Genomic DNA, 67,996 nt, shown 5'->3' with positions numbered 1-67,996 from the left:
CCCCCCCACTTATCCTTGGAACTGTTGTCTTGGTCTCTATTGCATTTTCTCCATGGAACACAGATGGAGAAGGTGCTGACACACACACACACACACACAAACACACATATACACACGCTGATGTCCAATAACATCTACTGTTCTCATAGTAATGACTACCACCTCGGAAAAGCAATCTTTGAGTGTGTGTGTGTGTGTAACAGTGGTGGGGGGTCTACCAAAATCCCCAATTTTGAGAGATCGCTAAAGGTGTGATTGGCAAGCTTATTTGTTTTCATGCCATGATACAGATAATCTATCTTCTGTTCATGAGGACACAATGTGCACAGATGGGTATGCATGCAAACACATACAGACACACACACACACACACACACACACACACACACACACACACACACACACACACACACACACACAGAAACAACAATAATTTAATAACTAATAGATTGTGCAGATCTTGTCATAATATCTAGAACTGTAGGAATAATAAAATAATCATTGAGGTCCGGGACAATATGTAAAAAAAAGAAAAAAATCAATATAGAACTCTATAATTTAAAGAACTAAACTCTGTTTCTACTGTACCGGCTCTCGTCGTCTGGACTCGACTTTTTCAGTTTTCCATTAGAGAAAAACTATCTGCTGCTACTTTAACTTAAAAGGTCATGAGAAATATTACAGACTACAACTCGCTGGACAGTCGACACACACCGAGTATCTGTTCCACATCTGAATGGAGACCACTCTCAAACAGCCGGACTCCCTTCAACAGATGTATCTTCAGAGATGTGGAGAAGATCACAGGACGTGTGTGTCAATCAAAGATCACACGTTATGAGAAGCTACCATCCCATGGGTTCAGATCATGATCAGGTTTTTCTAATCTTGTTACTTCACATCCATAATTACAGGTGAATAGCATCTAGTTCTAATGTGAATGCATCTATATTCCAAAAATGATGGACATTCACACATTAGTATACTTTGGTTGGAGTCATCTCCAATATCACTCGACCTATCCGAAATAAAGTGGTCTCTGAGCGAGTGTCTCCCTGACATTCATCTGCCGTGTCACCAGCACTGATAACACCTCTGAGGACGCAACATCGAATTCCAAAAACCGAACGTTCACACGCTTGTAACATGGTCACGAATCAGATCTCGGTCTGCATGTGAAAGCAACTCAAATCTGATTTTGAAAGGAGTCCAATCCTGTGTCCACACAGCTCTGAAAAAGACAAGAGTTGTGTTGTTTTAAGCCGATAAAAAAAAAAAAAAAATCAGACTGAGCCACTTTAGCCTGGAGATGTAAAGTACTCTTGATCCAATCATCCAGTTAGCCACTGTCAAACGCAGGGAAACGCTTTAGAACTGAGCGGCTCTTTGAGACGGTTCACTTTGATCCAAAGTTAAGAGATGACTCGCTGCTACTGTAAAGTTAATAAAACCATTAAAACCACTGAGAGAAACACATTTGCTGCCCTCAAATAAAGACTATCTTCATTCTATTAACTCCAGTAACCAGAAAAAATGGCTGTGTGTGAAGAGTTTGAGTACCTCACATTAATCAATTAATACAGTTGAAGAAAACCCTTGTGTCATTCCATGTCTCACCGTAAAGTTAAAAAAAGAAATGAATAAAAATAAGTTTGGAAACCCCCCAGTGGGATGATAATAATGGCTCCAGAGTGACACAGGTAGCCTCGGCTCTGGTGGTTTTGATGGAGACACACCTGGCCGCAGGCTGCGCGTCGTGCGTGCGCGCAGCGCCGCGTTTACGCACAGCGTGGAGGAAGTGGGGTTGCCCCCCCCCTCCCCACCTCACATGGTAAACATGGTAGAAAATGGAGGAAGACGGAACTGACCGGTTTGAGAGGGCAGACACAGACAGCAGTGGGGGGGTGGAGGGGGTGGAAGCGGAGAGGACGCATGCGGATTGGAGCAGAGAACACTTGACGGCACACTTTTAAACTCTTAATGCGGATCAGATGATAACCGACAAGATCAACAAAAATAAAATATCACGAGAGCACCATCTGCAAACAACCCCCCCCCCACCACCACCACCACCACCCCCCCCCCCCCTCTCGTCTTGTCTGGTCTTCTAGGGTTGGGTGTTGACGCAGCAGAAATTTCCAGCTGGAGAAACCCCCTTTCTGGGGTTAATCGAGGGGAGAAGGAGGAGGCAGGTTTCTACCCTTGCCCCCCCCTGCCCTCCCCCCCTCCCAGATGCCCGGTGCTCAGAGCATCATCCGTGTTTTAGCGGCACCACGTCACTGCGTGACAATTCCACTCCGATCTGCGTGTGGCAAAACGCTCGCTTGCTCCAAACTTTGCTCATTTCACCACAATCCGCGTCTCCGACGGACCGGGGTGAAAGCAACGCGCGGAGGCATTCGTCACATAATTCTCCTTGAACATACGTGGAAATACTCAAAGTGGAGCCTATAAATACCAAATACGTGCCGATTATTATTATCCATGAATAAACTGGTGGCTTTTTTTATTTAAAAGTGTTCACAAAATTTCGATTTGTTCCTTTTCTTTTCTTTTTTTTTTTGGGAACAGTTTCGCTTCACATGCCAAGAAAGTGGATGTCAGTTGTGGGTTTTTTTGTTTTGTTTTTTATTATAGGATCACAATTCCACGATCAGCCACATGGTATTTAAAAAAATTGCGTTAAATGCGTTTCGATGGATGACAGTTGGATTATAAACAAGCGCGGCGGACAGCTGGCTGTCACGTCAGGAACAGGTAGGCGGACTTTCAGACTGTCGCCTGCCCGCTCGGCTGTCAAAATCCACTCACGCCGTGTCGAACATGAGACCAACACACGGGAATGAGGGGAAAAAAACACAAACAGGCCTTTATCTCGATGGTCAACTATTATACAGCCACGATTTGGAGTTGCGTTGCGTGACGTCTCCAGAAAACCTGTGCGCAAAAAGCACCAACTATCGGCTGGAGACGCGACGGCTCCGTGGGGCAAAAACTAATTGTTTGACGACAAATAACAGCGTGGATGTTTTTGAATGAAGACAGCGACGCCAAAAAAAAAAAAAAAAAAGGCCGGAGAGACAATAGTGGGTAGGAGGAAGTCAGACATACCTGTTACCCCATGGGGTCTGGGGGTGGACGCGGTCCTTCGGAGTCCGATCTGCTGTGACAGCCCGAGAGAGGAAGAAAGAAAGAAAGGAGGGGACGTTCCAAAGCGCACCGTGCTGCTCTTCTCCTCCTCTCGATGCTTTTTCTTTAAAGTGTTATCCCCCCAGTTTGTCTCCCTCTCCCCGCTCTTCTTCTTCCTCCTCCACCAGCCCCTTTTTTCTTTCTCTCTTTCCCTCCCCTGCTTTTCCGTGTCTTGGTATCAAGAGCCTCCCCCTCCTCCTCCCCCTATGTTCGTGTCTGTGTCTCTCTCTCTCCCCTCTCTCCCCTCTCTCCCTCTCTCTCCGTGTCCCCGTATCTCCTCTCTCTCTCTCTCTCTCTGTTTGCCCCCTCCTCTCTCTCTCTGGGCAGAGTCAGGAAATGAAACAACGTGAGCGCGCACACACACACACACACACACACACACACACACACACACACACACGTTTCCATCTGATCCAGGACAAGTCCCATTCTGATCCGAAACACTCACACTAATAATAATAATAATAATAATAATGATGATGATGAACACATGAATTAGACCCGGGAACACGTCAGTCTCTCAGTGGGAAGTAAAAAACGTTTTTTTTACAGTGTGGGGTCGGGAGGGGGTCATGCGCCCCGGTCTGGTTCACCGGGCTTCTGACTGGTGCGTGTGTTGCCGTAAGGTTCAGTGAGGAACTGGGGGGGGGGGGGGGGGTTGGTGGCGGTGAGGGGGGAGAGATGGAACTTACCCCCTCTTGTGGCAACAGAAAGAAAACACCAGCCAGTCACTTCAGAAAGCAGAACTGACAATGCGTCCCTGTTCGGGTGGAAACTACCCCGGAGCCCCCATGTGACGAGAAGCGCGCCAAGGTTTTTCGGGGGGGTAATTCCCATCACTCCCTTTATTACTTGATGGATTTTCCTTAATTTTTTTTTTTAAGTTGGGGGGGGGGGGGTTATTAGATGACAAACTTGCGAGAGTCAATACATAGAGAAAGAAGTTTAAATGAGTTTACATAAATCTTGTAAATTTCAGGAGGTTAACACCCTTCAGTGGGTCTGGAAATAAATCTGAGGAGTCATTTATTTATTGGGAGAGAATTTATTGGACAAAGAAATTTGTTTGAAGTTTAGTATTTGTCTTGGAGAGTTCGGATCAGTGAGGAAATCCCTCTGGTGGAACTGAAAGACATCTGACCTATAACAGGGGCCCCAGGGAGCGGAGCCGCTGTTGATAATTTATTGTATCTGAGTAGCTTATCAAGTGTGTGTGTGTGTGTGTGTGTATCAGTCACTCCTTGTGTGTGTGTGTGTGTGTGTGTGTAACGCTTCTATAGTAATGAGGAACTGTGGAGGGACGCCCTTCACAAATGAAAGTACCGTCTCTGAGGAGACGTTTGACCAGGACTCTGTTGGAGGAAGTGAAGAAGACAGCAGGCGGCACGGCCAAACATGTCATCGTTTATATGTGTGTGTGTGTGTGTGTGTGTGTGTGTCGCGTGGCATGACACAGCAGGGGGTAGAGCCGTGCCTCATCATCCTGAGTAGTTGATGGCTGGATGGTGGAGGATGTCAGGCCACATGGATTAAGGATTCAGCCGTGTAATGCCTCTCTCACACACACACATAGACACACACACACACACACACACACACACACACACACACACACACACACACACACACACACACACACACACACACACAAACTCACACTCTCGGAGGAGGTTCCGTAAACACAATCCCGGCCTGAAATGAGCTGCTTTACTCGGGGCGGCGCTCCCTGGAGCCGACCCGGCCTTCCAATCTGTCTGACATGGCAAGCGTGACCCCGGCCTACCCCCCCCCCCCTTTACACCACCTCCTCAAAGCCATCACTCCCTTGTTCTCACTGTTCATTGGATGGAGTCACTCCTCACACACACACACACACACACACACACACACACACACACAGGAGGGAGTGTAGTGTTATTAGAGAAAGGCAATAATGATGTGATTGGTGGAACTGCGTACGTCTGGTACTTTAGTTGAGAAAAGAACTTTGTCACCGAGGCCAAGGAGAAAACATGGAAAACAGATGCAGACACACACACACACACACACACACACACACACACACACACACACACACACACCTCTGCTCAGTGCACGATCAGGATCCGTTCATTCGAACACCGACAAAGAAACGATTTGCGTAAAGTACCCTTAAAGAAAACTTCTCCAAGTCAAGCCTTAATTTAGTCTGCCAGGATTCCGCCCCCCCCCCCCTCCCCCACCCCACCCCAATGATCAATGGTCACTTCAAATTAAACAGGAAAATTAAAAAAAAAAATCTACATCTGTCTCAAAAATAGCACAAGGTGCCGTCAAAAACCCATCCAACAGCCTTCACTATCAATTTACTGGGGGGGTGGGGGGGCAGCTGTGTGCCGCTTGTATAGAAAGCTGAAAGAACACTATCTCTACCAGGTGCAGGCACGGGATGGTGGGGGGGCTTTACAAAGGAATATTTGGCACAAGGTGTGAGGCGACAATGTGTGTGAAGGTGCAGCTTAGTGATACTCAAATCAGTACAAGGCCTTTTCAGAAAGCACCCTCCCCTCGGAGGAAAAGGGCAAAATTAAAAGAGAATGAGGAACAAAAGTGCATTGATGGTCGGAAGGAAGAGAGGATGAAATGGTTGGAGGAGTGGGGGCAAAAGATGATAGGAAAGGGAAGGATGGGATTAATAGAAGGAGGAGAGGAAGCGGATCGCCTCAAAGAGACCAAATGAATGAATTCCGATGAATAATGACGCCAGGAGAAGCAGAATGAATCGAGGTTATTGGATTTAAAGGATGTATAATCATCTGGAGGATACAGAGAATGTGTTTGCGTTCACTGCTGCCCACACATTTTGTTCTGTGTGAAGGCGACATACCGGGGGAGGGAGGGAAGAGGGGGTAGAGGGAAACGGCTGAGGCCGTTCATGTCGCTGCCTGTCCTCATGTCACCCATAGGAGTTCCTGTTCGCTCCTGAATCCACTGGGGTTTTTTTTTTGCCTCTATTGTATATGATGGAAAGATGCCTTTGGAGTAGGGGGGGGGGGGGTAGCGATAGCAACACGAGTCATCCCTCATGTCGTTGTGTTCCGCCGATAAGGACGACTCCTGGCTGACCTTAACGTGTCCATCTGTGTTTGCGTGGAGAAAACACACGTTTGTTTTTTTGTTTTGTTTTGTTCCCCCCCCCCCACGTTTCACAGCAGAAACTATTCTCCTCCCAAATGAAAACTCATTTTCAGCTTCTCCATCCCCTGATTTTACCGGGTTTCACCCCCCCCCCCCAGTCTGCCTCACCCCTCACGCCGTCTCACCGTACCCCTCAGTTATGAGTTCTACATTAAAACCCTACCTCCTAATCTCGCCATCTCTGTCTGCGACTCTACCCTCTTGATCCCTTCCTCCACTATCCTACACCCCCCCCATCCCACATCCACCCCCAAATCTCATTTAATTCATTGGAAGTAGTCGGCGAAAGAGAGAAGACAGATAGAGAGGAGTACAAAACAACCTTCTCTTCCCTGAAGCAAGAACATCTTCTTATTGTAGAGGTCAGCGTCTCAGCGCAGCCCCACGTTCTAAACACTACTCTGCTTGTTTTAATGATGCACAGAGCGGAGGGAGAGAGAGGGAAAAAAAAGAAGGGGGGGGGGGTGGATGGAGATGGGAGGATTGGGCTATTTTTTTTTTTTTTTACTATCTCTATTCACCCCCCCTCCATCCCCAATCCCCACCCCCCCTCTCTCCTACCTTCCCTCTCCTGCTCAGAAAGTGCACCTCTCTTTTCACATCCGTCTTAAAAGGTTCTTCTAAGCTGTCTAACCTCTCAGCAATATTATATATTATTGCTCGCCTCAACCCACACTGAAACCTGGGTTGCTATGCTACAATAATATGACCTCTCATCTCCTCTCCTCCACCACGCTTCCTTTCTCATTGCTTCCTCTCATTTTGTGCTGGGAGGCAGGGGAAGGGGTTAACAGCAGCCCCCCATCCCCCCCACCACCACCCCCCATCAGGCCTCTCTGTCTCTTTAATAACCTTCTCGGGCTCAGTGCCACTGTTTGATTTGACCTCCCTGACCGCGTGAGGTCACGACCCCATTCCACACCGCAACAAATTATCCTTGACCCTTATTGGAGGAAGGAAACGGTGTTACTCACCATCTGTCTGTTATATACTGTATGTAGTAGCTTTATCTATATATCCATCTATCTACTGTATCCATCTATTGTATCCATCCATCATCTATCTATGTTTCCATCTTCTATGTTTCTATTTTCTATATTTCTATCCAAGATATTTATCTTTCTATCATCTATGTTTCTATTTATCTACCGATCTATCTCCATCCTTCCATCGATGTATCCATCATCTGTTTCTAGCTACCCATCTATCTACACATCTATCTATCATCTATATGTTTCCATCTATCATGTTTCTATCTATCATCTATGTTTCTATCATGTTTCTATCCATCTTTGTTTCTATCCATCCATCTGATTCTGAGCTGATTCGTTCTGATATGAACTGCTCGTTCAGAAACTCTCAGCCCAAATCGTAATGCACAGCCAAAATTCCCTGTTACATCATCTATCTCCAATCCCTTCCTCCTCCTCCTCCTCCTCCTCCTTCGCTCCCTCAGCCATCTTCTTTCTCTCTTATCTCTGCTGCCCCCCCCCCCAGTCTCTCGGGGGTCGTTCGTTTTTGTCATAATCACCTTGGAGATTGGGGGACCGGTGCCCATGGCACAGCCGAGTTGAGGGTGGCGAGAAAGGAAAAGCGGATGAGAGCGAGAGAGAGATGAGCGGTGGAGGGCAGTCTTTTGGATGGGGGAGACAAGGGGGGGGGGGGGTGACGGCTCATCTGGATCAGCTCCGGGTAATGTGAGGGGACAGCCTTGGCTTTGCCTTAACCACAGTCGCGCCGTCAATGCCAAGGCGGAGCGGCGAGGAGAGAATAGACAGATGAAATGCTCTCTTTTCACCGCTGCCTTCTTCCCGCCCGCAAAATGACTGCATTTGGAGGCGCGTGGGGGCCCCCCAAATGTCACACCCTGTAGGTGTTTAAGCTTCTTACTTCTACCAACAAGAGAAAGAGATGAGGCAAGAGAAAGATAGGGAGACGGAGAAAAAAAAAAAAAAAAGGGAGAAGGAAGCTGCAGAAAAAGGACGAGGGAGGGAGATCGGGAGAGAGTGAGAAGACGATGGGGGCGGAGGTCACGGTTGTAGGAGGTTGTAATGTGCAGTTTGTCTTCGCACCAAGGAAGGGTTGTCTTATGTGGGGGGTGGGGGGGGTATGCATCACTCACGCTGCCAGTGCGGTTTGGAGTGTCTGTCATGTATCTGAGGAGACGATTCTGCTGCTAAACAAACCCAAGAATCATTTAATCAGAATAAATAACGGTGGAAGTTTCTTCCTGCAGCCCCCCCCCCCCCCCCCCACAAGAGTTAAAATGTTTTACCATCTTTGAGTAAAAAGACTGACTGGGAAAGCGTGGGATGCTCCAGTAGGGTAGGGAGGGAGTGGAATGGGGGGGAGGGAGGTTGTGTTATGTGAGTTTCAAAAAATCCAATCTTGCTCTGGGGCGTGTGTGTGTTCAGGTCAGCGTTAGCCTCACTGATGTGTGAAGGGGTGACGGTAGTAAAGCATGTGTGTGTGTGTGTGTGTGTGTGTGCGTGTGTGTGATAAGGGGAGACACACAAGAGAGGCTTTTGTTGGGATGACTTTGGGTTACTATGTTAGAATAGACACTCACGTACAAGGGAGGGGTCAAAGGTCAAACGGCGGACAAAGACGACTCCTGACTCGCGCTCGGCCGTTTTTCACGTCGTTTTTTTTTTTTTTTCCTCGCTGCGTTTCTGTCGTCTCAGCAGCCTCCTTGTTGATGCTTCCCGGGTCGGTTCTCAGACACTCCCTCCCCAGGTCAGCGGCTCTGTTTGTCCTGACCCTCCTTCCTCCTTCTCCCTTCAACCCGTCGCTCCTCCTCCTCCTCCTCCTCCTCCTCCAGCTCCTCTCTGCCTTTCCTCGCCTGACCAGTTCCTCTAATTTAGTTTTTTTTTTTTTCAACCTCATCTCCTCTCCCTTCAGCTATGTGGGGGTAAAGTACAAGCCCTCCCCATGGCTGTGTTTGCTCTGCAAGTATGTGTTAGAGTGTATTTACATTGTGTGTGTCTGTGTATGCTCGTGCATGTGTGTGTGTGTGTGTGTGTGTGTGTGTGTGTGTGTGTGTGTACACATATGTAAATCCTCTAAAGTACTGAGTTGTTTATCATCAAAATGATGATTTAACACTGATGGCCTTTGGGAAAACAAGCATCTCACACACACAGCTAACAGTTAATATGCAAAGATACATGTGGGATCTTGTCATATGAACACACACACACACACACACAAGTCAGTGGTGTCAATCGATTAAAAAAATACAATAATTAATCAAGATTAATGACAAAAATATTCTTATACTTCTATGAGGGGTTAAAACAAACATGTTTTTATTCCTGTTAGAATAAAGAAATGCACGACCGGATCAGAATGTTTCTTTTTGACTAAATAATATGTTTTGATGATTTCTCATTAGACGTAGAATTGGCTCAGTAGGTCGGAGAACGCTTGTCACAAAGTGATATTACATTAGTTATGTTGGAGGATATAGCGATCGTTCTGCACCTGCGTGGCTCCTGGGGGGGGGCTTTCTGTCGGATATTGGCATGCCTAAAAATGTGAGTTGAATTCTACAAGCTCTACAAGCATGGGGGGGAACACACACCGGACTGCTTGAACCTGCAGCTCTACTGTGAAGGATTGTGTTTGAAAAATCTATAAATTTAAAATCTAAATTCTTCAACTTCTGTTTTTTTCCATCTGGAAGCTTTAAACACCCTTTAAAAACTCGCCGTTTGACGCATCGGGGGGGGACATCTCTCCGGTCGTGGCGTTATCTGCGTCTGATACACCCCGGTAAACATCCTCACTGGGATTACAGGAAGAAATTGGGGTCAAACTGATTTGATTAATTAAATATTCCAGATTATGGTGAGACTTCCTTAATATAGATAAATGTGTTGAATGTGAGCTCAGAGTCAGGCTACAGGTTCATCAAACATCTGAGGCGGTCCGATACTGCAAATATCAACCTGTCAGTGTGTCAGGTGTGTGTGTGTGTGTGTGTGTGTGATGGAGGGAGGGATAGAGACAGAGCGTTTTGGTAGAGCTTACAGTAAATGGAGATGTTTAGCAAAGCGGTAGATGGACAGACACAAACACAGCGATCAAAGAGGCTGGAGCATTACGGTCCACTGGGGAACAAAGGGAGTATATATATAGAGAGAGAGACAGGGAGAGGATGTGAGTGGAGGGGAATAGAAACCCCAATCGATACCCCATCCAGGACCGGATCGAGCCAAAGAACGAGCAGAGAGATGGAAAGAGGGAGCCGGAGAAACGGAAAAGTGGGACGACTATTAAAACAAAAAGGAGCGTTTGCATGGAGGGGCGATGAATGGGTGGGTGGAGGGGGGGGGGGGGGGGGGGCAAACAAACACAGACAGGGAGGGAAAGTGAGGAGAGACGTGGGACAAGGGAATCACCCACTCTTGACCCCTGCTGACCTTTCAGCCAGGAAGGCCGGAGGAGCTCGGGGTATAAGAGAAGGAGGGTGTTATAGGGGTTGGGGGGGGTTCACAGCTCAGCCCCCCCCCCCATTTATCCGTTTATAACCAACTTGATAGCTGCCTGTCATTATCATCACACACTTAGCATCACATTTACAGCGCATCAGCGTTTAGCATCGAAAACAATGAACAAACTGCATTTGGAAGAGAAATCCTTCAAATCTACAACGGTTTTATTCCCATGTTGCATTTTATGGAAAATCCTTCAAGGATCCAACCGTGTGAGATAACATAATCATCATTAATTTAGTCCCAATGATCATCATCCACTTATTGATCAGGTCAAGCAGCTGATTGTTGGGGACCAGAAAAGGTCCTGAAAGCTTCAGGCTTCTTCCGTCCACTGGAAGGAAACGCCGGCTCCAGGCTTTATGGGGCCCCACGGGGAATTTAAGGACCCTCCCACCACCAATACTATTGATTATTGTGAATGCTTCATTATTTTAACATTCACTATTGTATTGCTGTTGTTTACATTCTGTTTTCAACCGGTCTCTATCTGGTAAAAAAATAAATTTAAAAAATTCAATTTTCTATTTGCTTTTGTTAAAAAAAAATACAATGAAGTAATTTAGAAACATGACAGTAAAAAAAAGATTTTTATTTTAGAGAATCCTGAGACAAGATGCTTGTGCTGCAACTTATAATTCTATATTATTCAGTTGCTCTTCTTTGTGTGGTAATAACTTTAAATGGAACATATCTGCACGCATCTATTTGTGGGTCCAAACAAAGGAAAGCGGCTCAATCAGACAAAAATGAAGCCAGCAGGTTTCAGCTTCCACGAGACGTGGAAGTGAAGCATCTTCAGCGAGTTGAAATCTGCCTTAAAGGGCTGAGACCAATCACACTCTGGCTTCATTATCACAAAGCCTGCAGCATTTCAATAGCTGCATCATAAAAAGTTCCACCATTTGAAACTAAATGAAACTTTGCATGTACACTCAAGACAAAAGTGACGGATGTCTCCTCTCTGTTAAATCTGGATTGCTCGGAGACAGCTTGACTTACGGCCAATTTCCTTCGGAGTTCTGTCCTCGCTGAAGACTTTATAGATTGATGGCGGACGTGTTTTAAGCCCAATCGTGCTCATTTAGTGTTCAGTTGCACTTTTTGACATGAGGTAGAGAATGCAGGTGGATCAGCTGTCATTCTTATCATTACTGCTTTTTTTTTGCATTGATATGAATACGATGTTTAATTCAAACTTATCAATACGAGGAAAAGTGTGAGGAGTAAGTTAATAAACAGCAGGAATCCAGACTCACCAGACCAGGAAATGTTTTTCCAATCTTCTATTGTCCAGTTGTGGTGAGCCTGTGTGAATTGTAGCCTCAGCTTCCTGTTTCTACTCGACAGGAGTGTCACCTGGTGTGTTTTCCTGCTGGAGTCCATCTGCTTCAGGTTCCACATGTGTGTTCAGAGCTCCTCTGCATACCTCCGTTGTAACGGTGGTTATTTGAGTTACTGTTGTCGTTCCGTCAGCTCGAACCAGTCTGGACATCCTCCTCTGACCTCTGGCATCAACAAGGCCTTTTTTTGCTCATCATTTCCTGGAGATGGTTGTGAGTGAAAATCCCAGCAGATCAACAGTTTCTGAAACACTCATTCCAGCCCGTCTGGCACCAACGACCACGCCACGTTTAAAGTCACTTAAACCTCCTTTCTTCCCCGTTCTGATGCTCGGTTTGAACGGCAGCAGATCGTCTTAACCACGTCTACAGGCCTAAATGTTTCTGCCGCGTGATTGGCTGATTAGATATTTGCATGAACAAGCAGCTGGACAGGTGCGTCTAATAAAGTGAGTGTGTTTGTGATTGGATGCACGTCTTTTTTTTTTTTTTTTAACCATCATTGAGTTTTATGCAAATTAGCAACACATTTCAGAATTTTATGGTCCAGCTGCGTCTATTTTTTTGTCAACACACTGAAACGGACTTATATTTCAAATTCTAATCAATCAATCTCACAGTGTGTGTGAAGGCAATTCTATTATATATATAAAATATTGTTTTACTGTGGATTAGAAAGCCAGTATGTGGTTAATCGCATTCTTTGGAGTCTTGAATTATTTCCCGTTAGAGGGTCAAACTTTGTGTCTCTGGCTCCTTCTAGCTTTCGGCAGATTGAGCTGCAGAGACAGACAACAAATAACAGTAAACCATTGAAAGTTAATTACAAAGATTCTTCCTCTTCAGAGTTCAGTCCAGAATAAAGTATTGTGTGTCCGTGTCTTTGTAACGCTGTCTGTCAGATTGGGCTCTTGATTTTATTTCTCTTCTTATCTAAATGCATGTATAAAAATCCTGCTTTAACAGAATCGCTGCAGATTGTGTGGTAATATTCTCCTCATGAATTAAAAAGATCCATCACCATGCAAACCAATGCTTCAAATTAATATATTGATTTAATGTCATAAATAACCGCATACATATACAGTAGATGATCAAGGACAAAAAAATGAAAGTTCTCCACGAAGTTCTCCTGCGTGTATAAATGATGTATCGAGATCATTCAATGTGTTTTTAGGTTCACCCAGCTCAGTGAAGCAGAGGACATGTTTCAGTACACACACACACACACACACACACACACACACACACACACACACACACACACACACACACACACACACACACACACACACACACACACACACACACACACACACACAGTACCATTCATTCAGTAATCTAGAACAATGAGCAGCAAAGGCCTTGAAGTTATTTGTCGGCTTTGACACGCTAACTGTTCAAAATGTTCTTACCCTTAGAATAAAAGTCAAATACGTGTTAATTATGCGTTATGTAGAGAAGTGGAATTCGGTTATGACAGACCTCGTGAACCACCACGTCTTTTCCTCCACCCCCCCCCCCCCGGTGTGGCTCTATGATGTCGGTAGATTCATCGGTGTGGCGATTATTGTGGAAATATTTAGAAAAACGATCACGAGCAACATTTCTGCCAGTTTCTCCTCACATACCTTCATCTGTTCTCCCACATCCATCCATCCTCTCATCCCTATTCTGTCCTCACACACACACACACACACACACACACACACACACACACACACACACACACACTTACACACACACACACACACACTCCTCCTCACAGTCCAGATGGCCTAGCTGCCCCCACATTCACTCCCCCACATACACACACTTGGTGCACTCCACCCGACTCCTCCACACCCCTACGGGAACTGTACTCCCTTTGGAGGAGTGGACCTCATCTCAACTCCACCCCCACTACCACTGTGCATGCACACTGAGACACACACACACACACACACACACACACACACACACACACACACACACACACACACACACACACACACACACACACACACACACACACACACACATACACACACACAAACACCACCCCACAAACACCCTTATTCGCTGTTCACACACATCCCACTGACCACAGGCTTAAATACACCCACACACCCACACACACACACACACACACACACACACACACACACACACTGACACAGACGCTCTTGTTCAGAATTCTGCCTCATATCTGACCGGTCTACAGAGAGAATGTGAGTATTGTAGGTGTGAATGGAACGTGGCCTTTTTTGGTGCTTTGTTTTTTGTTGTTTTATAGTTTCCCTCTCCTCATTTTGTCACGTAAACACACACACACACACACACACACACACACACACACACACACACACACACACACACACACACACACACACACACTGCTCACTAGCATCTTCCATGGCTGGTTTAGCTGTTGCTAAGCAGGAGCAGCATCTTTAGGATGTCTGTCGAGGAGACAATCGTTACAGGGGGAGAAGTCCCCCCCCTCCCCCAGACACCATGGCTGACACACACTCATGCCCATATACACTTGTTTTATTTCATTTTTATAATTAGCTAGTTGGGGGGGAGGGTTGGAGGTAGAGACGGTCGTCAAGGTAGAAAGAGGTGTGACTACGAGGACTATTGTTGGAACGCTCATGTGTTGATTGGACGTGGAAGGGAGAAAAAAGAGGGGCAAGTCGATGTAAGACTAGGGCACGGCGGTGTGGGGTGGGGTAGACCAGTGGTGGAGGGTGTGGTTAACGGTTATAGCGCTCACAGGAAGCTGTGAGGCGGGGAAAGGGGAAGTGAACCACCCCCACACTGTTCCAAGGCCGCGGCGGTGCGCTTCTTGGGGGCAGGAACTAACTGACCTCAGCTCACAGCCCCCAACATACACACATTCATCTAACAAACACACACACACACACACACACACACACACACACACACACACACACACACACACACACACACACACACACACACACACACACACGTGACAGATGCTGTAAGGTACGGTACGGTAGGACGGATTGCGTTTGCAGCGTGAAGCATCCGTGTTTCCAGAGAACGTCACAGATTAACTTTGATCCGAGCATCAATAAATAAAAAAAACCTGAGATAAAAGTGACAAAGAAAAAGGAAAATATATAAATTAGGGGGGTTAGGGTGTAAAGCTGCTGAAATGGGCTCCAATCATCATCATAGACATCAGATTAAAGGAATTAAAAACACTGAAATAATGAATAAAAACCCACTGGAATAACAGGAAATAAGTAAATAAATATATGTGTGAATGAACAAAGGGTACTCAATGCCTCTGCTGTATTTCCTGTTGGAGACATAATCTGTTTAAATAATCCATGGCTGCTGGGACAACAATTGCTTTTGTGTCAGTACAAATTGGTTATAGATTAGCCAAACAATTTTCTTCTTTCAAGCAAATTGTAAGAAAATGATTTTAATTTACTAAACTACAACACCGGAAATAATGAAACGTCTCCATAACTTTAGATGTTACGTCATTCCTGGGAATTCAGACCCGCTGTCTTTTTCTTTGACCTGAAGTTCTCTGACCTGAGATTCTCCGCTGAGCCCCCCCCCGGACTGCACCCTACACCAGAAGTCTTGGCTCGGACTACGATGTGGCTTTTCAGTCCATGCACATGTTCATTCAGCTCAGTCATTCCCAGCCAACTGACCCCCCCCCGGGGCAAACATGGCTGAAACGCTTCAACCCTGGTCAGCTGACACACAAACACGTCGCTGTCGGGCAACAAAGGTTAAAGCTGGGACAGATAGCATGAAAAGACACACACACACACACACACACACACACACACACACACACACACACGAGTGCACACACACACACTTAAGGTTGTGCTCACTGTGCAAAAAATTCAAGAACCTAATTTGGAAAATTGGAGGGCAGTTGATCCTTAGAAAGCATGTTGTCCTCTCCATCCATAAGACAATAGCTGTTGTGCAATATAAGGGGCATTATTCACCGATGTGACCCCCCGGTCATCTGGGTTGCACATAATGTTACCTTGGTGACTGCGTTTAATCTCCCCACAGAGAACTGGATCCCAATCTGACCCTTAACCCTGGTGAAAGAAAGGTCACAGGGGTCACACACACTCCTGGTCTTTTTTTCTGCGTGACAATATTCCTCTGAAAGGATGTTCGCCAAATTGGATTTCATGGGGAACAAACAGATAACACAGGGATGCTTTATTTTTTAACAAAGTTGGACATTTGTGTTTGCTTCATTCAGACTTAAGATGTCAAGAGATTATCGAGGTGGAGACATAAAAATATTATTTCACCTTCCGTTTCTTTAGTCTGTTTCCAGAATCAAATATAGATTTTTATGAAGAGCTGCAAGGTTTGAGATGGATTAGATAATAAGATATTAGAAAAACAATTTAAGCCAAAATAGGACACGTTCAAACCAGAAGCACAAGTTACGCAACCCTAAATATTTTATGTACCTCCTCGTAATACAACCTAAAAGAATGTCAGAGGTGTTGAAATGTATTCAGGGGATACTACTTGTCTTTTATTAAATCACTAATAATTTATAACGCGTCTCAATATGAGCCATACATACACTCTGAAGACATACTGGAAATAATAAAGTGATTTCTTATCTCATATGAAAACATTTACAGGAATAAATACATCACCTAAAGATTACATACATCTGAAAGACTGAATTATGTATTATGTAGAGGTTAAAATACGTAACAGAATCACATTTTATTCCCTTTCCGGTGGATTCATGCCACCGTGTATTTCGCACCAGAAATAGAAAACTTTTTAAAGCAATTATTTTGAAATGTTGCGCTTGAATGCCAAGTAGAGCCTCTGCTATTTTCGATTTCTTTCTAAAAATGTTTTTCACAGAACATTTGATCTTAATAAACATTTCAGAAAGCAGAGAAGACAAAGACGAGATGAAACAAACGATGAATCTCCCAGGCTGACAAGCTGGGCTACTAGAAACGTCTTTCGGGGAATTAAAGGAAACTGAAATGCTTCGTCCGCTCAAGATAAGAGATTCTTTAAGTTTGTTCTTTTTAAATGTATATGGGTCATTTTATGAAAAAAGAATGAAACAATTAAATTATTTGCTAAACCCATGAATAATTGTTTTATTTTATTTTGATTTCTTTTATTATAAATAGCAATACAATGAATTTTGCATATGAAATTCCATTTTATATGAGAATGTTTATTAAAAGCTGACCTGTAAACCGAACTGCAGATTGTAGAATACATTATAAATTAAATCTATTTAAAATGTTCCACTGATATTGTTCAATTTTTGATGACAAATCAAGAAAAGGGATCGAATTACTGCCTTCTTTTATTGATTTTTGCATATCCCATACACTGTATGCACATATAAATAAAGGTGACAGATGTTAAATAGAGATGCTATACACTGCCTTATCCTACACCTTAAAATTTCATGTGCATCATTTCTGGTGTGGAACAATACAGTTATCAGCAAAAATGTTAGCGCAGACATTAAACAGGAGCAGCTGCTTTAAACTCACATGGGAACAAACAAGGCTGTTGTCATTACATCCTCACCAAAAACACCTCGTCTCAGCGTTTGTCAAATGGGCAGTGTGTGAGGAAAACTTTAAAAAATTATTAGTATTACCTTGCCGATGGAAAGAACCGTTTTTGAAGTTAAACAGGATAATAATAATTTGTCTTTGTTAAATAATTACAGAACTGTCCAGAACCTGTGAAGCTTCTGCTGTGGTTAATGTGTGCGTTGCGCCCTCTGCTGGTGAATAGGACGCATTGTGCTCAGTGGGAGGGAACTGTTGCTTTCCATATCATTAAATCAGAACAATATTAAGAGATTAAACATTAATTTTGTTAGTTTTTCATGTATTACAAGTGGAAGAAGGTTTATTTTTCTACAACGTACTGATGCTATTGTGTGAGCGAGGAACCGGATGAGTAGAGTCTGACATCCAAAAAATATAATCATGAAAATAATCAGTTGATAAAAATAAAAAGTGATAGTTGTTACCTACCTAACCACCTACTTTCTAAATATTAACACTTTCAATACAGGTCAAGCAGGTTTTTGTTGTTGTTGTCAGTTTGTTTTTTGCTGATCGTCCTCATAATTTGCAGAGGTGAGTTGGCATTCCACGGGCTGACGAACCTGAGATTGAGCCTCAGATCACCATTCTCAGGTTGGACAGTCCTAGAAAGAGCCACTCGTGTCATGGTGTGGTGTTCAGACTGCTTTTAGTCCACGATGAGTGGAACTCCTATTTAGGAAAAAACAAAATAACTTGATGAAAAAGATGAAATGTCTATTTTGGGATATTTTTGGTCCAGATTTGTTCAGACATTTGTAAATTTGCGTCTTCTAGCCAATACAATGATCAGCATCACCGTAAAAATGAAAAATAAAACTGTTCAGATACACAATAGTACACATTAAAATACTGTATATATCATAGGGAGATTACACAGTACGTACTACATTCTCCACAAGTCTAACTACAATCATCTTTTGAAATAATACTAAATTTGAGTTATTTTTAAAAAAAAGCATAAATTTGAATTATATCCAGCATCCATCATGTACTGTATGTGTAAGCCGATGTTAGAAATTTAACACCAGAAACCATAATTAGCCAGTGACAATAAAACTGAGAATAAAAAAAAAATATAGTGACCCAATTTAAATTATCTAAGAAAAAATAGGCATTTTCATTCAATTTGGATACAAAAAACTGCAACTTGTGCTCTTATTTTAAAACATACTGCACCTCCTTTCAATAAAACGGAAGCTTTAATATCATGATAACTCCAATCTCTGCATATCAAATGCATTTCCTGGCTCATATTTGTGCAAATGTTCTCTTTCCAGAACCCGGAGCCCAGCATGGAAGGTTAACACCACGTCTGGCTCAGTGCTGTTAGCTAACCTGCAATGAAACCACTCAAAGAGCAATTAAACGCTTGGAGCTTAATGCACAAACTGCATCCCATACTAAAAACATCTAAATCACCTCGCCCTGATTTTATGAGGACAGTTCAGTCTCTTAGAATTGTTTCTCTTATGATAAACTATGCAGATGGAGAGCACAGAGAAAGACGGAGGGAAAGGAGGAGAGGAAGGGAAATACTTTTCCCTCTTCATAGGACTAATCTAAACCCTCTTCACATGTTTCACAAATACATCACGGCCTGAATAATTTATCCTGCACTATCTGCATTAAGGCATTGTACTGTGTTGGCCTACTCGCACCATCACTTCATATGCAATGCAGACACACTGCCAGATAACACATTAACCCCCCTCCCCATAAAAAAACCTCTCTCATCTCACAGCAATCATCACAATAGAGGTGAATCGAGGCAAGTTTGTGAAAGTCTTCTCTGTATATTTCTACATTTCTTACTGACCTGGCCAGCGTGGAGACAGAACCCTTCAAGAGAGAAGTCTTCATCACGTAAAAACGAAGAGGCAGAAGAAGTGACAGAGCAGAGCGACCTGGAGTAAAGCTCAAGTCGTGAGGATGTAGAAGAAACGCATCACCTAGTTGAAAAAGGCCACTCCTGCAGGCTTTACTGAGCTGTGACCTCATCATGTTCAGCACTACCAATGGGATGCTACTGTCTCAAACACACACACACACACACACACACACACACACACACACACACACAAACATGCACACTACCTTCCTGTTTGTCAGTACTGTAGTAAACTTTCCACTGACATCACAGTGAAAGAACAGCTATGAAGACTTTATATCATTTGTCAGGATGCATAAAAACACACATTAGATTCAAAACCACTTTTGTTGCACACCTTGAAACATATTTGTGTGAACATGTGAGATTAGAGGGATTAGTACAAATTTAGTGAATTAAAAACTCACCAGACGGACATTTCAAATGTAGCAGAAAAACAAAAGGGTCTAAAATCTGCAGATTAAACTGGCACAGGAAAGAATAAAAAGCCACATCAGAGACCTCTGATATTCTTAGCTGTTCACAAACAGATTCTCGCGGTGCCAGTTTTTACCTGATGAGCTGCCGGTTTGTGACCATCAGTCATCAGAAAGCACCAATCACGCTTTACTTCGGTTAGCATCTCGACAGCTGTCAGCGATAATTAGGGGAAAGTGATGGAAGATGTCAATGTTCCGATCCACAAAGACAAGATCAATAACTTTGTTCTTTATTTTAATCTACGAATGCAGACGTTTCAGCCACAAAGTGTTCACTTTGGTATCGTATTTTAGTAACGCTGCCTAAATAAAACTATATTGAGTTTAACTGGAGTGAGCTGGTGAAACAGTCTGAAAAAAAGATACATCAATATATGTAACATAAGAGGTTTATTGCACTTTTATTAAATATATGTAATAAAAAAAACATGCAGCAGGAGTAAACAGCAGGCAGTCGAACACAGACTGCAAAAATAATCAGTGGTTTTTCAGCAGACTGACCAACAGTTGTCTTCAGCAGTAAGCACACACTGAACAGTAGCAGGTGACTGAATGGAGAATAAACCAGAAGAGGTATATGAAGAGCTGCAGTTACGTTTTCAACATGTCTCATTTCAAAGAAATGCAATTCAAGCAACTTTTATGAATAATCTGCTTTCATTTGTATGAGTCATGATGAATTTGGACAAGATCGGACTGATAGAACTCAACAGAAAACAATACTGCTCATGTCAGACACCAAACAGGCTTAGAGGTGGATTTTATGGAGTGTGATTCGATACTTGGAAAAAACTTTCAACGTTTCTCTCGAGGCACTATCAAACAGGCACCGACATAAACCGGTAAATCTCATTTCAATAAAGCTATCAGGTTAAAACATCAGGCACTGATACGACTTCTGGTGCACGTTTTTTTGTTATCAATTTTTAAATTTCCAGCCCTGAAAATAACCCACCGACAAAAATCAGACTGATATAAACACTTAATTTGTGTTATGAATGCAAATTGTCAGAGCATAAAAAGATGCATGATTTGACTGATTGGTCAGGTCTCTCCGTACCCAAATATGTAAATGAAGCCCATTCAGCATAAGTACACACAATTGCTTGCTTTAGCTGCATAATGATAAATTATTTTCAACAACTCTTTCAAATGGTTGGGTCTCAATCCAGAGAAGGAAAAGGCTGAAACACAGAGCGAAGAAAAAAAAAAAAAAAAGACATACACCTACACATTTTCCGATTTAATGGTCCGTCAGAAAATGCTCACGGCGTCAGAAGTTGAACTACAGTTTGTGTAAACTTTAGTCAAACTTGTGAGGAAGGCATGCGGTTTAAAAAAACAGCCTTAAGTGTGTTATATTTCTTTTTTTTTTTGCAGCACGTGCAAAGAAACATTCATTTGTGTCATTCCTGGTTAAAGGCTTAGGGCTGGATATATCTCTTCAAAATAATGTGTCTTCAAATTTCAATGGATTCTCACCATTTAAACACAAAAAAATAAACATTTGAACCTACAGTAGTTACATACGGTACATATAAAAATATCTCAGACTTCATAACACAACTTTACACAACATCATTTGTATAAATTAAAACATTAAAAGTTTTAGCAAGGTGACTACTTAATCCTGCTTTTCAGTTTGGTTTCAGGGATCCCATTTTGCCCCAGATGAACCTCATTTTACACCTCAGTGGATGCAAAGAATATGTCCTCATTCTGGGACACAGCCCTGAATCACCTAAAATATTTCATTAAAACATAATCAATAAAACATAAAAGCAATCAGCAACTGGGTTCATCCATCTCTTCATCGCTCCAGTCGGGGGGTGCGTCTGTTCCAAAATATCGATCCCCAAAATTACCTACGACCAAAAAAACAAGAACAAAACCACAAAAGCGATTTTTGTTAAAATTGAAATATGTGATTTTAGATTATGTAAAAATTAAGATTGAGATTAAGACTAAAATGTACATAATCTAGAATAAATAAATATAGGGCATCATGATCCTCACAATGACAGTCTTCTATTTCTCACCTATGCCGGGTATGATGTGGAAGAGGTCGTTGACCTTCTTGTCGACGGCTGTGGTGATGATCTTGACCTGTGGGAATGCATAGGCCACTGAGTGGACGCCCATTTCTGCCATCAGCAAAGACACCAGCAGGATCTTGTCCTCCTGAACGTCATGGTCCTGAAAAGGGAAAATACGTCCATGAAAACCATAAAAATTAACGCCACACATGTAAGTCTGGACTGTAAACTCAAGCTCACCCACCAGCAGAACCCGAACCGCCATCATGGCAGCGGCTCCAGTGGACACAGTGCAGTCCATCAGAATCACATAATCTTCACTGATGTCTTTTGGTAGACGCAGATAATGAAGCTGGAAATGTTGAGACAGGGTGGGTCAAAACTAACAAAACATCAATTTCATCTCCTGGAAACAAAATCAGGAAACCCAACTTTGATGGGAAGAAAAAACTGATGAGCAAAGAGCAGGAACAAGGTGAGATATTATTAAATATGGTGTTGATAGGTGAATATCTCTCATATTAAAGACAAAGTTTTTCACGAGAGTCATTTAAATCTCTACCTCTGGCTCTCCTGTGTCCTGGTTGGTCTGGATGAGGATCTTGCCGATGCGGACGTCTTTGCAGACGGCCCTCAGCGCCGGCTCCATGGTCTCCCCGGCGCGTAGGATGGACACGCCTGTGATCTAAAGGAAAGCAAAGAAAATGATCCAAAGGTTTGTTGGATTATTTAGAGGTGAGATGAAGCTCTTAAAGCGCTTTACGATCAAATCCAGCAAGTTGAGGCAGCATCATCTAACTTGGGTTCACTCACTCTCTTTCCATGGAAGGTCCTGCCTTCATAATCCTCTCCCTGGGGGGTCTGGATGACGTGGACCTGAGAGAGTTTTAAACACAAACAGCGTGAGCGCCATTGTCGCCTTCTATACAACACAGGAAAATAATTTGTGACCAACAGCCACTACCTGCACCTCAGGGTTAAGGTACGGAAACTTTCCACAGTGGTGACTTGGTAAGTTTCCATTCGTGCATTTTTGTGGTCGTCTATAAATACTTACCTTTTTTTTCCATTAATCTTTATCTTAAGCTCTTTTCACATTTCAACATCACAGAATGCATCTCTCTGTCTTGCCAGCTTTAGTCTGTTTAATCTCACACTTTCAGAGATAATGTCGTAAAACAAAAGAACCTTTGTGCAGAACTAATTATGTGTGTGTGTGTGTGTGTGTGTGTGTGTCTGGTACCTGCGAGGGCAGGAAAGAGAGCGCTCGCTCAATCAACAGACGCATCAGCCTCTTGGAGTAGAAGATGAACTCATCACGGCTGGTTTCCTTGTTTCTGAAAAGGAGGATTGGAGGAAAAAAACCCCCACAGAAGACTTGAGCTGCTGCAGCAAAGCAGCTTTTATTTGGATGAACCCGGGGTCTCTGCTTTTACCTGATGATGGTGTGCATGCCCCTGACCTGGGGGGTGCTCTCCAGAACACTGAGTGTCTGGGGAAGTGGTTGGGCCTGGTGCGCTGAAGCCAGGGCTGCCCTGTAATCACAGCAACATATGGCAGAGGAGGGATGGAGGAGGGTCAGAGGAGCAGGAAGGAGAGGGATGGACACACACACGGAAACAACATACTATACATAAAACTGACAATCAGCATCATTAGAAACCCCACACACGTGTGTAAGTACATGCAAAGAACAAATTACTACACAAATAACGTTTCAGTAGACGAGCAACGGTGACAATGGCAGTGTGTAACCACTGTAATGGGATTACTTTGAAAAAGGCAGACGTACAAAGCTGCAAAGCACACAGTTCAAGTGTTGTTTTAGTGGAAAATTACAACAGCACAGAGACCATGATGATGGAAAAGTTAGAAATGTATCAAATGAAAACTGACTCATTTTAAAAAATTTGAATGATGACTAAATTAGTTTTCTGCCATCACAAATTAAAGCATAATGATTTATTTTCCATGATGGGTCTCTACTACTTTTACAACCCCTGGTAAAAATGATGGCGTCAGCAGTCTGGGAGGTGTCTAATGTTGTAGAAATAAAGCAGATCACAGTCATGACCCAAATCTTAAGTCATTTCAAATGGCAACTTTCTGGCTTTAAGAAACACTAAAAGAAATCAATAAAAAAAAATATTTTGGTTGTCAGTAACAGTTACTTTTTTAGAACAAGCAGACAGGAAAAAATGATGGAATCACTCAATTCTGAGGAAAAAATGATGGAATCATGAAAAACGTTATCAGTCCATGACTGCTGTGTATTTTCTGTTTTCCTAACATGTTGCTTTAAGTTTTCTGTTTGACGTTTTTATGTCTTCCTTTGTCATCCAGTGCGCTGCCTCTAACAACCTCCCCATGTTGTTTCTACTTGGTTCAGATTTTTAGACACAGCTGGCTCTGATCAACCAACATCTTCAGCAACATTCTGCGATGATTTTTCCTTCTTTAAGAAGTTTGATGTTTCTTTTATCTTGGCTGACATTTGTCATGTTGGAGCCATGATTCATGTCAGTCCACTCAGTGAAGCGGCTCCCGCGGATTAATGAGCAGATCGAATCTGATACAGGTGTTGGGTTTGGGAATAAAAATTTACAGGGTGATTCCATCATTTTTACCACAGAATTGAGTGATTCCATAATTTCTTCCCTCTGCTTGGTCCTAAAAATTAAGTTACTGACGACCACAATTTCTTTTAGTATTTTTTAAAGCCAGAAAGTTTACTTTTGAAATAACTTTAGATTCGAGTTAAAAACTCTGATCTGTTTTGTTTTTTTTCTACAAAATTCAAACACTGAATGAACTGGTGACTCCATCCTTTTTGCCAGGGTTTGTAATAATTCCATAGGCCGCCACACATGAACATTAGGTTTAAATATCTAGTAAGCAGAGCTCTACCCTGGGCTCTACTGAGGAACAGACACACGCTTACAGCTACTCAGTATCACAGTCGTATCGACACCTCATTTATCTATGATGTCACTGAGATACATATTAGCCAGATGCAAAGAAAAGAGAAATCATAGCAAATCTGCTCACATATCCCAGCGGAGTTTCCTCTATGGGGGAGATTTTTTTTTCGATGAAATAACAATCACAACAGAGGGGGGGACACAGAAAGACCAGAAACAACAGATAAGAGGAGGAAAAAAATGAGAAGAGACAACATCAGGTGGATGAAGGGATGGTTACACACAGTGAAAAATGCGACAGCTCCGATTTGAAAATGTCAAATGTCTCTGGAATCGTTGACCAACCTGCCATTTGAAGCAAAATATTTCTTTTCTATTTTTTTTTCTCTTCAATTTGTGTGTCATGACCCTAAGAATTTAAGTCACATTCATGCTTTAAAATCTGCAGAGATGCTTTGGGTAAAAGGAGACATGTTTGAACAGATCATGAACTCCTCACACATGCATCCAATGTGATTGCGTGGGAGGCGCACAAGCTATCGTGTGGCTGTCACTTTTTCTCCGTGTAGAATAGTAAAGGTTGGTATTTCAGCTCACAGGCCTCAGCACATCCTGTGTCTAAAGACAGACACCAAGCTCACTTCCTCTCTCTCTGACACTGTGGCCGACATTCAATGGAAAAAACTCAGCGCTTTGTAGTCGCTTATTGGAAACTTTCTCTGTGGCTGAAGTATATGATAGTCAACAGTAGCTATAGCAGGAGCTTCCTCTCTCGCTTTGTGTACAGTGGCTTTCTCTGCTCCTAGGTGCTGCTGAAAGGAGGGGTCACTGACTTCAAACATTGGTGTATTTTTAGACACAGAAGGCAGCAAGACTGTGAGTTGTCATTTTTACGAGTAAATGTAGAGAAGAAAAACCAACCCAGTCTGAATTAAATGCTGGCTGCACCACACAAAGTCCAAACTCAGCTATAAAATGCATGTAGTTTGTTTATGTAGTCCTTCATCCAAGTCCAGTGTCATAATCTCAGGACTGACCATTTATATACATTTGTTCTAGAATCGACAGCGCTATCTGTTGGTGTCCCACGGCAGCCAGCAGAACAGGTACAGGTTGGTTTTACTGGCCCTTTTCCTCTGTCTCCCAGTAGGAAGCTGAAACAGCCGGGGAATTCGAGAGACGGTGTGGAGAGAATGAAAGACAGGATAAAGGCCACTCTACCTGACGCTGAGCTCGCGCTGTGAGCCAGGAGGTTTGGGGATGGACGGGAAGTGGGGGGTAGAGAGAGTGAGACAGCAGTCCATCAGCAGTGTGTGTGTGTGTGTGTGTGTGTGTTACTGTTTGTGTTTAGTGGTTAGGGAACAAAGCAAACTGTGTTGCTGCACAAAAGTGCTTCCCAAAAGCAAAAAAATTGTGTATTTGCAATTAGTGTATGTCGCAAAACTAATCCAGAACAATACAGTCTGGTTCAGAACTAAAGTGCAATGAACAATGAACCATCAACACACGACTTCTATTAGGACCATGCAATTAATGGCACATTGGGTTATAAGGCTTTATGAAGATTCCAGTCTCACTAATACATCTGAAAATGACTTGAAATTTCTCCAAATAAGAAATTTGACATTTTAATTTTACTTTTAAACAAATAATAGTTGCTTTAATTAATAAATTCTATCATGTTATTTGTTAAATAATGTAATTTTCTCCACTTCCTGCTGTTCACACTCATTGAAGCGTGGCACATCAACTGCACTTCCATCCTCCTCTAAAGTGACTGCAGTGTATTTTCTGTTCACTAGAGGGGGTCGTGGAGCTTAGAATTTAAAAGCTCACACCTTTGTACCAAATGTTCTCCTCAGCTCTAACAGTAAAATTGAGTTAAAAACCTTATGAACAGAGAAAAATGAATCGCCATAATGCCTTTTGTGTAAATTAATTATGACACGTGTTCTGTGTTAAGAGCATGTGATCTCTTACCTCTTCTAGCTGACTGTGGACATGCTGCACAATCAAATCGATGGCCACCATGTTGCCGCCACCTGGTGGGGCAATAAATGGTATGGTTTCATTTGGCATCATGGGAAAATGTAGTTAATATATGTTTGAATGAAGTCCATTCTTCTACTGCTGCTGTGCTCATTGGAATTTATTTCTGTTTTCTATAACATAGGAGCCGCTATATAAAATCTATACATATGCTCCCATGCATTATGCGTATGTCTGTATGGTTTATGTACACACCTCGTGGCACCACAATATCAGCCAGACGCATAGTGGGTTCGATGTACTGCTCAAACGCCGGCTTGACAAACTTGTTGTACTGCTTGATGACACCTTCGATATCTCTTCCCCTCTCGGTGATATCCCTCCTCAGCCGCCGCACCAGCCGGATATCTGAGTCCGTGTCCACAAAAATCTTCATGTCCAGCAACTGAACAGAACATGAAATAGAAGCACATGCTAAGTTGAAAATGAGGCTTTATATAGTACGCACATTCACACAAAGGCAACATGTCAAAAACGCCAAACTAAATTTATCTTTTTTTCTTCTATTTTAAGCTTCTTTATGGCGTTATAGGGTCAAACTCATGGAGCACAATTTTACTGACAGTTGTGTGTCGCTATAAATCACGTCAGGACGTTTGTTTTATCGTTGGCGTTTCATGTGCTAGAAGCTGACAGACCTTTGACAGCCAATGTCAAATGGTCAGAAAATAAGCGTGGTGAAATTTAGATGTGAATGCACGCAAAAAAATTAACGTCGACACAGACAACATATCTGCTTTGACGCAGTTCTTTGTTAAAAGAATCACTGAGCGTCATGCTTGTGGCGACTCAGTCTAATATGTACCTTAAAGCCCATTTAGGGGGACTTTAGGGCAGAACTTGAATATGGTACTCAAAATATTGTCATTGGTAAATGTTTGTTAACTTAGAATAAGTCTTTATTTCTAAATAGGGAGAATTCACCATTTCTACAGCAGCCCTGACTGGAAAATCTAAACTCTGTGTCTGTAAACCTTTTTTCCAATGTAAATATTAGACAATTACGCATAACCAGTTTTATAATGACCTTTAATAAATACATGTTACAACATTGACTTTCTAATATCTCGCCTATACATGTTTGATCACGTGCACATCTGAATATTACACTGACAACTTAAACACTGGAAGATAATAACTGTGACCTACCTGCAAGAGGTTTTTATCTGTAAAGGACATGATTCCCTCAAATATGATAACACTGGCTCCGTACACGGTTTTCTGTGGTAGAGAAGTGCATATGAAAATACAGTAATAGTGTAGCACTTAGACACACAGATAGAATACACTTATAATACTATATGCAATAATACTATCATAATCCTAATCTGCTTTAACTGAAGAGAGAAAATGTAAGTGCATCTCATGAGCAACGAAATATGAGAACAAGTGTAAAACAACAGCAGAGGTTTGTGAAACTTTAAACCTCTGGTGCGTGAGCTTCTATTCAGCCTCCTGAAATTAATTTACAAAGTAAACTGACATTTGTTTGGATGTCAGCGTTCGTCCTCACCCATTCCTTCTGTCTCCCATGCGTTGTAAAATCATACACGGGGATTTTCACACTCTTGCCCTGTTTGAGCTTGTGCAGAGTTTGTGTCAGCAAGTCAAAGTCAAAGGCATCAGGGTGGTCAAAGTTATAGTCATTGCTGGCAGCTCGGGCCTGCTGTTCTGACGACAGGACCTGACGGTCGAAACAAGAATGGAGTCACTTTATGGAAAAGTTGCAGCAATGATACAACCAAATACACAAAATGACCAAAAGACTTCTCAGTGTCTGAGTTTCTGACCTTCTCGATGACAAAAACTATCACTTGAATATTAAGAACATTGTCATTGTAGAATATTCAGAAATTGTATAAAACCAAAAATAAAATCTTGTATTAATACACACAATAATTTTAGAACACATGATAAAAATATTGCTTTGGCCCTTCAGTAACCGTAAATTATATAAGTGTGCAAAAACAGCTGGACCCAGATCACTAGTCAAGAGCAGTATAGTTACGAGGCCTAAATTTAGGACGTCATGTGCTTCTGCGACGTCTGTAACAGGTCACTGCAGTGTGTATGCGCACTTTGAACGGTGGTGCATCAAACCTAAGTTTCATTCTCAAGTAAACAGGTTCTACACACTCATGCTGAGTAGGACTAATGTCATAGGCTACCAGGAAACCAGACCTTGAGGAAACACCAACTGAAGAACAGGAGACATAAATTTAAGAAGACCATTAGTATCCGAAACAATCTGGATATTGACCTCTGACACTGCAGTCTGGTGAGGGTTCAATGCCCATGGACAATGATAATCCCTGCTCTTTTGTCCAATCTGAAATGCTGCTGTTAGACTATGAAGGGATTATGTAACCAGGAGTGAATGGAGATATAGAGGGGCACATGTGATGGCTCTTGCTTTCACTCCACCATCTTTTTCTCTCACCACGGTGCTTCACAGACTCGTCTGCCTCATAACATTTTTTCCTTCCGACCTCCCTTTTCTCCAGCCACTTCGGTTCTGCTCATTTCCCCTCTGGGATCCAAAGACAATCTAATTTTCTCTTTGTCTCCATCTTCTGCCCTCAGTCTCTCTTTTCATCTATTCTCTCAACCCACTGGGTGTTGGCAGCCATACAAGATGAAGAAAGTCATTATAAAGGATTTTTGAGAGTATGCATTTATCATTGACTGACATATGACAGATTTTGTTGATCTGTAGTCTATGGAATAGACATCCGGTATCATAACACATTAAACTATTTGCAAACCGATGTCGTGCTACATGTGAATGGATGCTCTTCATGCCCCACCCACTACACTCACATGCATACCTTGTAGAAAGAGTCCATAGAGAGTAGCACAACCCACGGGACATCTAGAGCTTCAATTATTTTCCTGGCCACCGTCGTCTTTCCTGAAGCACTACCTCCACACAGACCTGTGAAAAGTATTGATATGAATTGTCCACATAAAGTTTGCAGGAATGTTTCCTCTCATAAGTATAATTTTAAAATTCTTTTGCTTATAGCCTATCAGTGCTAGAATACCCTGTAGGATACCCTGTTAGGTGTGTCAACTGTTACTTAAATCTATCAATCATCGTCATCATCATCAAAAGATCAGGATATTTTCAGATATTCCTGTTCACTTGTACAAAGATAAATCTTTACACAATATTTCTCAGCATAAAAGCAGAGTCAATGCAATCTAAATTAGGATACTGTCAATAATGATACTGAAAGTGCTGGGAATACACATTAGCTGCTTGTTATGGGGTATCAGCAAATGTTTTGTGTACTTATGCGTTTGTATTTTAATGTCTGTACTGCACATTTATAGGGAATCGAAATAAAGCAAATATATAAAAGAAGAAAAAATATAGCTGTTGTTAATTAAAAGCCCTCATACCGATGACGAAGGCCTCCTTGGACTGCGTTCCGTGCTCGTTGTACCAGGGCGGCCGGCCGGCGGTGTAGATGGTTCTCTTGGAGGTGCGTAGGAGAGGAGGCTCAGACTTGCATTGGCTGGTGGTTCTCTTCCGGGGTGAACGGCCTGAGCTGACCACGGGGAGAAGTCGGTCCAGTGATCCATCGCCACCTCCACTGCAAAGCAACAAACAGAGCATGTGATCCCTGTTTGGAAAGAAGGAACTCATGGTTCCCTTTTTGAGCTCATTTATTTTATAATGCTGACTCTTCATGAAACTCTATACACCTGTTTGTTGTGAATTTTTTAATACAGTATCATCATTATACCCCCCTTGAAGCTGAGAAATATTAAATAATCTAGAAAGGATTTAGGGTGAAACTATTAAGTAAAACAAATTAAACAGACATAAAGTAAGCCAACATATTTAATGCAAACTTATATTAGAAAATTAAGTAAAAATTGAGTCACTGCTTCATATTCATCCAATCACAAATGCATTAAACTAAAGTTATTTGATTTACCTGTTGTTAACGGAAAATACTTTGAAAATCTCGATTTTCAATGACAACAATAAAAATAACACAACTCCCCCATAAAATTTTCACAAGAAATTTATACAATTCACAGACTTAAAAGCTGCTGATCAGTAGAAAATTGCAAACAGTGCCACAGTGATGTGGCTTATGGTATAAATTACATGATTTATAGATTTATAAACCTACAGGAGACAGAACAACGCCTTTTCAAACCACAGATGATTAAGTCCTTCTGTAAAGAGCTTAATTTACGAGCTGGTGAGACTTGTGTGAAAACATGATATGACACTGCAAAAACAAGGTTGTCATAATTTTTTTTTACATTTGCACATTTATCTTTAATAAAAATTCACAATTTGCAAATAATGACTTCTCAACATGTTTGGGTGTGTGACTAACAAACAAGAGTGAACTTGTGCTTTGTCTTCTCTTGTTAAGTTTCTTTTTTACATATTCAATCAGAATCAGAGTCTTTTTCTCATCCCGGAGGGGACATTGCTTTTTTTTTTGTACAGTTGCACTGATCAAAAAAGTATAAAAAGGTTCAAACGAGAAAAAAAAGAAAAGAAAAAGACTCTTTCTGCAACATATTAATAACAAAAAAGAATTTAAAACTAAAGGAAATATTTAGTAATCAAGTTACTGTATATAGAATAATCGACAGGTGACCTCTGTTCTATTTACAGAGAAAATGCTGCCAGCACTACAGTTTATCATACTTGTCTTAATTACTGCACCTGGAGTAATGACAGTCCTGCAATCACTTGCGCAACCAAAATGTGTACATGAAATGTTTAAGGTGTCAAAACTGACTATGACTGAGGCAGATGTATTAAGTCATATACAAAGCAGCTCATTCAAAGCTTTGAGATTCTTGTGGGAGCCAGTCAGACAGAATTTGCAATTCAAGTAAATCATTCTGTTCAACACAATAACACACACAGTACGGATTTACACTTCAGGCACATTTAAGTCACAGTTGTCCTGTGTTTCTAAAGCCAAAAATTACACATTTTCTCAACTTCTGTCATAGAACGTGTTCATATATTTAGATTGCTATTCCTAGACTACAAATGCTCTATTTTGACTGTAAAAGCAGCATGTGAAGAAGAATGAGCATTAGCATTCCGCTAATGGCAGGAGCTCATTACGATTCAGAGCAGAACAAACAAACAAAGAACTGGTATAACCCAAGCTGAGTTATCGGCTGACAAAACCACAAAAAAACAAGTCTTAACGTTTGGTCTGACAAAGTCTGAGTCATGTGTGCGGTGTTGTTATGCAAAATACTTTAACCTGATGGAAAAATACTGCTATGGTATCAGGGAAGCAACAATTTCAAGTCACTGATGATCAGGAATAACAGCACAATTATTGCTAAGAAGCATAACTATACAAATGGTCCTTGTTGTTTAAGTACATCAAACCATTTCGAGTGAAGATTATACCCGGAACAGTTGAAAACAAAACTTACTGCAATATTCGAGACATCCACACTTCACCAAGAGAAAACTGTAAGAATCCAGATGCCATGACCAGAACTGGCTGCGTATGAGTAGAGTCTTTGTTCTTCCTCTGTCTACTTCTCTGATATTTGGCCAAAGTTTCCACATTTATGAAGGCCATACACCTCCCTAGGTGGTGTGTCAAGGGGTCACAGGTGATGCAAACAAGGCGGACCAAACACTTATCTTATCACTCCAGTCAATTCAGCTTAGATGGAGCTTGGGAGTGAGAACACATAGACAACGCATAGCACAGCACACCCCACCTGGTTTATCAGTTAAAACCAAACCAGGGTGCAATAAAAGATTACTTCAGTGGCTTGATCAACAGTCACAGTGCATGCTAAACATTACATAGAATCTGTGAATGCAATCCAGTGAAAGAAAGCCTCGTCAGGAGTTCACAGCAGACGTTGGACTGTCTCTGTCCAAATGGTCTCCACTACTCAATCATTATCCTAGAAAACACAAATGTTTTTTATATTGTTCTCTTGATGAAACCCAATAATTTTGTCTAAGATTGGGAGGCAAAGCCAAACAAACAACCAAAAATTTAATTTTAATTCTTTAAGGATCTAGTAAATGCTATTTTTTTTCTCAATTTTGCAACTATAGATTATAGTCAGGCTTGTTAGTTACCTCCTGTGCTACAAAAAAATTATAAATTTTGAGCTAAGAATGTTTCACTAAAATAATCAATGAAAAAAAAGAGATGCTTGTGATCTCTTATTGAAGTATGTATTTGTGAAAATAAGGAATATATGCTTAAATAAACATTATCTTAATATTGCATCAACAAAACTATTGAGACTTCTTTAATAAAACCTGAAATCAACCAAATCCTAACTGATAGGCATTCCACTGATACGACCTGGAGTGAACAATCCTGTTGATCCACATTTGTAGAACAGAGCACTTGTGTCACACGATGCCTTAAAAAATACTCAAATGTTCAGAACACCTGACGGAACATCGATGCGATGCTTTCATTTTAAATTTCAACGCAATTATAGCGTACAAAATATTGATCACACCTTTCTGATGCCATTGTAAACAGATAAAAAATCCCAGGCATGCAACACAAAGTTACAGAACAAGTCTGAACACATTTACACTGATGTGGGTTATTCCAATAGCAGATCTTTTCCTCAAAGCTTTTGTTCTGTCAGTTAAACGTTGACATCATAGAATTCGAAAATACGGTTTAACAAGAATATCAGTACTTTTTGAAATTTGAGCTGAAGCTAGCAGAATTTAAAAGAAAATAGAAGTATAAAAATAGATATAATGCACTTACCTGCCATCAGATCTGAGAGTCCAACAACCAGATATTCTAGCTCCTGAGTACGCCGGCAAGGAGTTCATAGCTGGAGAAATGTTTGAGGAAGGTTTCCACTGTGTGTACTCCGCAAATTGTGTATTAGACCAATATTACTGCCAACAGGTATGGACAGACATTTATATAGATGTGTACAAAGAGAGAGAGAGAGAGAGAGAGAGAGAGAGAGAGAAAGAAAAAGAGATATGGGCACTAAGAGTGGGGGGATCAAATAAAGAAAAGAAACTTTCAACATCTGTTTAGCTTTCTGTTTCCTACATTCGACGTAGTAATAGAGGGAAAGGCGTAGGGAGCGCACTTAATCCGAAACTACAGAGCAGCTTTTTTGTCCACTCCTCCTTCACCCGCTTGCCACTCCTCCCTGCAGCCGTCCAGCCAACAAATGTGAGAGGCTAGCCCTCCCTCCAGATTATGTTCATTAGGTGATATTAATAGAGCCAAACGTTAGAGCCAGACCTTCCTACTCTGACACACACATCGCGTCTCGGTCATCTGTCTTTGACAGTCAGTGTAATATGTTGTTGGACATGAAGCAGAAACCAGCAGGGAGCAACAGAAACTACAAAAAACAAGCTTGGAATAAAACCCTAAAAATCTCAATGTCGTTCTCCCCTGATGTTGACACGTTAGGCTGTGTTGTGGTTTTACCCTACAGGAATTCGCCATGTCCCTGTGAGCTTTAGACCAGTTTGTCTGACACGCAGACGTCTCCTTCCTAACTTCACTAAGAGTAAAGGGAGGGAGAAAACAGCATGATGAAACCCAACACTGCCTCCATTGCGCTGTCAGCTGACAGCTAGAGGAACAGCCCCAGCCCCTGGCAATGCACACAAGCATTGCATAAGCACATACATGCACACTCTGCAATTCCTACGAGGCTACAAGAACAGACAAATAACTAGTTATCAGAGGAAACAGAGCGACACAAAAAAATACCGGGACTGAGCTTTCAACTGCAGATCTCCACCACTAAGAGAAGCTACTACATATAATTCAGTCCAACAATAATCAATACTTTGAGATTAGACTCAAGCCTAATTTTTTTAAACTTCCTTTTTTGAAATCACAGTGTAGAAACACAAGTGAAATACCTGTTTCGCAGTTGTTTGACAACTGTCGCTTTAAATTGTAGTTAGGAGACAGCTGCAAGGCAAAAAAGCAGCTTGGAAACAAGAACCCTGAAGTGGTTGCTATGTCAAACATTCAGACATCTCTCTATGGCTACACAGACGCACCGAGTGGACAGCTCGGCAGTAAAACGTACAAACATTGTAAATACCGTGCAAAAAAAAAAAAAGTTAAACTCTTCATTAATGAAGACACTGAATGACTTAAAAGCAAACTTAAGAGCTATTTCAGAAACTAGAAACAACCTCAGCTAAAAAATAAAATCTGCACGACTGATGGTGTGACATTTGTGTCCAGAATATGCTGGGGAGGTGGTGACTCAAATGGTTATAGTTTGTCGTGCTTCATTTTTTATAACATTACATTTGATAGAGAAATGTGTTTAGAAAAATCCAAGTCTATATATTAATATACTTTAACCCCCCTTTGAAGCCCCCCTCCCCCCCGCTGGGGTACTTTGTACACGTTTTAAAGCATATAAGGCGTTGTCATGTTAAATATGAATTTAACGTTAATCCTGTTTTACAGGTTATTGCGTCCAAACAAAAACAAACTCAGGACGCAGGTGGCAGTGCTCTGGCGCCCTCTTGTGGTTGTATGTGGTTCACCACTGAACACTGGTTGTTATGTGGGTGGTTACACACAGCTGACAAACTGGATTAATATGACAAAGTGACACGTCTATGAATATTCAACAGCAGTATTATTAGTCTCAGGCAAATGTTTGAAAACTGTTTTCCTATGAGAAAAGATCGAGTGTCAGAGATTCGTACTGTGATGTCAGCACTATGCCATGCTTCACTCTTCTGAAGGGAAACGTGTTTATAACAACTATATTCACGTTCATAGTGTTTCACAGGCTACACTACGACATCTGCGGCAACAACAGCTGTGGGCTTTGGCATCTTAAAATGTTATGTATGTGTTTTTGTGGTTGTACAAGTATGACAAATGGAGTTATGCTAGGGAGGGCAACACATGTAAATTAACTGCTGTAAAAAAAAAAACCCCAAGTGAGACTGGGCAAAAAACAACAAAAATCCTAGTTTGTACTTTAAATTAAGAATTACAATCGTAATTCCTGGCTGCCAATGCAGCGACATATGACCTTAATAAGCTTACGTTCACGATACAGTGAGTGCACTTAAAAAAGGGACACAATACCATGTCGTGTTTCGGCAAAGATGCTTAAAACAACTGTGAACGAAAACTAGTAAAGGACGCCAAAAAAATCGATTCGAAATTCCAGAGGTTATCGAATAGCAGCCAGTGTTTTTACCTGTTCGATACAGAGGAAGTTTTGTCTTCGTTCTCCATCTTTGGCAGCCTGTCTTCTATGCTAACAGTTGAATTAGCTCATCTATTGTCAATCAGGTGTGGAGAGAGCAGCTAGCGTTGATGGATTATGGGACTTGTAGGCATATCCTGCTCCACCGTCTTAAAAGACACCTTGACTTGCTGCTCATGTTAACTACAAGTCCCAGAATGCATCTGCTCCCGTTCACTCATGCAGACAGCAAGCGTGGCAAAAACATCATCCTCACCAGATAAGGCCTCATGAAAGCTGGCAGTGGCTTCAACAGGCCACGTGGAAGAATTTAAATTTATACACAGAGGATTTTTTGTGTTCTTCAGACCTACACATATAATTTACATTTGAGGTGATTATGTGTAAATATTTAATAAAGTTAAGGACTCGTTTAACATTTATCACAATTTAGTTACAAAATAAGAAGCATGGTGAAGCACACAGTGTTTATGCAAGATTTAAATATGTGTCATAATAGTAGATATCATAAATTTAATTAGTTATAACTTATATATTCATTCATTCATTACACATAATTCACATTCAACATTTATACATTTTCTGACTCACCACAGCTCATGATGTAGGAAGTGGTAATCCTTACTGCTGTACATTGTGTCATAATAAAGGTCAATGGGAATAAAAATCATCAAACCGGTGAGACTGTATTCACAATCACTGAAATTCAAGAGTATAAAATTTGAAACATAGCCTGATCAGCGTGAATTGTGACCTGTCTCAGCATTGTGCTTCAGACTGTGCTGGGACGCAAACCTTTTTGTAACACATATATGAATGTGCCATTAACGATGAAGCTGGGCTCGGTGTGAACCGATTGGGCTGCAGGTAGTGCCTCATGCTACTAATAGTGATAAGGACACTTACCAAACACAAAACTAGAGAAGAATCTGTCTAAGTTTGAGATGACAGCATAATATAATCAATCCCAATTTAGTCACAAGTGAAGTAGGACATTATAATGACCAGATATAATAGCATAAGCCCTTGTCACAAATCACATCTGTATGTTGAAGCCATATTTAATTGGTTAAATTGATGAAAGGTAGTGCCATTAAGCTTCTGTGCAGTTCATTTAGCTCATAATTGTTTCATATATATCATCCTGTCATTCACATCTCTCAGGCATGTTCAGTCTTAATGATCTGTTGTCAGAGTCAATTTGAAATATACGGTGTTCTTAGCTGATCACATCTATCCAATAAGAGTGATGCACCATCATTGTTAATCTGCCTTCCTGCTTTTGTCTTTTAAACATGGGTTCTCTCTTTACTTCTAGTTAATTCATGGTGCTATTATGCATGTCCTCCATCCCACACACTCTTCATGGATTCACAAACTTGAACTTGTCAGCAGCCTCTCTAACCTAATCACTTTCAGTCATCAGTCACCGCCACCTCCAGTGTCTGAACTTACAAGGGGGAATACATCTTGCTGCAGCTCTAACCAAATAGCCCTTGATCACAATCTCCCTGAAGAGTGTAAGTGCCAAAGACATTCTGACAGAGAACTTATAACATCATGTCTGCTGCAATAAACAGTCATCTTCATTCACTTGTCTATCCTGATTGGAAACCCTCTCAGTTTTGTGAGAGATCCCTCTGTCAGTATGAAAGTCAAATTGTCATAATATTAAGTCACTAATATAATTTTAGGATTTAAGTATTTTGCACATTAGACATTTGTTATTTGACTAACAATGGCTCCATTCCACTTAGGAGTGTAGGTGGGGCAGCATGCACCAAACAGAATTTGTAAGGACATTAATTTTATGGGGTACAGCTGTACAGTATGATACAAATCCAAAAGCAAAATATTTCTACAAATCTGTGTAGCTACGCTGACCTGTACCCTGCATATGAAAGATGGTGGAAAATTGTTCTTAAGTTTTCATATAATTAGAGAAAATCTTGTGAAAAGTCCTAAAAATGATTCAGAAACTGTTTTTAAAAAATGTCCAAATGTAATGCATTCTTCTGTTGGAAAACCAGCAAGCAGTTTTTGTGTGTTTATGGTGCAACAAAACATACACACACAAAAAAAAAATCTAAAAGGCTTTCTAGGTAATATCACACATTATGACTGTTAGAATAGATTTCATCAGTTGCCTTAAATTTGACACATTTAACACAAAATTAGTCAACAAACTTTTATTAATTAGTTGAGGGATAGTAATGCACAGGAAATACAACAAGTTTGGGAAAATATTTGTAACAGTTCCAACCAAAGGAGGCGTTGTTGCCTCCTATGTAAGGTTCTATACAGTATAATTTAGGATATGGAACTCTTTGAAACATCATTAGTCTAATTTCACTCGTTACCTATACATCGCAACAAGTTATGAGCTACAACATAACCTCTGAAAACTCTAAACAGTTTCATATCAACAGCCCCAACAGAGGCAGATGTCATTTCTTGCTTTAGAAGTAGGTAGCATAACAAAACAAACCACTGTTCTCCAAATGGAAGGGTAAAATTCGCAGACTCTATGGGGTTTTCTAAGGATTAACCTTGTTTTTGGAAATAACATTGCTGACAATGGGAAGACACTTTAGGCTGCTGCTTCCCCAAGTACAAAAGTCACACCACACACAGTCAGGGTAACTAGAAAGTTCCAACAACACTCCTATTTCAAGCCTATTTCATGGTATAATAAGTGCACTAAATACAGAAACAAACACACATACATATGCTTTGTTGTACCATATGGAACAGGTAATAATAAAAGACTCTCAATGTGTTTGTCATTATGTACTGAAAAAAAGCTCAATTTAAGTGCATCAAAATGGATAAAATAACAGTGTATGCCAACACATGGGGGCCTACAATATTCTTTGTGGGTCAACCATTTTTTCCCTACTTTTTCATAATGTGTTAAAAGTATCTTCAAAGCAAAGAAATAAAAGCAGGGGATTAAATTCTTCAAACAATTCAAACAATTTCCAGAGGACATATCGATATTAAAATATCAGCAAGCCAACAAAACCAGCTAAATATGGTGTATTGCTGTACTCTCTAAACATGTTGCAGTTAGCACACACTGCGGGATAGATATGTGTTTTCCACATCATAGGAAGACAAATAGTAAAGGGTGTGGTAAAATATAAAATACCCACTGTTAAAAGCAGTGCCTAACTATCATATTGCAACACCAAAGCTTGTCAGGTAAGCACAGTCAATGTGACGTTATCACAATGAAACGAGTCACAAGCAGCTGATGAACTGATTCTGTGCCACGGCATAACACTCAACAAAAAGTGTTACGATTGCTGACATCCAGTCATTACAAAGGTGCTAACTGTTTTATACACACATACACTCTCTCTCACACACACACACGAACACACACACACACATACAAGGTCCGGACAACTTGTATCGAAAAGGTCCAAGGACCAGTCAGTGCTTGTTTAACTTATCCTCTCTGTCAGTTTAACCTGGATAGAAGTTAAAGGTCCGTCTCGCTATCAGAGACAGACACATGCATATTCGTCCCCCACCTGAATAAAGTCCCATCAGTTGATTAATGATGGAGGAATTCAGCTCAAACTTTGCTATGTGATATAAAAGGTCACAGCGTAGGGATGACACCACGTGGGACACGTACATTTTGAGATTCAATTCAATGCTGACATCAGTGTTTGATTCGAAAGATGACGTTGACATTTGTTGGTGCAAAATTTCAGAGGACTTTCCGATATGAAGAAAGAGCAGGACGGCTTCACGAACTTCCTGACGTCTCAGGCCTTTAAGGTAGAGTGGCAAGTAAAGCACCCTTATCTCACCAGAATATGCTCACATCAAACCCCTATCCAAAGCTACCATATCACTAACTATCACACACGACAATATAAAATAGAGTTATGATCTTCTACGGTATTTTTCTTTTTTTTCTTTTTTTTAGCAAGCTAGTCATCGTTTGTACGGACATAGACTTTTAGAGTTTGATTTTCTCAGATTATTAATATAACTTTGGATTCAAGTATCTACTTAAAATTTTTTAAAGTGAAAATATTCTGTGATTGCACACGTTTTACATTGAAAAAAATGATTTAATATTGGATCATATTCCTTTTCAAACTAAACTAACATTAAAACAGCCTCAAAATTCAGTTACCATTTATGGCTTCACGTAATCATCATCATCATACGGTAGTATTGGATCACTGATATTATTTATTCATTCATTTACGAATGAAAGATATTATTTAGAAAGTGTTAAAACATGATGCTCATTACAAATGGAAAAAAACTAATTTAGATTCTCTCTAGTTTCATTTTTCATCAGAGTTAAATATTCCCACTCCTGTCGCCTGACAGCCACTAGGTTAGGTTGAACAACCCTGGAGTGCAAAAATACAAGAGAAGAGCAAGTGGGGTTAAGGGTTAAAGTGCAAGGCAATAGCTTTGAACATCCAGGTATTAATTCATATATATCATATGCAAATCTTCATTTGAGATTTTCTTTTTTCTAATACAGTATAACATTATCTTCCTCATCCTCTCTATAAAAGATAGTATTTTTATTCTCTTTCTTATTTCTTTGATTCAAGCTAAAACAGTTGCCAAAACATGGCCCTCTTTAAGTTGTTATCAATTTTGATTGTGCTGCAATGGTGCAACAAGTTTCACGCAAAATTAATCCTTCTGTCCAAGATTTAGCTTTACCCTCCTATTTTAGACAGAATTCTTCAAGTTTTTTTTTTGTTTAACATCAATTTAACAATGTCATATAATGCCAGCTGTTTTTATGACAAACTTATACCTCACAGATGAAATTCTAAAACAATCACTTTTTTTTGGGGGGGGGGTAATCTGCTTATTATATACTTCAGTGTAAAAGAACTAATAAAACATTCCTTTGAAACGTAATTCTGGTTGTCGATGCAGACGTCTTCATGCATTACAGACGAAAAATAACATTTAAAAAAAAAAAAAAAAAAGTCACCAAATTGATTAGCCACCCAGCTGCAGGGATAACTGTGAGATATAGATAACTGACCCAACATTTTAGCTTATATGACATTTGCTAACTTATAAAATGAAAAATAGATAACAATAAAAGCAGAATCAGAAAAAACAAACAAACAAAAAAACATCAAGTTTAAAACAACATTGCACTACAGCACACACTGCAACAATTCTGATTGCTCATGATCCAATTTGAATGTGCCGGGCTTGAAAATGACAGATGGCATCATTGCTCTGAGTATATAGGTATATAGATATAGATACTGTTTATCTACACGGTACAGTATATCTGTGGAAAAATGTAAAAACAGCTATCTAGCTATCATTGAATGACTTCACCATACTAATAGAATATCATTTTTAAAACCTCTCAAACACGACATGAAACTTCAAGAGAGAATTGTTCCATATTTGTTTCAAATACTACCTCTGTTAAGAAAATGTTATCCATGTAGAATTCAGGAATTTATCTTTGAAGAGCACTGACAACCCTGCTGAGACTGCAGAAACTGAAATGTGTGCCCGAAAATAGGAGACAAAAGCGGAATGAGGAATTAAAACACTACTGTCACGTGGGTATCGTTTATAACAGTAGACACATTAACGCTGGGGTTTCAAACCAAGTCCGCACTAAGTGTTTTATTTCCTATTGGTTGACTTCACTTTCTCCTCAGCGCCAAGTCCTTTGTGTTCCGTTAGAAAGGTCATTTCACTTCCTGGTGTAACATTTACAGTAAGCTTTGTCTCTGGCTCCTGGGTCGGCAAAAGCAGAGCTACTCAGACAAAGATATCCACTTGGGTTTGCTTCGTCTGGCGGTGGAGGGGGTGGGCTGTCTGTTTTTGCCTGAATTGGGACTGTCTGTTGGGTCGGGCATGGGGACGGGGGACAGGGTTGTGCCAGATGAGGGGCTCGTGGCAGGGGTTGAGTTTTGAGTGGCGGTAGGTTCTTCAGTTTTCATTGGGGGAGGCAAAACCACAGGTGGACGCTCTTTTGGCTTGCGGCCCCTCTTCTTACCAGTGGTCGCACCGTTCCTCACCTCAGCGTCGATCCCAATGTTCTCCACCACTTTACTCCTGCTACTGGTGACCACTTGACTGGCAGCTGCTCGAAACCAGTTCTAAAGCAGTGACAGACATTGATCAGCTAACAGGGTTATTGATCAGCTGACACGGATAGAACTCTATACATTTTATTTTGAAATCAACATTTTCTACAGGAAGTCCTCAACTTACAAACATTCGGAGTATTTTCTTCTTTCTTTAATTATAAGGAGCAAAAGTTACTGTAAACTAATCTCTGAATAAATAATAATCACATGATTAATGAGTGAGGCTTAAGGTAGATATTGGAACTATACGCACATATTTTAATATGATTATGTTTTTATTCTTATTTATTGTACAGTAACATGATATTATGCGCTTTTAATGCTTTTCTAATGATGGTAAGGGTCAAGTCAAGTGAAATTATTTTTCTTTGTATTTCTTTTGAAAACCGACGTATAATCCAGAAAGACTTAAATTGAAATGACCTGCACCTGCATTTATTTCATTATATGTTGTTTTTACGTCTTGTAATTGTAGATTGAAATTTAATAAAATATAACAACGTACAAACAATCCCTCAATCAATCAATTGTTTTCATATGTTGAGGACTACCTGTGTTTTAAGGTGACAATTTTATTACATTACAGTATAAGGAAAAGCTGATTTTAACATGCATCTTATCACCTTGTTAAGATGCCATCACATGCCATTCCCTGTGACTGTAGCTGTTGCTGATGGTGATAATATAATTTAAGCAAACCTAAATAAAACTGAGTGAACTGAAGCTGAAGTTTCACTCTGAAACAAACCCACCTGTGAGTGCGTCTTGCTGATGTGGTACTTCACACCACTTTCTGAGCTAAACTCCTTCTGACAGATCAGACAAGTGTACTTCCCCAGTTCTCCACCACCCTATCTCACACACGCACACACAGACACGCACACGCACACACACACACCAGAAATCAGACTAACTAAACAAAAATACAAGTTATGATGAGGAAATCTTGATCTGCTTGACATTTTTTATTAATGATGTAGTAAATCTGCTGTGTGTGTGTGTGTGTGTGTGTGTGTGTGTGTGTGTGTGTGTGTGTGTGTGTGTGTGTGTGTGTGTGTGTATGTGTGTGTGTTTGATGTCTGTACCTGGCTGCAGTTGGCGAGGTGGGCTTTTAGTCCCGACACACTGGAATAGACAGCTTCGCAGCTCTGACAAGAAGTAGAAATAACAGTTCCATATGTGCGTGAAATCATCGCGTCATCTAGATTAATCACAGACACACACACACACACACACACATACAACAGATCATTCTTTACCTCATTGGTGCAGCAGACAAATCCCTGTTCCTTGACTTGATTCTTCCAGGTCTCCAGTAGCTCAGGGCTGAAGTTGGGGAGTCCAGGTCGAGTGTAGTTTAACTACACATAAGAGAACATTTACATTTATCCTCCTGGTAGCGCTACGGTTTTAACACAATTATAAAAAAAAATGTGTGTAACAGCCTCGCCGTTACACTATGTCTTTTATACATGGTGTTTTTATCTTGTGCATGTGAGCTTTGATAGATCGCTTGTGCTTGTGAAAGTGTGTGTTTCCTCGCCCCCCTCCCTGTCCTTACCCTCTTGCTATCAGGCACCAGGTCGTCCTTGATGCGGCGCTTGGTGCCCCAGTCTTTAGCCAGCTCATCCTCTGCTATCTCCTGCAGGTGGAAGACCGCTACCTGAGCTGACCGGCGTCTCACCCTGCCGCTGGGGGTCCTTTCGAAGTCATCCCCCTGACTCGCATTCTGCGATGCTTTTTCTTTCTCCTTCTCTCTGTCCTTTTCCCTTCCCATGCTCTCATCCCGGACTTCTCTTTCCTTCTCCCTCGGTTGGCCGGAGCGTGCTTTCTCCTGCCAGTCCTTCTTCTCAGGTGGGATCTGCTCCTTCTTGCCTATTGACGGAACGTCCTCAGAGATGACCTGAAGGAGCGGTGTGACACCTCCTTTTAGTTTGGGGACAACTTTGACAACTCATTACAGCACCATCAGTTAAAAATACTCCACATACACGAGGGATGATCTTACCCTCTCCGTGCCAGGGTTGTTGTCGGTGTCAGTGATGTTGTTGGTGGCTGTCACGATGGTGGTGCTAGCTGAGGAATGCTCGGTACGCGCATGATAGTCTCTGCCAGCTTTGGAACGGTAGGTTTTTCCACAGTGCTGGCACAGAAACACCGGCTTCTCATCGTCAGAATACTCCCGTCCACAGCGTTTCTGGTGGTACTGGTATCCCATCAGGCTGGAAAAGTGGGCTGAGCAGCCCTGTTTTTTTTGTTTTTAATGTGTTGGTACACGTTTGTGGAATTCAGCGAGAGGCGATGGAAACGAGACAGAATAAAAACAGTCATTAATCAGAAAATGGAATAAAGTGTAGTTTTAATGGCTTTTGGGGAGTAATTTCAGGTACTGATAGAAAAAAAAAACAAGGAAAGGAAAGGAAATAGGCAGAAAGTCATTTTCCAGTAAAAGCACATGTCACAGTGGAGAGTTTTTTGTTTTTTGCAGCACTTTCTCTCCCTCTCTGCTTTTTTTGCGCTCTAGTGTAAGTAATGGGAAGCAGAGTGTTGATGTGGTTTTGGGCAACATGTCAAGAGCAAAGCAGGAAAGAAAAAAAAAAGAGGTAAAAGGAGGCATAAACAAAGTAAAGGTTCTGGAAAAAAAAAAAGTGGGAACTGAAGACTGAAACTGGAGCATGAGGAGAGAGGAAAATGTGACATGGAAAGCAAAAAAGGTTGAAAAAAATGAAGTGAAGTAAATGATGGGAGAGAAAAAAAAGGGAAAAGGACGCAGGAAGAAAGAAGGTGTGCATACCTCACTAGGACACTTTATTCGCCCCATCTGTTTGAGCACTTGGCGCAGCCTCTCTCTCTCCTTGTGATTGTCGCCCGTCTGGCCTTCGCTCCCCGAGGGCTGTGTGTGTGTGTGTGTGGGGGGGAAAACACAGCGTCACTTAAGCGCGTCCCACCACAAAACACCTCTGGCTCCCTCCAGACTTCAAAAAAATAATGGTGCTGAAAATGTGTTTTCCATCTCACGTGTTCACGCCCGTGCCAAGATCATAATACGGTTTTCACGGCGAGGCTGTTACTCAAGGCGTGTTTACGACAACTGTCAAACTTGTGTTTTCACTCGAGCGTGGACCGGTGCCAAACCCGAGCCAAGTCCAGAACAACAGATGGCAGGGCTGCCAGGGAGGAGAAAGAATAGAAGCATGGGGGGGGGGGGGAACTAGAGAGTTTGGACTTACTGAGGAATCCCAGGGGAGCGAATGCCATTTGTGTTCTTGTTTTAGCAGCCGGAGAACGAACCGAGATGGAAGAGACGCAACCTCAACTTCCTGTTAAGGTAAGATAGAGGTGATTTCCTGCCTAGTGAAGGAAGGAGGAAGTGTCGCATTAGGACTGGTAACCTCAAGGGCCAACCTCTGGGTGGCCCCTGTCCTTCTGTCAACCTTTTTTTTGGGGGGGGGTCTGTGCCACATTACTGCATCAGCCACACACTGGAAGTTGGTTTAGTGCTGATGCAAAATTAGAGTATGTAAAAACACAAAATCAAATTTAATCTCTCTTCACTTGATAATAACTTCATATTCATACCTGTTCAGAAGCAAATTATAGAAATATCAGAACATTTCATTTTCAGTTATTTATTTATTTTTATATACTGTTGTGATCACCGAAGGGAAATTAATCAGATGCTCACCTTTGCACCGTTTCAAAAAATGTTTTCTCAAAAGTCATTAGAAAAAAAAACAATGTAGAAAAGTTTGAATTAATCACTAAAATTAATTGAATAACTGACGCCAAACAATCCTGTATGTCAAACTCATGCGACTACAATAATTCTAGAAGCCTGTATTTGTAGAACAGTACGCCATACTTTATATCTTGGTAGTTAGAACAACTGTCAGGCCAAGTCTACAGTAAGTTTTGCTACACAAGCCTACAGTATGTGTCTCTACAAACTGTCGAGTAAAAACTGACACTATAAAAGAAAAAATCACAAACAGAAGTCAGTGATGCAGGTTGAAAAAAAAAAAAAAGAATACATCAGGAAGATTGCCGCCCAAAACTGTCAGGAAACCACCTCAGGTAGCAGGAGGTGGAGGAAGAAGAGGAAACATAGTGGAGGCTGCCAAGCTGCCCATGGGATGAAGATAGAGGAAGTGGCTTACATAGAGAAATTACACCAGCGGTTGGAAAAGGCTAGCCTGAAGGGCAGAAAAGATCATGGCAGCACAAGAATAAATACCAAGTACTAGATCCATACTGTAGAAGCAGGAGAAGACATCAGATGGAACCCAAAGCTGGGCAAAGACGTCCCCATAGGGCGTAAAATGCAAGCTGGGACAGCTAAACTCTGAGAGGCATAAACAAGTAGCTTGGATGTGTGCCATGTCTGGATCAGACGAGTCCCAGCTGGAAGTTGTGAGACCGAGCGGATCCAATGGGACGTCGAGTTCCAAACAGAAACAGGGTGGTTGACAAGGAGCTGCAACATCCAGAGGAACCAGTACCAATTACCAGGATGAAAGGATGTGGAAGGTGAAAGCCAAAGTGGTACTAGTGCCAAGGGGATCATTAGGGGATGTCAATGGCTTCAGCCGATTTCAGGTGCGACTCCCACCCCACCATCTAGACCGGAACTCAAGACGTCGTCCCGGTAACAACATCGAGACGTCGTCCCGGTAACAACATCACATCAGCGCTTCCACAAATCACACCGGAAAACGTGTTCACGCAGAGATGAACCCACACAAACCTTCACGCTCGATGCTGCAACATTTCATGCATGTGAGTTCATTAATTTTTCATGGTTCTTATTGATACAGGGAGTGTTGAATTATTCAGTAATCTTCATAGCGGTCTCATTGCTCTAAGTGTGTCAAGGAGTGTTGTGATAATATCTTAATGAAGCTCTCTGCTGTCAGTGTTAAAACCGCTGCAGAGAGAAATACGAGACGGACAAGAATACCAACCATCATTTTCAAATGTATGATCGTTATCAAAAACACCGTGATCATATTTTCAGAGCAGCTATGTAGCAGGGAGAGAAGCGATGCAGTACGACTCCTGTATGGGTATATACGCCCCCCCCCCACCTCACAAAACAGAGTGAAAGCTGAGGCTAAAATAGAGTATGGTGAATGTCCATACATAGAATCACAACGCTGCACATCTGACCTCTTTCTAAATGGGTTGTATATGTTTGGTGTCCAGTAACTAGTTACTCCAGTCAGTGGGTCAGTGTGACAGTCATGAAACATAATCCACCCAAAGCATCCTCAGCTAAAAGGCAGATATTATTCACAAAAAAAGGAAGAGAGGAAAAGGAAATTTAAGGAAGACAAGCTGGTGTGTATGTGTGTGTGTGTGTGTGTGTGTGTGTGTGTGTGTGTGTGTGTGTGTGTGTGTGTGTATGTGTTTGTAACATACCTTGGTGGTGTGTTCAACCATGGTGTGGTAGTTGAGGCCAGCCTTAGACCTGAACTGTTTATGGCACTGGTGGCACTTCAGAGCATCTTGGAGCTGCAGGGGTTAAAGGTCAAACACAGGATCACTTAACATTTCTATAGTTAGAAACAAGAGAAGCTGTGGCTTTATTGGTTCTATCAATAAGCGAAACTTTCATGGTAACCTGATAAAGAGTTCATTGTTTGTCGGATTCAAGTATAAAGACGACATCAGGACACCACAAAGGGGAATTGAACACACAGTGTTCCGTCTCCCAGATTTCACTGGTCGTCTCAGTATCGATTTTGTGGATTCGGTGAGCAACCCAGCCATAACGTTGTAATTCCGTCATTCCTTAACGGCAGATTGTCACTTTAATAGAGTCGCTGGGGTCACTTGGCCAAAGCGCTATTAAATGGACTGCAGGAGGAGATCTCTGAAGACCCTGGAGGCGACTGCACGCCCTCCCCACCGCCTTTGTTCTCAGGAAAAAAACCTCACTATACGGTAATGTAGATGGTTTAACCACTTCCGTTTTTCCCCCACATCACTTTGATTACCGTTGACCACAATTGAGTGCAATGCAAACAAAGCAAAGACATGTACAGCGTTCATTCCCTTTATGATTCATTTCCAAACCGATATGAGTTTTAATATCGACGCAGATGAGTAAAGGATATTACATGACAAAACTGGCTGACATTACAGTACTGAGATACGGCCTGATGTCATTTATACAGCCTTTCAATCAATATTATTACCGTAAAGCCTCCCCAGACTCCCTAAAATGAGGTTGTCACGGTGATGTATCTAATAACGCTGCACCCAAAGTTATAATCGTGTGGAAATGACATCTCAGCTTTTATTTCACCCTCAAAAGAGAAAACGTTTGATCGCGTTTGCGACTGATTAAAGTTTTTTTTTTCCTTTAGTAAACTGGTATTACTGGTTTCACAGGACGCTGTGCTGACCTTCTGGCAGATCTCCATGTGTTTCTTGAGGCCGTGGATGGTTTTCCTGGTGACGATGGAGCAGGTGGGACACACCACCTCACCTCGCTCTGAGATGGTTTGTTGCCACTGAGGGTCAGAAACAGCTCCTTGGAAAAGTGGAAAAAAGTGTGACTGTGGGTTTGCCAATATTGCTATTACTATATTACAGAGTACTAATGGGTGTAGCAATTCTATTTATGGACTTACTGCAATCCCTATGGCCTCTATATAATAATAGGCCAACAATATGGCTGACCTGACCCACAGCTGCTACTTAACATTGAAGCTAGACAATTAAAAATGACACTAAAATAGTGTCATTTTTTAAAAAAAATTTTCATTTAAAATTTAAAATAATAAAAAATGAAATTAAAAAAAATAAAATAAATTGTGAACATTTCTTGCTTTTTTATTTAACATCTATGTGATTTCGAACGTGAGGAACACTTCTCATCATTTTGTGACTGATTAAACAAATGGAGACTGCGAACATCTTTAAATGATCTCGAGCCTGGGGGCGGGGGGGTATATTTCATGGGTAAATTGACTTAGCATTAAACTCTCATCTCACCAGAGCTGCTAGTGGACGGGTCTTTCTTCGAGGACTGGTTTGAAGAACTGGTTGTTCTCCTCTGGGGCTCCTCGCTGAACCCGCTTCCCTCGGGTCTCTTCACACGGCCCCCCTTCAGCTTCTCCTCCACCTTAGTCATACCTATGGGACAGACAGGGAACAGGGGGGGGGGGTAGAAATGAATGGAATGGAGGTGGTTTTGATATTAAAGCGGCGACAGGCCGACTGAAAAATATCAACTGCGAGCAGAGAGCCCCGCCACCAGGAGGACGCGCTTGTGAACAAACCCTGTTACAACCCAGAGATGAGTCACCGAACATTTCCGGCCTTCGAATGAGACAACAAGTGTGATTTTTGTGTGCAAGTGTGAGATGAGTGCTTATTTTTAAAAAGTCACTGATTCATTTATTGAGATATGAAATGCCTCTCCCGGTGGCACATTAGCACCGTCAGCACCATTGATCAGCAGCAATGGGGAGCGTTCAGTCACTTAAAGAGCAAATCACCCGATGTGGTACAGTACCGACCTCCATTCCATGGTTCCATTAATAGGTACATCATCACTGGGAACCTGTGTGGCCTCCTGTATTTTCAGTAATCAGTGGTGAATCAGCTAACACATGGTGACAGTTTCCTCTAAACTAATCCAAGTATTCACTCCTTATTATCACACCCACAGGACAACACACAGGAAGATAACATCCTTAGATTAGAGGGGTGTAAAACTAATTGTCACTGAGGGTCTCATCAGCATAAAGGCCCAGATGTAACTTATAAATGTAACTAAATGTAACTCAATATAATGTAAATAAGTGTAACTACTCCTTAATGTTAAATACGTCTGAATTTATTACTTATTCAAGTTACAAACATTATAGTTGCACAGAAAAACTAAGTTTGCTTTTTAAAATGGGCTGATTATTGCATTGTGGGAAATGTAGTTTTTGGTGAGAGCACACTTTTTTTAATCTACAGTGGTACCTTTACTTACGAATGTCTCTACATACGAAATGTTCTACTCACGAAACGCCTCAACAGGAAAATATTGCGTCTAGTTACGCAAGAAATTTCGAGTTAGGAAAGGTAAAACTACAGTATGGGCTGATACTCGCAGCTCCCATAGGTTCCTTAACGCAACATTCTCATAGCTGCTCTGCCATTGGCTATTACCTAGCATCCTGGCATCCCATTGGCTAAGAGGGACCTCTGTGTGGAGCTAGATAGGTGTCTATGCAACATCCTCGTCATTCTTTATTCTGTTTTTTACGTTATGCACAACTCTCATTTATTGTGTAATAATCTAATTGAAACATGTATTTTTTACATGTTTTGATGCATTTTTATGCTTTATAAAACATTTATGTCTGAATTTTTGGGGGCTTGGAACGGGTGAGGGCATTTGCATGGAAAACACGTCTCTACTTACGAAATTTACTACTTATGAACTTTCTTTCAGAACCAATTAATTTCTTAAGTAGAGGTACCTCTGTATTTATTTATGTTCTCGCGGGCCACATAAAATGAGGTGACGGGCCACATTTGGCCCCCGGGCCTTGAGTTTGACTCAGACTGTGCTTTGCTCTCTGCAGGGTGGAGTGAATGTTTTCCTTCTGCATTTACCTTTCAATCCAAATGTTCCGGATATAGACGGCTGCTCTCCAGTGAATTTCTTCGGTGTTTTCTGCTTCCGTCCTGGCTCGAGAGAAAAACACAGAGCAAAGAAAAGTCAACGCGTACTGCGCGGCGTACGACGAGCGTACGCGGTCCTCTACAAGAGACATGATGTAATCTTACTGTGCCTCGTTCGCTCTGGGTCTTCATCGGGGAACGGCGGGGGTAGGCTGCCCCCCTCGCTCTCGCTACCGCCTGCATCAGACGACGTGCTTTGGGACTGCTGGGACTGCAGTGGGGCTGGATGTGACTGGTGAGTCTGCTGCTTCCTCTCGCTTTTCTGGTGGGCCACGTCCCCATTTTGAGAGGCTGAGGACACCTCGTGAGTCTTTTTCACTTTGAAGAACACCGGAGAAGGGGGATTATACTCCATGGGCCTAAATTCACACACCGACAGAGGACAGTTTTTGGGCAGTCAGGGTTACCACGTCGCTAACGCCACCATGCAGCTCCGTGTTGGGCGAGAGCCGGAGCCCCCACTCACCTTTTCTTGGTGCTGAACTTGACGGGGGCGTTCTGAAACCTAGGCTGCTCGTCCTTGGGCTCCACGCTAGCCCTGTCTGGGTGGTTCCACAGCTTATGCTTCTGTAGGCGTACCTTTGTGGCAAATACCGCCTCACAGAAGGGGCAGCTGTGACTCATCTTTTCGGCTACGGTGGCCTGAAATGAACATATGCACAAGGAGAGGGGATTTAAACTCAGCTGCCCCTACGCCGAAATATAAAGACAGTGGGAAGGTGTTACTGCAAGGCTGGAGTTGGCTGATAGCGGGTTCTTGAAATAGCTCAGTAAAAGTCATTAAATATTTAGTTTCTGTGAAATACATTCATATATATATTTATAGCAAAACTCCCTTTCTTGCTTTTCCACGATATTTTAACTATGATTCCACTTTAAAATATAAGTTAGAAATGCACACACGCTGGTGACTCACCCCCTGGCAGCGTTGGTAGTGGTACTTGACGCCGTAGATGCTGGGAAACTCTAACCAGCAGCCTGAACACGGACACTTAACCCTGGAGCGGCGCTTGAACTCTTCTTTCCATTGTACTATCATGTGGGCCTGCTCAGGGGAGACACAATAAATTAGAAGAAAAAAAAAAAAATATATATATATACATACTGTATATAATTTTTTATGTAATTTTTTTTTTTTTTTTTTTGAGCATTCATTGGGAGCTGCCGACTCTGCAGATAAAAGTTAAACCCACTTCAAACTGAGACACTCACAGGGATGCTTCTCAGTTCCTGTGCTTCTGCTTTGGGACGACCTTTCCTCTTCCCCTCTGCTGGCTCATCACACATCAAACCTGATGAGAAAAAACATTTCTGAGTTAGCACCAAGAGCTGCCACTGCCTTCAGAGCAGCGCATCTCAATTCCATGGGGTGATATTACAATCGTGAAAACCAGTGTGTGCGATGTTCTAAATCTAAATCTAAAGCACGACACGTTCCGATTTCTACATGAATTCTTCACAAAGCTCCGCAAATATCAAATCTCGGGTTAAACTTGTTCATCGTGCTAGACAGCCAAAAACAAATTCACGCACGTTTAAAGCAAATATGGACATAAATCATTGTGATGACAACAAATATACACCGTGTGACTGTCGGAGGAGCAGAGGAGAGTCGACGTGTGTCACCTTAATATTTAGGGAAAATTACAAGATTTATTCTACCGGTAGTCGTGGTTATGATCAGGGTTGCTACTGTAGATCCTCATGTCCTCTGATGTTTTGGAAGGACGAGTGTGTGTGTGTGTGTGTGTGTGTGTGTGTGTGTGTGTGTGTGTGTGTGTGTGTGTGTGTGTGTGTGTGTTGTGTGAGGGCACCGGAGGGCTTCTGTTGGCCCAAACATATCAGCCATAAACTGCTAGCGTGAGTGTGAACCTCTGACACAGCACACAGCAGATGGACTCCCCCCCCCATCTCTATTGCCCCTCTCTCCATCTCTCACGCCGCCACCTCCCTCTTTTCTCACCCTATGTGTAGCTTTCGCACTTCCTTCCTTTCCTCTCCCCAACACTCTCCTCCATCTTTCTCCATGTGAACATCAGGCAGCACGCTACATAATCACTGCTCTCTTATCTGCTGCATTTCGACCTGTTTCCTATCCACGGTGCTACTCAAAAGAGGGACGGAGGGTGGGTGGGTGTGACAGGCAGAAGATGCTGAGGCAGATGACCTCTTCCTCTGACCAAACAGAATACTGAACGACATGAGATGAAAGCGGGAGATCAGGTCAGATCCAGAACGCGTCAAAGGGAGACGACTTGAACGATGAGAGGAGCTCTTTTGTAGTGAAGTGAAATGCAGCAGCGGTCTCGCACAGGATCTGTTTCACTTCCCCGCGCCGCAGAACACGACATGATCTCTGCTGACTGGTTTCTCCTCCTGCAAACATCGACAAGCGGCAACAGGATGTGTACAAAGTCTAGTGTAACCCATTTGTTTAAGGGCCAAAACCAGATCAGATCTGCCAGGATTATAGAAATGGTTGGAGGAATTTCTCATCAAATAAATGAATTGACGTGACTGCTGCCATTACTCATACAAAAATAGGTCATAATGGCAGAGGTTTAGCCTTTTAACCCCAAAAAACATGTCTGTCAGTGTGTTAATTTGTGTTAAAACACACTCCGTGCTTAAACTACCACATCATCCCCTTCTCATTTGCTTCTGTTTTACTTCGCGCCACATCAACTTTTATATTTTTACCTCCTTCGTCTTGCTTTGTTTTTCCACTCTCACTCACCGACGCAAACGCAGGCTGACGGATTACGCGCAATCTTTTACTTCAGACTCGCAATAATAAGGTGGAAAGAAAAACTGTGAGGCTGAATAAGATGGAATGAGCTATGAGCGAGAGCACTGCTAGTCGCGTTCGGAATAGTTTACGACACAAGATGTAAGCACACACACACATAAAGGTGCACACTGACACACGCATACAAGTACACAAAACCATTACCGGTGTGTGTAAGTGTGATTTGTGTGCATAGATATGAGTGTATTAATATTCTCCAGGCAACGGAGCATTTCTCTATTAGCTGTCTGGGTAGCAGCTGGAGAGGGGATGCAGTCGGCGGCGCAGCTCTCGGGCTGAGAAGGAAATTGAGCATGCATTCTAATTCCTGTCTTAGAAAATAAAGGTCTTTTGAAAGAAAGGCATAATTAATTAATTCTGCTCTTAGGATAGATATGCTCTTGTTGCTATGGGAATAAGATCCACTTGTCTTAGTTACCACTATCATAGGTCTCTTTACGGCGAGCAGAACAATTAAGGTCACACGAAGACGGCTGCAATGCAAATAAGCTTGTGCACACACAAAGCCAGGTGAGAGTGCAGAGATATTATAAAAATTTAAATAATGAAAATTAAAAACTAAAAAATAAAGCAGGTTTCCTGGAGAAAAATATGCAGATACAAAAAAAGAATGTTCGTTATCTTTATACTTTGTTGAGCTGCTTGGAGAACGGGCGGCACGCTGACGTCCACGACCATTTGTCTTTGTAGGAAACAAAGCAGGCCCCGCTGTGTTGTATTCAAACGGGTGTAGGTCACGGGGATAAAAACAGCTGCTGGACTCATGTCAGAGTACGACTCTCTTCCAGCCGTCTGCAACTGTTGCTCCTCTCGGTAAAAATTCACACGGAGGCGAGGAAAACGAGGAGCGAGGAGTTCGGACCCAGGAGTGCAGGCAGCTGTCTGGTGATCTCAAATAACCTCTGAGCTCTCCTAGCTACGCTCGCAACTGCTCCGCCTGAGTGTAAGGGTGCACATATTATACACACACACACACACAAACACACACACATACACACACACAGGCGTATGCACAGAACAGTCATTTGTTTTCCTTGACAAACACTCACACAGGAGCCTTTGTCTGTGTCTGCACAGTGGGGCTGAGACATACTGTGGTTCAGAAACACACACACACACACTCACACACACACACACGCACACACACACACACACACAGGACTTCCAGTATCACTACTTTCCCAATCTTACCAAACAATAGATGGAGACTCTGATACACCTGGTTGAACACGCTGCCATTTCTTTTGGTACTCACGTTATCTCGGTTTGAAGTTAATGCAACCGCTGGAGCGTACAATCATGGCTAGTTCTCCTGCTCAGCTGCTGTATTTTCATTTTTAACTCTCTGCACAACTTTTCCATCCTCACACGTTCTCCATTAGCGGCGTATCAGCACTTTACCAGATGCACGCGTTCACAAACACACCTACTGCAAATTTCTTATTTCCCTGCATGTTGTTTTTCACCCTGCGCTTTAGTTTCCTTCCTTCTTTCTCGTGCACACACACACACACACACACACACACACACACACACACACACACACACCATCTCACTATATACACACCTCTCTTTGGAGACGTCCCCATATTTCCCGCCCAGTCAGGCAAGATTCCAGTGTAAGGAGAGGAGAGGTGGAGCTGCAGCACAACAGTCTTGTTTCCCAGACACTGACTAACTGAAAGAAAACCAGACTCTGAGACTGACTCTCAGTCTTTGTTTTTCTCTCTCTCCTCTCTCTCTGTTTCTCTCTCTCTCTCTTCCTCCCATTATCATTTTCACTTTCTGTGCAGCGCCATATCAGTCAATGCGTTTCAGCTTGAAACTTTCATTCATTTTATTTCTATCTTGCTCAATACTTTGCAATGCAAAATAATAATAATAAAAAATAGTAATAATAATAAGGATAAAACCTACTTTGTAATACTAACTGTTAAAATAAAGTCTGGCTACATTACGTGGAAATATTATTTTAGGAGTGACAAGATTTGAGGAGGTTATGAAGAATCAAATCTGAACCACTGAACAATGTGGTCCTTCCCATGCTTTTCAGTAGTTCTGCGAGTCACGTGACAGTAGGGGTTAAATTTTTGGGCCATGCATTATGGACAGCAAATGCATTTTACAGATCATTTCCTTCCTTTTCATGTCAGCCGACTGGAGGTCCGCGTCAGCTGCCGGTCAAACGATATTCATCCAGACACTTTCTACCGATAAATGGATGAAACTGTAATGACCGTGCAAAATAATTATAGTTTGCTGAAATAATTGTAATAGGTGATTATGCAATAATTATAATAGGGGCTAGTTAGCAGTGAAATTTCCCTGGTGAATGTTTGATTTGAGTTGATTTAACACATTAATATGTGCAGGCCAAGCGTATTTTATTTATAGAAATCTATATAATGCAATGTATATGTGCTTCTTGGATCTTTACAATCTGTCCAACAAATTACTCAAAAACCCATTTAGCGCAGAAACAGAAAGAAAAACTTATCTGCATCCATATAAGGAGATTGTAGTGCACAAATGCATTGACACTTCAAGATGGAGAGTTTTCCCATACTTTTTTTCCACGTCGCTTTGTTGTTTTTGTGCACATGTGGTGGAAACTGTTTGAATTTCAGCTACACTGCTGTCAATCATTTCAGACGGTATCAGACGCATTCTTCTCAAAGCTTTTGGAAGACACAAAATTACGTACAGGAGGCTGCATTCCTCTCAGTAGCGTTCTTTTTAATGCAGAGCATAAACGGGACTTAGCAGTGAATGAGAGACCTGCAGCAGATGTTGTCATTTAGAATATGCAATTACTGTTTTAGCATAAAAAACATTTCCCTTGTTTTTACCTGCGTCTGGTGGTGATGGAGTACTACCACCACAGGGAGGCAGTAACACACCTACAGGCTGTTTGCAACCGCGATTAACAAAAGAAGAACACACAATGGCCACGAGACAGACAGCAGAAACTTGACCACAGTAACAAAGTCCAGCGTGTAACTCCTCTAAATAAATAAAGGAACGTGACGGGCAGCAGAACTGGAAAGCTTAGCTTTGAACTTCAGAGAATTATAGTGTGGCTTTATTTCCATGCACACTTACAACAGACAAATCAAGAAGAGCTCATTCTGGAGGTTCCTGCTCCATCATCTGTTAATTCACATAACCTTTGCAGCATCTTTCAGACCAGCATTGATTTTCTTCTTCCACATCAGCTGCATGCTCCATATTATTGGGAATCTAATCTATTGTCTGAGGCTCATTTGAGACATGCCCACAAGTGTGTTTAATGTCATCCAAACCACAACGGCTTCAGATGAACGGCCACGTGGATCAAAAAAGAAAGACCAACATCAAGGACACAGCTGCCCCCGGGGAAAGGAAGAAAAGATGCAGACGTGGACAGACCATAATCTAAATGATTGCAGAAGAAGAGTAGAAAGTTCAAATGTGCTTAAACATATAAAAATAAGAAAAATAAGAAACCGGTTGTGATAAACACACACAGCATATAGAGGAAGCCATGAAAACAGGCATGTGCTCGTGCAACAAAATCATATATGCAGGCCCCACGGACAACGCCTGCAGTGGCCTCCTTATGGATCGTGATTCACCATCAGATACTCTCTGCTCTGCCATTTCCCTGTAATCCTTCTTGTCGGCCGATGGCCAAGCCTGCCAAGTAAAGGTGTGACAAAGATGACAAAGGACTGTCCTCTAAACAGGATGCAGCATCAGGCTGAGAAAAGCACCAGAATTCAATTTTATCCCAAAACAAATGTATTCAAACTACAGGTTTTTATTGATTTTAATTTTTTTTTTTTTTTGCATTGGGAGACTCAAAAAGCATCAAAAATGTGAAGATTATCAAATAAAAAGAAACTGGAGACATAGAGGGTGGTGGAGACGGTGATGCCGGAGGCCTGGTGATTCACTTGCTGCTAATAATATTGCTTCATAAGCAAGACAAACCAGGCATGAATTTGAAGGAGGACGAGATGGGGGGAGGACTGACGGTTATGTGAAGAGAGCTGGGACAAGAAACGAGCAAAAGAAAGTGTGGTGAGAAAGGAATGGATGGGGAGGAAAAGAGAGACGGTTACTGAGGCAAACATGCACGGTCAGCAGATGGTGTCTGTGGGCCTGAAATGAAAGTCCTACAATCAGAGTAGTGGAACTATCATTTGAGAAGAAACATGGCATGAGAGAGAGAGGGGGAGGGAGGGAGAGAGATTTACAAATGCTTGCATCACTGTTTGCAAAGAGGGTTTGGCTGAAGCACTTGACAGTTTGACAGAACATTAGTTCCATCCAAATACTTGAGATACTTTCACTTTGGTTGTTTAACAGCTCCGGCAAATAGAGGGGGGGGAAATAATGACACGAACTCTAATGAGATGTTAGTATGAAAAAAAAAAGAAAAAAGAATTGAGTGTGCAAACAAGAGATACGAGAAGCAAGAAGAGAAAGTCGACCTCCAAGTTGTCTGGTATGGCGAGGTGACAGCCCCCCCAGGGAGGAACACGGGCCAATCTGCAGGCTTTGTTCCCATGTATGAAAGCATAAAGGGATTTCAGGAAACCACCGATTAAAAAAAAAAAAAAGAAGAAGAGAAAAACAACAACAACTAAAAACCCACAGCTCAGCCAGAGGGGATTTCTTCATTGTTACATCATGTAAAGTTTGTGAAGAGGACGTTTATCCACCAGCATGGGAACGGAACACGATGGGGGTGCAGCTGGCCAACATTTCCCTGAACACGGAGCAAAATAACGGTGCGCCTACCTAGATGGACAACACATACAACAAATTCCATGAGAAATACTGGAAGTCCACAGGGAGCTATAGAAATTGATGCATTTGTCTTCCCAAACTGAGGCTCACACCCCCTTGGGATGGACAGACTAGCTCCAGGCTCATTCTGATTATTCTGATCATTCTCATTCTGATCTCATTCGCACCACAGCATTTACTCATACGTAATCAGATGAGAAGGCCTTGTTACTTGAAAAGGTGAAGTATTTAATGAACATGTCCTTCTTGTTTTGGTTGGAGGAACCACAGATGAGTCAATCAGATTCAATCGATATGATCTGATGATAACATCTTCATGGTGTTGTAAGAAGAGTTTTTGAAATCGCACCGCAAGATTCTTCCTGTTGTATCCAAAAGTAATTAACCTAACCTAATTTTTGATTTGCACACCTTTAGTTGATCTAATTCTTAATTTTATTTTAATAAGGTAAGGATGTTAGTATTATTTTTGATGTTTCTTATGTAGTCAAAGTTCTGTGTGTTAAACACAAATTCATGAATCCTGTCATTCAGCTGGACCCGCCCTACTCAGCGTATGATTGGTTCGATTTGACATTCTCACGCCAACCCTAACCAATCATCAACTCTTAATGGCTCAACCCAGCAAACCTCACTAACCAGGTTAATAAGTACCAACTAATCAGACACAGAGTAGGATTGGGAATGCAGTACATTAGTTTTAGTAGTGCTGTAGTAAAATATGTCAACGTGAAACATCATGGTTATACGTAGCCAATCAGAGGCTGCGTAGGCGAAGTAATGATGTCTCAATAGCTGAACCTGCCTCTAGTAATATTTTCAAAAACAGACTTTTGGTTATTGTTGTGTCATTATTGAGTGATCTGTAGTTCTTGTTTTGTTTTAAACAGGTTTAAATTGAATTGTTTGGTGTCGAGTCGTCAAGCTGTTCAGCTCATGTCAGACTTTAATTCTGTTATGTCGATCGATTTTATCTGCTCACAATTACTGTCGGAAATATCATTTTTTTCTTTATCTTGCTTTCCATCAAATGAAATGTATACCAAACTGAACGAAAGAAACACTTGCGTCGTTCCAGTTTTTTGGCGTGTTTTCCCACAACCTCGTGCTTCCCCTTCAATCTTACAACCACAAATTCACATGAAAGTCATTCCACTGGCGTAGTTACCCGCTAAACCAGTCTGGAGGCAAGGGAAGCCCCTGGTAATTTTCCAGATCAGAATAACTTTACAGTCAAACAGGACATAATTTCAACGAAAACACCAGGGGGATGAAGATTTTTATCTTGAGCAATCAAACCGTGCTGGAAGCAATCCTCGCAGGAATACCAAAGCAAAGTCTCACAGAATCAAAACCGCTGACATAATTACTGCGCCGGCATTTTTTGAGAAGCTTTACTCCGATATGGGTTAAAGGAGATCAACGGTGGAAAACGACCAATGGAGGCGTGCAGAAACATTCAAGTCTTAAGTTACCAGGAAAACTCCCATAAAGTCCAGGATCAAACCACCACCACCTGTGATAGCATTATCTGATTTCACACACACACACACACACACAAAGCAATGCTGTGTTTTCATTATGGAACCTCCTAACTCACCACCAACTTTTTCACTGACTGATTTAGAAACACATCTTGTTTATAGAGCAATAAAGCATAAAAAAAATCTATAAAATATAAAAATCAGTGCAGCTGCAGAGTAAACACTGTCAATCAAACCTAGTGTGTTCTACTCCAATAAACTCCTTAAGAGCAGAAACACCTCACCTCCCTGGATGTGTGATTGTGTTGAGCTTTAAATCACATGACCAGTCTGATAAATACATGAAATGAATAACGTTTAATAAACGGCGTCACAACTTTGTTGACAATTTACTGTCCAATGCTTTCCTGCGCTCTCAGTTCTGTCTTCCAATAAAGCCCTTTTTTTTTTTTGGAATGTCCACGACAAGGACGCACACACACGCACACACACACACACACACACACACACACACACACACGCAAATCCAGCCTACGGGGCTGAATATGAACACAAAAAGAAAACAAACTGAGGAACGTAGTCTTCTGTGAATGCTGCGTGCGTGCATGCATGTGTGTGTGTGTGTGTGTGTGTGTGTGTGTGTGTGTCTGAGAACGAGAGGTTGTTTTGTAGCTACCCAAACAACTGGGTCATATTAGAGCAGCCCCAGTTTTTTCCATATCTGCCTGACTCTATTAACAAAGTCTGCTGGTTATTGGATTGAAAATGTAATTCCCCAGTCTAGGTTCTCTGTTTCCACAATCTTCTATCTCCATCCAGATGGCTTGGACTTTCATTCATGACAATACTTGGCAATGCATGTTTTGTTTGGTTTTCTCACTGTTAGGCAGTTGCAGGAAAAATGTTGTGGTTTCCAGGCCCTTCTGTGGTGAGAGGGATAGAATTACATCGAGGCCTTTTTTGGACCAAGTGATTCTCAGTAAAATATAACCCACTCAAAAGAAGCACTGGGGACGGTTACACTGCATAATGCAACGCTCATTAACTCTTTGAGAAACGACAATGAAGTTCTGAACGGCTCGACAGGGATTACAAGAAAAGAGCTTTTTCTAAACCATGTCACACTTGGTTTCGATTCCCTCTCACTTAAGAAGACAATTGAGCCTCACAGGCTACATTATGTTTTTGCTCAACATGTAATCTTCCTTAAACAATCATTTTCTTCTTTAAAAAATATCTATAAAAAAACCCATCTGAATATCCATCATGTCTAGTTGTTCACTCACATCTTCTTCTTTCCATGCTACGCCCTAAGAACGAGATTCTCAGCTCAGAATCTCGTTCTCGTTCTGACAGAGAATGAGATTCTCACCTTCCTGTTATTTTTTCTCCAGCAGCTCAAAGCGGGCAAAACTCAAAGCCTGCCTGGGTCATTAGAGGATCCTGCTTCCACAAAGCTGACATAGATGGTATTTAAAGCGAGATCAGTACCACGGAGGGATCGATGGAACAAGAAAAGAAGAAGAAGCCGTAATTTCACCTCTTAGGTAGCGTCAGATTTTCAAATGTTTTCTACAGACAATGAAAGGACAATTGGACATTAGGTCAAATAAGTAAAAATACATTAAAAAATGTATTTACCCCTGCCTCAGGCCAGGGGTAAACCTCACCACACATATAAAGGCCCTCCTGTAAACCTACTGTACGTGTAGAAACACTGAACCCACATGCGTGACTTACTGTGTTCGCTGTTGTGTTCAGGCTCTGGTGAGGGTCTCACAGGCTCATGGTGATGTCCATGCTTGGAGGTCCGGCCCCGTGGCAGCCCCGACGAGGATAGCTTCCCAACCCTGGGGCCACTTGGGCTCTCCATGCCTGCGATGGTGGTAGAGGAGTTTCAAAGACACAGGAAGTAGGGATCGCTACAGGCAATAATGGCTTTCTCAATCTCATTAATCCTGTTCCATTGCTTGTCAAAACATTATTATTACCGTGTTCGCGACATCGATAGCGTCTGATGATACTGTCCTCTCTAATGTACCTACATCATGTCTGCCATCTGCGCTATCGGACCAAAGGTTATCGGGATGGAGGCTCACTCATCACTTTGTGAAGTAATGAGGGTGTGACCTTCACTGTTTCATTAAAAAAAATCAATATTCTCACTCACACACTAACTCTATACTCTGTCCATTACACCAAAGGTGAGTCAAACAGAGACGAGGGACACGAGGCTCCACGGCGGAGCCGCTCTGTACGACGGAAACCAGCGACGCGTCTCGACGTCCCTCCATCAGGTCATGTGATCAACAGCAGATTTTTGCAAACTCCATCAATCAAAATGGCACCATTAGACCTACATCATGTGTGGGCACGGGACGGTCTAACGCACACGGGCCAAATGTGGCCCTCCACATGATTTTATGTGGCCAACAAAAGCATAAAAAGTCAGTGTCTCCAAATAAATGTAAACTTATTTTTTCTGTGCAACTGTAACAATTGCCCCTGGCAATTGATAACATTTACATTGTTTTGTATATTATTTCATATCATTTTAAATGTTTTTCTCTGATTTCATTTCCTCTTTTAACTTATTTTAAGTTATTTCATTGGATTTTTTTATTTGATACTTTATTTAACTGTATTACGTTCACGGTTTTATGGCGCGTCTGTTGTGTTTTTATCTATTGACAGTGCAGCACTTTGGAAACCTTGTCTTTACTTAAAAGTGGATTGGATTGGATTGTAAATTACACTGCATTGAGTTACATTTAGTCACATTTATAAGTTACACGTGCCCCTTTGAGGACAGCCATTATGCTGATGTGTCCCTCTGAGTTTGACACCCCTGATCTAATTGATGAAGAATGTCAATCACTAATTATGCACGCTGGGATTGATTAATAGTCCACATGCTTTCTCTTAGTGCCACTCGACTAATTTGTGACACAAAGGGTCACACCGCCCGGGGCCAGGGGTCCCCCCAGTGTCTGTTTAGTTGCTCTACTATTCAATTTACATGGAGCGTTGGTGTCGTCTATCACAGAGATATGTTCACATTTTGCTAGAAGTTCTTTAGGTATTAATTACTTAAAATGAGATTTAGGTACTCTGGATCCGCCCCCACAAGTGCATTCTGGGAAAGACATACGCAAAGTCGCTCGGCCATGCAAATTTTTGTAACTGCATACGTTAGGAAAAGTTCAGTTTTCAAAAGTATTACATATATTTTTTTAGATACTGAAATGTGAATGACACCTGTCTGGTCCAAGGAAGATTAGCTTAAACTGAATTAAACTTGTGACCAAGGAATTAGGTTAAAACACACACAAAATATTATTTTGTTGCTTCCTGCAAAGACATTAAAACATTTTAAACAGTTTCTGAGTTCTGCTCAGGACATAAAACCTGACAAATGAACAGATGGATGGAGGGAATATCTTTATTCCTACATCCTCCTCCAAAAAAAAAACCCCAATGTTCCAAACGACCTAAAGTAAAATAGACCTCTAAATTATCACCGATGCTAAATCCTAGAAACACATTTCCTCTGAGGAAAGCCGTGAGTTCGTTTCGCCTCAGAAGACCTCTATTGATTTAACGCTTTCCATTTTTTTTATTTCCTGTTACAAACCGGTCGTTCCAATAACATCTGTAGGATTTAGCAGATTTGACAGTTTTTACTCTGGCATTTCTCAAATAACACTGCAGCTGGTGTTTTCATAAAAAGATTAACACGCATATGTGCAACACTACCATACATTTACATAGACACAACTAAAAACCTGGTGGCCCCCATTGACATCCCCTCCAGCAATCTGCTTGGAATGAAGTATTTGAGCTCCACACGTGGCAGAAAGCCACGTTGTGTGTGTTTGTGTGTGTGTGTGTGTGTGTGTGTGTGTGTGTGTGTGTGTGTGTGTGTGAACTCAATCAAGGTGAGACAACTCCTTAGAATTTGTGTGATTATGATAATAAAAAATAAAATCTACACCTTTTTTTTTTTTTTTTTAATCCTCCAGGTCAGCCACACCTACCTGAACAAGTCACCCGGCGCTGGTGACCGGGTGCCCCCCCCCGGGTCACCCAGGTGAGGGAGGAGGAAGCCAGAAGACAAGCACCTATAGTGGGCGTTTTCCCCCCCCACTAATGTTGCGTTACATGGCAATCACACCTCACACCTGCTGTGCGTCAAGGAGCGGTCAGATCGGTGGGGTTTTTTTTTGTGTGGGGGGGCCTGGGAAGGAAGCGCCCGGTCGTCACGGTCCCCCCCCCACCCTCAAACTCTGCAGCCCACGACGACGAAGAAGAAGAAGAAGAAGAGGAAGAAAAAAACGAGCAGAAAAGAAATGAGAACGTCTCCTGTACATGAAGAGAAATCCACGATACTTTCACCTTATTATCAGTTTCCCATCGCCTGGTCCCCCCCCCTCCAGCTTTCCTGCATTAACATGTAAACCACGAGTCACTTCTTCAACCTCCGTCTTCTCCTTAAACACTCCACACATATTAGAAATAACCAGGAAAAAAATAGGTAGCTCCCCGACTCCTTGAGGAAAATATTAGAATACGGGATGGTTTATATAGGCAGTGAAGCAAAATGGCGACTTTATTACGAAGGAGGAGTAAAAAAAAAAAAAAAAAAAAAAAAAATCCTTGCGCTGGAGCGAAAGGGAGGCACGAAAATATGTTTAGTGCGGTCATTTCGACGGTTGCGCGTCAGTTGGAGAGAGTAAAAGAAAACCGAGCGAAGGAAAATCAGAAGAAACGCCACATCTGTGTCGGGGTGGATGCACTCCTCGGGTCCTTACCTCGGGATTATTTCGGGGTTTTTAAACGGATATTATCGCGGCGGCCGCGTACAGTATTACAGTAATGTGTGTCGGGTCATGCGCGTCTCCACTCCACCTTTGACAGCGGCAAACTACAGTCTTGGAACAACTTGCAAACTCTCGCGTTATTATTATCGATATCGAGTAGATTAATTTTTTTTTTTTTTTTTTTTGGGAGGGGAGGGGAGGGGAGGGGGGGGGTCCGGGTTGAATAAAGTCGTTGCAACACCGGCGGCTGGCGCGGCGCGTCCAACGTAACGGCGCTCGGTCCTGACGGAAAAGGGTCAGCGCGTCAAGATCTCCGAACGCGTCCGTCGGTCCATAGGTGCGTTATCATATGACAACCCCCCCCCCCAAAAAAATAAAAATAAAAAAACAACAGGATTATCTGTCCGGTCGGTTGAAGGCTTACGGTATTCTTCCTCGTCGTTTTACCGGGATCCAGTTGTTTAGTTTGTGTCTCCAAAAAATATCGGAATAACAGACGAGCCTCAAATTGACTCCCGAGTTCATCAGAGCGAAAAGCTCCACACTAACCAGTGATGGGAATGATCTGGGTTATGGAACCTAAAAAGTGGTTTCATGTAGTTTCAAACATTTTATTTTTATTAAAAATATTCTAATTCGCCGATCAGTAAAACATAAACCATCATGGCTATGTTGGATTTTTTAAAAATGCCATATAATGTGCACACAACTGGTATATCCTATATATAAGTCAGTATATTGTTAATATTAAAATCTGAATATCCCGGCTGATTAAATTCATCATTCATGACGTCACTGACAACACATTGTTTCCAGTAAAACACCAGTCGTTGATTGGTGCCAGTCATCATCCCCTGATCCTTTTCTATTCGTGGAAATCATCTGAAACCATGATGTAATGTATATGTAAACACATTTTTCAGCATTGCCAGTGGAGGGCAGGAGAGTTTCATTTTTTGGACGGTTTATTATGACGTATTGGTTCATATGTGCTTTAATATCCGAATATCTATTTATTTAGTTTCCAAATCAGAAGTTTTCACACTTTGTTAGACAAAAGCTATGCTGATAAGCATTAAGTTTCAAATATATTTAGTCTGCATGAATCCAAAACAGCCGTAGACAAAATGAGTGAACAAATATGAATTGATTAATAATACATTTCCTTGTTGCAGAAAGTGTAATATGTTTATGTCATATTAATGGTTCTGGTTAAACAAGTACATAGAGAAACTGTAATCCTAAAAAAAGGCTGATGGATCGCTCCAAAATGACTTTTTCTCCACAAATAACTTTTATTTCTATGCAACACACTTATATTTAGATAATTTCACCATGAAAACATGCTCCTACAATTAGCATTCAAATATTTTTTTTTAAAGGGATGTTCTAGAAGAATCAATATTTCCTGTTATGACTGACAAAATCAGTCGAAATGCCCATTTATCTAGAACCACTCCAAAATCTAATGGGGTATTTCTTGTTAAATGTTCAGTGCATCCACAAAATTTCATCCTGTTTCCTTTAAAAAAAAGAGATGAAGAAAAAAAATCCACTTTAAAACATAATGGGCTCTTCCTTGTCACATGACCAGCCCTCAGAAAAATGTGTTCAACAGTTTTAGTCTAATCCTGCTAACAAATGATAAAATGAGTCATTTAACCCTCCGCTAGGGGGCAGTGCAGTTCCATGATTGCAGTCAGCTCTTATGTGACACTTTTACCATCTTTTTCATTGGATTTTATTTTCATGGAGATCTTATGTGAGTTAGTGCACCTTGGGACCCCTTTCTGTGCGTCCCATTATGCTTTATGGGATGATCCGCTGCCCAACACAATGAGAATGAGGGGTTTCTCACCCTGGGCTCAGTGGCAGTAGGAACAGCCTCCTGCATGATGTGTCCAACTTTTGAAGTTAAATCTTCTTCATGCTGTCCTTAATGGCTGCTGATGAATTGTTCACAGGGGACCCTGTTTGACCTGTGATTAATCCTTTTACCGTGGTGACGATTTATGATCGCACTCCACCTCCACTAAGTGAACAAAAGGCTCCTTAATGGTTTTAAAAACTGGCCAGGTGATGTGATCTGTGCCCTAAATGGCTTATGACTCGCCCGTCCAGGAATTGATTGTATTATTTACATTCTGACCTTTTTACTGAAAGCTGAACAACCACAAATGTGTTCTTTCCCCTGACTTACTTTATAGTAGTGCTGAAAATTAAAGCACTGGCCAGATAAATTACAGTCTTTAGCTGTTTGTGTCACTGAGTGTCTCCACTGGAGCTGCAGCATCAGGAACCCTCAGCAGTGGAATAAATGTGACTAGAATGAGTTCCTTATTCTAGTCCAGAAGACTGAAAACTGGTTGATCAAAGCTTGAGCAGATAGCAATAAATAAGCAGAATGAGGGTGTCAGGATATGGGTGTTTCAGAGAATAATGACAAAAGATTCACTATGAAAAAAGAAAAGACGTTTAATAATCAGCAGTAACCAATTTACTGCGGCATTGAACCATCTGCTCCACAGATTTATTCAGGGTTGAGAAGGTCACCGTTCATGGAATCTGCTTATTGTACATGTGCCTTGTTATGATCTGCTGAGATGCTTCATGTTTCTCAGTAATTGGATCCTAATGTGTGACTGCTATGGACAAACCAAGTGTGTGTATCTCTTTAAAAGGGTTGTGTGTTCAGAGTTTTACAACTCGGTGCATCCGAAATTCAGAATTTAACATTTATGCATTGTTTTCTTTTTAACTTAAGTCTTGACACAGATATTCTTTCTTATTGTCTTGAGGTCATTCATATTAAAAATTCTCACATAGATGCGCATGATTTAAACGATTATTAATACTAATTATTC

General features: G+C 41.7%; 3 protein-coding genes across 17 annotated transcripts in view; all 3 read right to left on the bottom strand.

Moving 5' to 3' along the window:
• zbtb46 (zinc finger and BTB domain containing 46) overlaps positions 1 to 3,357 on the bottom strand; it is a 64,218-nt gene extending 60,861 nt beyond the window's left edge. For all 3 annotated transcript variants that reach the window (XM_068330015.1, XM_068330006.1, XM_068329997.1), the window contains exon 1: positions 3,112 to 3,357. The gene's annotated coding sequence lies outside the window, so the exon portion shown is untranslated. The remainder of the gene's footprint in view (positions 1 to 3,111) is intronic.
• Positions 3,358 to 20,572: 17,215 nt separating this feature from the next.
• Positions 20,573 to 36,527, bottom strand: uckl1b (uridine-cytidine kinase 1-like 1b). Of its 6 annotated transcripts, XM_068342093.1 has the most exons (16): positions 36,410 to 36,472; positions 33,961 to 34,030; positions 30,602 to 30,795; positions 30,025 to 30,131; positions 28,710 to 28,880; positions 28,346 to 28,417; positions 27,392 to 27,581; positions 27,128 to 27,189; positions 25,275 to 25,294; positions 23,663 to 23,761; positions 23,470 to 23,563; positions 23,040 to 23,102; positions 22,789 to 22,911; positions 22,471 to 22,578; positions 22,230 to 22,386; positions 20,573 to 22,055 (listed from the first exon to the last, which is right to left on the bottom strand). In XM_068342093.1, the coding sequence occupies exons 2-16, from the start codon at positions 34,026 to 34,028 to the stop codon at positions 21,976 to 21,978; spliced, it is 1,608 nt and encodes a 535-aa protein (XP_068198194.1). In that variant the 5' UTR covers positions 34,029 to 34,030; positions 36,410 to 36,472; the 3' UTR covers positions 20,573 to 21,975. The 6 variants fall into 6 exon arrangements, with proteins under 6 accessions (XP_068198194.1, XP_068198214.1, XP_068198186.1 ...); XM_068342113.1 differs by lacking the exon at positions 33,961 to 34,030 and having other exon boundaries at positions 36,410 to 36,527; XM_068342085.1 differs by lacking the exon at positions 36,410 to 36,472 and having other exon boundaries at positions 33,961 to 34,330.
• Positions 36,528 to 38,592: 2,065 nt separating this feature from the next.
• Positions 38,593 to 65,327, bottom strand: znf512b (zinc finger protein 512B). 8 transcript variants are annotated; one of them, XM_068341999.1, is made up of 18 exons: positions 65,124 to 65,327; positions 64,350 to 64,598; positions 62,053 to 62,187; positions 52,438 to 52,517; positions 52,142 to 52,270; positions 51,692 to 51,867; positions 51,331 to 51,584; positions 51,157 to 51,234; positions 49,537 to 49,677; positions 48,945 to 49,072; positions 47,956 to 48,048; positions 45,332 to 45,430; positions 44,546 to 44,782; positions 44,099 to 44,440; positions 43,797 to 43,898; positions 43,623 to 43,685; positions 43,290 to 43,388; positions 38,593 to 42,546 (listed from the first exon to the last, which is right to left on the bottom strand). In XM_068341999.1, exons 3-18 carry the CDS (start codon positions 62,183 to 62,185, stop codon positions 42,202 to 42,204), a joined length of 2,499 nt encoding a protein of 832 aa, XP_068198100.1. In that variant the 5' UTR covers positions 62,186 to 62,187; positions 64,350 to 64,598; positions 65,124 to 65,327; the 3' UTR covers positions 38,593 to 42,201. The 8 variants fall into 8 exon arrangements, with proteins under 8 accessions (XP_068198100.1, XP_068198091.1, XP_068198125.1 ...); XM_068341990.1 differs by having other exon boundaries at positions 64,350 to 65,327; XM_068342024.1 differs by having other exon boundaries at positions 51,157 to 51,228; positions 64,350 to 65,327.
• Between the last annotated feature and the right edge of the window lie 2,669 nt (positions 65,328 to 67,996).

This window comes from Antennarius striatus, chromosome 2 (assembly GCF_040054535.1).
Source record: "Antennarius striatus isolate MH-2024 chromosome 2, ASM4005453v1, whole genome shotgun sequence".
Lineage (NCBI taxonomy): Eukaryota > Metazoa > Chordata > Actinopteri > Lophiiformes > Antennariidae > Antennarius > Antennarius striatus.
Note: the sequence above shows the minus strand (reverse complement) of the source record. Positions and strands in the feature narration are given on the sequence as shown.

Excerpts from the sequence above, each read along its gene's own strand:
- znf512b (XM_068341990.1), bottom strand. The coding sequence starts at position 62,185 with ATGGAGAGCCCAAGTGGCCCCAGGGTTGGGAAGCTATCCTCGTCGGGG. Across the intron at positions 52,271-52,437 it reads AGGAACTGAGAAGCATCCCT|GCCCACATGATAGTACAATG; the intron begins GTGAGTGTCTCA and ends TCCCCTGAGCAG. Across the intron at positions 43,686-43,796 it reads TTGTCTGCTGCACCAATGAG|AGCTGCGAAGCTGTCTATTC; the intron begins GTAAAGAATGAT and ends ACTTCTTGTCAG.
- uckl1b (XM_068342067.1), bottom strand. The coding sequence starts at position 32,784 with ATGGCCTTCATAAATGTGGAAACTTTGGCCAAATATCAGAGAAGTAGA. Across the intron at positions 27,582-28,345 it reads CAGATAAAAACCTCTTGCAG|TTGCTGGACATGAAGATTTT; the intron begins GTAGGTCACAGT and ends TGTTCTGTTCAG. Across the intron at positions 22,912-23,039 it reads GGACCTTCCATGGAAAGAGA|ATCACAGGCGTGTCCATCCT; the intron begins GTGAGTGAACCC and ends GCTTTCCTTTAG.